At 38.1% G+C, this 71,272-nt stretch overlaps 5 protein-coding genes and 1 long non-coding RNA gene across 6 annotated transcripts in view; 3 read left to right on the forward strand and 3 right to left on the reverse strand.

The window, feature by feature from the left end:
• Nucleotides 1-11,339: 11,339 nt before the first annotated feature.
• nt5m (5',3'-nucleotidase, mitochondrial) lies at nt 11,340-17,312 on the reverse strand. The gene is made up of 5 exons (XM_077551093.1): nt 16,518-17,312; nt 16,044-16,144; nt 15,525-15,585; nt 15,311-15,425; nt 11,340-12,722 (listed from the first exon to the last, which is right to left on the reverse strand). The coding sequence occupies exons 1-5, from the start codon at nt 16,788-16,790 to the stop codon at nt 12,583-12,585; spliced, it is 690 nt and encodes a 229-aa protein (XP_077407219.1). The 5' UTR covers nt 16,791-17,312; the 3' UTR covers nt 11,340-12,582.
• A 508-nt stretch (nt 17,313-17,820) lies between these two features.
• Nucleotides 17,821-25,450, forward strand: cops3 (COP9 signalosome subunit 3). The gene is made up of 12 exons (XM_077551092.1): nt 17,821-18,009; nt 19,063-19,192; nt 19,546-19,658; nt 20,729-20,778; nt 21,279-21,371; nt 21,549-21,728; nt 22,116-22,256; nt 22,392-22,565; nt 23,494-23,580; nt 23,701-23,814; nt 23,881-23,961; nt 24,712-25,450. Exons 1-12 carry the CDS (start codon nt 17,955-17,957, stop codon nt 24,763-24,765), a joined length of 1,272 nt encoding a protein of 423 aa, XP_077407218.1. The 5' UTR covers nt 17,821-17,954; the 3' UTR covers nt 24,766-25,450.
• A 239-nt stretch (nt 25,451-25,689) lies between these two features.
• Nucleotides 25,690-44,429, forward strand: usp22 (ubiquitin specific peptidase 22). Its single transcript, XM_077551469.1, has 13 exons — nt 25,690-26,181; nt 29,153-29,285; nt 33,644-33,757; nt 34,735-34,836; nt 37,020-37,186; nt 37,274-37,421; nt 38,060-38,162; nt 39,346-39,504; nt 40,563-40,689; nt 40,755-40,846; nt 40,995-41,057; nt 41,548-41,697; nt 42,533-44,429. Exons 1-13 carry the CDS (start codon nt 26,062-26,064, stop codon nt 42,573-42,575), a joined length of 1,521 nt encoding a protein of 506 aa, XP_077407595.1. The 5' UTR covers nt 25,690-26,061; the 3' UTR covers nt 42,576-44,429.
• Nucleotides 44,430-45,655: 1,226 nt separating this feature from the next.
• On the reverse strand, nt 45,656-48,199 carry tnfrsf13b (TNF receptor superfamily member 13B). Its single transcript, XM_077550549.1, has 5 exons — nt 48,119-48,199; nt 47,434-47,559; nt 47,182-47,298; nt 46,216-46,482; nt 45,656-46,142 (listed from the first exon to the last, which is right to left on the reverse strand). The coding sequence occupies exons 2-5, from the start codon at nt 47,546-47,548 to the stop codon at nt 45,901-45,903; spliced, it is 741 nt and encodes a 246-aa protein (XP_077406675.1). The 5' UTR covers nt 47,549-47,559; nt 48,119-48,199; the 3' UTR covers nt 45,656-45,900.
• Nucleotides 46,665-71,272, forward strand: part of LOC144038240 (uncharacterized) — a 27,367-nt gene continuing 2,759 nt past the window's right edge. The window contains exons 1-2 of the long non-coding RNA XR_013289190.1: nt 46,665-46,743; nt 52,017-52,111. This is a non-coding gene — a long non-coding RNA (uncharacterized LOC144038240). The remainder of the gene's footprint in view (nt 46,744-52,016; nt 52,112-71,272) is intronic.
• On the reverse strand, nt 54,404-69,077 carry LOC144038236 (somatostatin receptor type 2-like). Its single transcript, XM_077550548.1, has 4 exons — nt 68,789-69,077; nt 66,530-67,015; nt 64,197-64,522; nt 54,404-61,935 (listed from the first exon to the last, which is right to left on the reverse strand). Exons 2-4 carry the CDS (start codon nt 66,918-66,920, stop codon nt 61,504-61,506), a joined length of 1,149 nt encoding a protein of 382 aa, XP_077406674.1. The 5' UTR covers nt 66,921-67,015; nt 68,789-69,077; the 3' UTR covers nt 54,404-61,503.

Raw genomic sequence — 71,272 nt, forward strand, 5'->3', positions numbered from 1 at the left:
GCAATTAGACGGAGAACTCTATAAACAGACTGGGTGTGAGAGACGAGGGGGGGCAAAGGAAAGGAACACAACTAAAGTAAATAGGAAAGAGTAGCATGTGGTTAACCGTCATGTTTGGTCTTCTATTATATGCTGAGTCTAACCACCAATGCTGACATTTGCATTGTGTTTTGTTTTGTGTTAGGGTTAGCATTTCCTGTTTTTGCCCGTCTGCCGTTCTGTCATGTCTTTAGCCAATCAGCTTGTGTCTCATCTATGTGGTCTGTGGTGTTTTATTAATAGAGATTTTTTTTGGGGGGGGGGATGCCATCTAGGGAGTCCGGAGTGCGTAAAACTGCACCAGTCACATGTCCACATGCCGCCGCGCCAGTCACCTGCTCGGGGGAAATACGCCCTGCAGCCGCCATCCGACCATGCTTTTGTTTTGATCTTGGTTTTGTTTTGTGTTCCTTTATCACCTGTTTTTGCCTGGCTGCTCATTATGTCTTTGTCTCTCCATCCCCTTGTCTGTTCGTTTCTGGATTTGTCATCCGTGACAGTGAGGCTGTCCCCTCGACTTAAAACAAAAGAGAGAGTCTGCCATATTAATGCTAACATGCTAGCATTTTACTTAAAGTAACCACTTTAAAGTGGAAGTCAACCTTATGTTATATGTGACCAACTTATATCTAAGATGTGATTGGTTGTTACCTGAGACCTGAGCAACATTGATGTCATCTTCAGTTGACAGCAAGTGGCAAAATGGCCGCCCCCTGAGATGGATAAAAAAAAAAAGAAGCTGGATTTTACTTCATAAGTCATATTCCACAAATGTAATTTTAATCAGAATGTCATGTTTAGACTAGTGAAGCTGCATAGAACTTATCAAAAAATAAAAAAAATATGCTTTTTTAACTCTTTTTACTGCCAAATGTTATCCAAAAAACAACCCCAACAGTGTCAGCCGATTTCGAGTATTTTAACTCATCTTTCAAGGCAAACAGAATCCTGTTGTGCTATGACTACATAAACATGGTGGATACCACATGAAAGATCACATTCCAGTCTTTCAGTAGAAAAGAAAGTATGTTTCTATCTTATTCCGTTCTTTAGTAATCCCTATTTGAAAACAGGTAATTTGAGTGACATCTAGCAAAAATAGAAGAAGAATAAGGAGAAAATAAGCTTTTTGTGAAAAGATACATTTTCTGCACAACAGTGACTTTGACACTAATATTTTTTGTTTACTGTGAATTCGATTTATTGTGACAAAGGCTTTGTTCATTCACGTCATCTATTTCCTAAGATCCGCCACGTTTTCTTGTAATTTAATACTAACGGGAGCCCATTGAAAAGAGATACAATGCTGCAATCTGCTGGCCATAGTTAGTGGCTGTTTTGTGATTTTTACACCCATTCACAAAAGGAGTGCCGCACAAGACGTCGCACTGCCCATTAAGAAAAAAAAAACGTAGTTGACGTCAATTGACGTTATTGGCGGTATACAGTGCGCATGTCCTTCACATCAATTGACGTTTTTGGCGGTAAAAGAGTAATTTTTTTGTTGAATTGGGATTTTTTATCCTGCTAGCAAATATCTTTGCACCTTACTGTAAGGCGCATATGCTAAGCATACACTCAACCACTGCTACCCATATAATAGAAAGAGGAAACTATAATGTGGTTGAAAGTATTTTTTTCTGCTATCAGAGTGGAGAGTTTTGGCAAGGGACATTTAGTGATCCCTAGCGCCATCTAGTGGTCAAAAAATAGCATTAGAAGCACGCGGGAGCACACACACTACGGGCGGCTCAGAGAGACCACATTTTGCAAGCCTACCACAAATTCTCATTTTGCGTGAGCAAACAAGCATCTCGACTTGGCAGCGTGCGACACCGAAAGACCCAGCGAGCCGGAATTAGCCGGAGCAGCTAACAAGGAGTGGCTTACGGGAGTTAGTCGGAGCCAAAGGCTAGAGTGGCTAACAAGAGCGGCAAGTGGGAGGAGCTAGTAAAAAATAAAAATTCAAAATTAAAAAAGCTACACTCGATGCAATATCGCCCGGGCTAACTACATTCGCAAAAAATTGTCCTTTGGGCATCCGTAGCAGGAAGATGGCGGCAAAACATGGCAGCTCTAGTAAGGTGAGCCTACAGCCATGTAATATAATTAGTGATTACTAGTCCTACGATTATATATTTAAAAAAGATATGTTTATGCGATACATATTTTTGCATGCTATTGACATAGAATGAGGTTGTAGTTTACAGTGGTGAAGAACTGGACCGCATCATACCAAAGAACTGCGTCTTTGGTGTTTTGTTGTTGTTTTATTCAATCTGTGTTTATAATAAATACCAGCCTAGTCAGTAGTTGAAAGTGCACAGAGCCGTTTAAAACGTTTCCAATCTGAAGATAAGCACTTCAAATGAATATCTCATTTATAGGAGGTGAGGCATGATTTCTTAGCGGTTATTGCCAAACGTTGACATAAATGAATCCAATCAGCGTGTAATCACCATCAGTCAACAAAAAGATTGGTTGTGTGCAGCCTTCAAATCTCCTCAGGTTTCTCCTTATGTGATGGAAAGCTTGATTACATGATGTTTATTCTGAAGAGGGCCGCATTTACTATCATGTGATTCATGACTACAAAAGCTATCCAAAAACAAACACAACAAGAAATCCGGTGAGAATCCTTTTTTTTTTTTTTTTACAGTATTTACTTCCAGAAGGCAGAGCATCTATGTACTGTATTTGTTAAAAGCAGAGCCACATAACCAATCATTATTTATTCACACTGTCAGTTGAGTTGCCTTTTCACACTGCACTTGGCCTCAGTTACCATTAAAGCTGACGTCATTTTCCTTTTTGGCCCCAGGTGGCTCTTTTGTGATGTCCAATATGGCCGCTATGTCTACTTGGCGACCGGCCATGGACTTACATAAGCATGGACAATGCACCTTCGCGGGTGACACAAGAGGGCAGCCATCTTACGTTACCACTCTTACTGACAACTTCAATGGGGTTTTCATTGAAAACACTTTTATCATCAATGTGTGATTTACGCTATGACTATATAACTGTATTACGTCTTCCTATTCCTTTTTGAACATGAAAACAGTGCTTAGTGATGACCATTTATTCTTCTGAAAGAAAACATGATTACATGTTTGAAAACATGATTGGAACAGTAAGACCACTCCTTGCAGCAATCAACTTGAATTGTTAAATTGATTTGATCATTCTGTGCGAGCACCTGCAGCTAATCTTAGCATTTGAGTGTCCGCTTTACCATCCTTACGATATAATTAAAATTTGGGGGTGCTTTTTAGCGAGGCCTCCATCCCTCACGTCATCTTAACTCATTCACTGCCATTGACAGCTATAGACTTTAAAAAATTCCTTTTAACTATTTCTATTAGTTTAACATTTTTTTTCAATTTTTGTTAACAAGAATATGAAAACCTAGAATTTTTTTGTACATTTAGAAGAGATATAAAATTTGTGATTAATCATCAGTTAACTAGTGAAGTCATGCGATTAATTACGATTACAAATTTTAGTCGCCTGATGCCCCTAATTTTTAATAATCTTTTCTTTCTTTTTTTAAAAACAAAATTTTTTGTTTAACCTTGAATAATCTTTTTTTTTCTTTCTTTTTAAGAAAAGATTATTAAAAATTAGGGGCGCCAGGCGATGACAATTTTTAATCGCAATTAATCGCATGACTTCACTAGTTAACTCACGATTAATCACAAATTTTATATCTCTTCTAAATGTACCAAAAAAAATTCTAGGTTTTCATATTCTTGTTAACAAAAATTGAAAAAAAATGTTAAACTAATAGAAATAGTTAAAAGGAATTTTTTAAACTCTATAGCTGTCAATGGCAGTGAATGAGTTAAGATGACGTGAGGGATGGAGGCCTCGCTAAAAAGCACCACAAGATTTTAATTATTATTATTATTTATTATTATTATTATTATCTAGGTTTGCATACTCTTGTTAACAAAAGTGGGGGAAAATGTTAAACTAATAAAAATAGTTCAAATGAATTTTTGACGTCTATAGCCGTCAATGGCAGTGAATGAGTTAGTGCACTGTCTATGGTAATAGAGCCTTATAACATTCATTTAATGCCTTCAAATGTGTGTATTTTTGGCTTTAAAAAAAAAAGTCTTAAATTCGAATGGAATATAATGTTTTTGTTTAGACTCAATTTTATTCATACAGCAACCACAGCTGTTAGAAAGTATGTATTATATTGGTAACCTTGCAGTTGTGAGTATGAAGTGGACTTGCCCTAGTAGAGTGTAAAAGAGGAGAAGGTCAAAGGAAAGATAAGAGTTTTGCATCGTCAAAGAGCAAGAGCAAGCCATTTTCATCACTTTTGTTTGGTCAATAATTTGTACAAATAACAGATCCACATGTAGTATCGATTTGTAAAACAACAAAAGAGAAACTTAAATCAAATTTGGGCATTGGACGTTTTGACCCGACGGTGACGCAATAGCAACTGATGAGAATACAGCAGAAAATAACACGAGTGACGCTTTTCATTACAAAGACGTGAGTATTAAAGTGGTCAAAATGGTAAATTATATTAAATGTTGATTAAAATTCTTAACAATTACAGCATTGGGATGATTCATTTGTTGGATAACAATTCTCCAGAAGGATTTTAATGACTTTATCTAACCCAGGAAACGAAGAAATTGATAAAATTCACAGTTTTCAGTTGATGATGGACATTAATATTCAAAATCTTTGGTGATTAATATTATTCACTAGACAGTGGCAAGGGGAGCATATTTAAAACGGTTATATAACGATTAACTAACGATTAAGCTTCCACAATACCAGTGAGAGTGACGGCATTATTTTTAACCCATTATTGTTGGTAAATGAAAAACAATGTAAAACTACAACATGACCGATGTTGATTCGATGCTGATTCCAATATTCTGCAGAATTCTGGTAACCAATTGATCAACTAATTAAATTTATTTTATTGGGCAGATCATTTAACACTTACAACAATGAAGATATGAATTACAAAGAAAACCTGTAACTGTTTTGCAATACTTAATTCTGTATACATTAATTTTAGTATTTCTTTAACTATACCTTTTTGCTATTTTTTTTCAGGGTCATGTTTGAATGTCGTTATTTTGTCTTATTTTATAATGTGTTCGAAAATCAAATTAGATAATATCGGCGGATTGAAACAGGTGGCTGATTAATCAGTCGAGCCCGAACAACAACCGCAATAAGTTAGATGATAAATGAATCCTTATTATTACTTGTTTTGGAACAAACTTTGTCAAGCACTAGGGACACATCTGAGCTCTGTCTGTTCTTATTTAGTTGTCAAAGATGCTTTCGAAGAAGGACAAACAGCACAACATGTCCAGAAATGCTGCACGGCGCAGCCTTAGTTTGTAAACAAGCCAGAAACCCTGAGAAAAATAAAGGACATTGCAAGGGCAATGGAAAAAGGAACTTTCTGCAAGACAGTATAATAGGATGTAGTGAGACTTTTTAATTTTATTTGAAATTACATTTACGACCATCTTCAAAATATTCCCAATGTCCCATGTTGTCCAAAGTTGTTTCATACCACAAATGACGTACAGCCGCTCTTAAGAGTCTTGACTAAAATCACATCAATGGTTTGTTGGTTCAGTAGCTAACTTGTGCCAATGTTACCACGCGAGTCATTTGGAAAAATATTTATTCAGGAATGTTCATTTATTTTGAGATATGTTCTACGTCTTCTTACTCCCAAAAATACAAGACAGAGTTCAACACCACTGCTTGACAGGTTATGAGCTCTGGAGGAATCAAAGTAGCTTGCCACTATGCTAACGGCTAACAACTGGCAATAGCGTACTTGTTGTATGTAAAGTAGTTGTTTAACTACAACTGCTCTTAAGAGCCAACTCTGAATTTAATTAATAAACTTAGTCAGCTAGTTAGGAAGAGTTAGCAAAGTAGGCTATTACACAGACAACAGGCCTAACTAAGAAGATGACTAAAAGTGTGCGACATTGGCTAACAAAGGACTGTTAGCCATTTTCGCGCACTTTTACGCAATATCACCACAACTTGTGTTTGATGGAACGCAAAATAAGTGACATGCGTAAAGCTACATTTATTGGTCATTAAGTCATAGCCGTAGATAAACAGAAGAATATTGACTGTTATGCCACGTTGACAAGACTGAATGACGATAATAGCCTATTGCTTAATTATTAGGCATGATCCTGAAAATAATACAGTAAAGGGAAAGCCCGAAAGTTATGGAAGATATTCAGGGGAAAACAAGCCAAGACTATTAAAGTCTGTTTACATCATTGACATGCTGTTACAGAGTTTTTAATAAGAGCAAAGAATCATTTTTTTCTTCCACATTTTGTTTGTGAAGCCTTAAAACAAAAATATGCTATATAAATAAAACCCTACCTAACCTACTTATTAGAAGGACAGGCAAAGTATGTCAGGGTTTTGTGTCATACTCTTATCACTTGATGAGCGCTACACACTCTCAACTTGTGAAACTGAATACATTGCCTTGATATCAGCTGGATAAGAATGTTCTGTATGTATTTTGCACAGCTACTCAAGGAGATGGACAAGTACCAATGGGCACAAAGTCAAGTGTACAAAAACAATCGAGGTACTGTAGCACTTGCTGATGTACACACATTGATATCAAGCAGCCCCTTCAGGTACGCTTTTGAGCAAGTATAGTCAATCATATTTAATACTTATTAATATATATTTTAGAATATTGTTAGTTGCAGTTGTTAAACTTAGTTATGTAAAAAAAAAAGGGGGGAGGGACTAGATTTAATAAAGTTGTACTTTACACGTTAAATATTTACTATTATTTACGCCCATAAAAGGGGAGGAATACTTAGAAACGTGATGCTGGTCTATTCATCCTCTAGTCACTAGTCTAAAAACATATTTCTGATTAAAGCAGCAAAATCTACCTGCGTTTATCCATCTCAGGAGGCGGCCATTTTGGTACTTGCTGACAAGTGAAAATGACATCACAGTTTCTCAGGGCTCAGAGGACAACCAATCCCGGCTCACCTAACGACCAATCACGGCGCACCGGTCATGTGACGTTCGCAAGCTTAGCCGTGATTAGTCGTTACCTGAGCCCTAAGCAACTGTGATGTCATTTTCACTTGTCAGCAAGTAGTAAAATGGTTGCCTCCGGAAATGGATAAAAACGTGGATGTTGCTGCTTAATTCATATTCCACAAATGCAAAAGTAATCAGAATGCCGTGTTTAGACTAGTGAATCCGCATAGAACATACAGGATTATTGTCAAGAATATTTTTGGGTTGACGTCCCCTTAAATGGAAAACCATTATAGTCATTACTAAACTTTTCAGGACTTTTATTTTCCACTAGCCCTCAAACATACTGCAAAAGCACACAGGCTGGATCCATTCAACATTAACAGACTTCTAAAATTACACTTAAGAGCCTCAAATGGAGGGGCACACCAGGTGTTATGTATAGACACGGCCTATTGCTTTAACTGCAACGTACTCGTGTCCTCGAATGACCGCAGACTATCAGGCTGATTAAAACATCATCCATTGTCATGTGGTGGTTTAATTAAGGACAATAACCAGCTGCTGGTTGTCTTTAAGTGGTTACCAGCTGAGATGGTACAATCTAATGCAGTGATTCTCAAATAAGTGTGGTATGCATACCACTCCTGGCACATGGGTTCCCTCTAGTGGTATGCAAACGAAATGCTACATAGGTTTAGTACTGTTGTATTTAACTTTTATGTACATTTTCCCCTCTGTTTTTGGCTACATTTACATTTTAATGGAATCATTTAAGTACACACTGTGCATAATGTTACAGTGGCTTACAATAATCGTAAATATATTTTTTATTTTTTTAATAAATGCTTAGGCCCACTACAGTTAGCTACAGCTATAAGTTACTGTTCAGGGCGTCATATGAGACACTCATTGACCAAAAAAATGTGACGCGTGGGGTGCTTGGCTAAGAGTTAACTCAGCTCCCTTGTGTCAACAAAACGGCCATCAGGAAGGCGCTCAGTTGGAACGATGCGCTTCCGAGGTCTTCCTTCCAGAACTGATCTAGTTGGCCAGCTCTTTAAACAAAGAGCTCAAAAGACATGGAAGCCAATATACTTTAGTTTTAGAAAGAATAATGATGCTGTCAGGAATTTGTAGCTGCCATGTTTAGCTATTCAAATGTTGTTTTTTAACTGATTCACTGCCATTGATGGCAAAAACATCAAAAAATCATTTGGACTATTTCTATTGGTTTAACATTTTTTTCCCCACTTTTGTTAACAAGAGAATGAAAACCTTATTTTTTATTATTGTACGCTTAGAACAGATATAAAATTTGTGATTAATCGTGAGTTAACTAGTGAAGTCATGTGATTAATTACAATTAAAAAAAAATTATCGCCTGACGAGATGATTATTAAAAATTAGGGGCGTCAGGCGATTAAACTTTTTAATCGTAATTAATCGCATGACTTCAACAGTTAACTCACGATTAATCACAAATTGTATATCTGTTCTAAATGTACAGTAAAAAAAATCTAGGTTTTCATACTCTTGTTAACAAAAGTAGAAAAAAATGTTAAACTAATAGAAATAGTTAAAATGATTTGTTGACGTTTATAACCGTCAATGGCAGTGAATGAGTTAAAGTGACAATAATGTGTGGTGACATTTATTATACCCATATCTTTACAGTTATACAAATTGTCTTTCCAACTAGAATAACAATTTGCACAGCTACACTTATAATGTAATATATTCACATATTTAGATGATGTTCATCTTCAAAAACAAATGACATATTTTGAGACCTTCAACTCAAGAAGTTATCTTAATGAAAGGCCAAATAATGATTTTTGTTCATTTTTGTCAACTAAAATCTCACTCTTTGAGAAACATTGCACAATAATGACATCAGTGTTTAAACAAGGCATGCATTCGATTTAAAAACATAATCTATATAAAGTTTGATCAAATTAAGGACAAAAGATGATGTAATAAAGTGGAACACACAAAAAGGGAGGATTAAATAAAAGATATACTCTCCAGAAAATTTCTGGAAAAAATAAAAACATGACTTTCGATATATTTACATACAACTAATGATAATGAATGTGTTATTCCTGAGCCAAGAAATAGCAATGAAATACATAAATTATTGAATTTAAAAACAATTTTAAAAATTAAATTATTATTTTTTTAAATTATTATTATTTTTAACTCCTCCTCCATTATTATTATTAGTGCTCTACTGTAAATGAGAAATACTTCATGTTGTAAAATGTGCTGTGTAGAGTTATCATAATGTCATAATGCTTTAAAGATCATCTGGGATAGGCTTCAGCTCACCTTTGACCCTAATGAAGGAAAGTACCCCCCAAAATGGATGGAATGTATATTAAAGCATTATGAAGAGGATGTTTGCTACTACTTAAGTGAGAAATGCATTGTACATGGATTCAGAGTACAGCCTTTCTAGAATTTTGTTACCATGAAGCAAATTTGTTATGGTTATGATGACTAAACCGTTTCTGAAAAATGTTTCTGAAAAATGTTTCTGAAATACATTAATATATAAGACTCAATGTACAAATCCAAACATGTCATGTCAAATCCAAACATGTCATGACATTTTATGCCTTCCAATAAATGGAACCATATTCTTACGTGATAATCAATCAGTATAATACTGTAGCATAAAATAAGCTTAACGGAAATAATATCAGTGACATATTGTGGAAAAGAAAACCAAGCCAAGGGAATACAAAGTAAAGCGATGTAACTGGCCTCACCAAAAATGATGATCCCCTTCACTTAATATTTTGTTGTGCAATCTTTTAGAGGAAATCGCCACATTTACGTAACGCTGTTGGCAGATGACCGCAGGTAAGGTCAAGTGCTCTCACACTGCAAAGCACATTTTGCTCTAGGATGCCTTGATAGTCTTGAGATTTCATTGTGTGCTGCGCGGATGGAAGACACCCTGTACCCGATCCTGACGCATTAAAGCAGCACTAGACCATGAGCAAACCTCCCATGGGTCACAGTAGCTAGTTTTGCTTTTTTAATTTCCTTTCTTAGTTACATACAATGGCTTTTAAAATTCTACACACCCCTGTTTAAACATCAGGTTTTAAGAATGAGACTAAGATTACTTCTATCCCCCCCACACACACACACATTAATGTCACCTGTAGCATGGTCAACTAAAACAAATGTAATTGTGTTTGCATAAATATGCACACCCTCAAATAAAACTTTGTTGCGGGCCCCTTTGGCTTTTACTACAGCAGTCAGGGTCAAATCCACAAAGAATGAACTGTGGCCGCTGATAACACCTTTAATTGCATTTCATTTGCACCCGCATTTTGCTGCGTCTTAAAATCCTTTGTATTTTATTTTTTTAGATTACCAAAATAAAATGTAATTGCACATCCAGTACAGTAGATGGCAGCTCATTTATTTATAATTTCAGGCAAAATGATGCACAATTCAAAAAAAAAAAAGTTATTCTTTGTGGTAAATGTATATATATATATATATATATATATATATATATATATATATATATATATATATACATTTTGTTTTCTTTAATGTTAATAAGGATACAATATTAAAATAATTGCAAAATCAGTGCATTAATTTTAAGTTCTTTTAACATCACAATTTTTTTTAACACACGATTACTGTCCGCCCCTTTCTTGGAAAGCATGTACTGGCGAAAATCCAGTCGTAATGCAGCAGACGCGTCCATATCAAAATTTAGCAGTAACAAATTTAATAATAATGCATATATTTGTGGAGACTGGGGTCAAGTTGTATTTTACAATTTTAAAAATGTGCATAATGTCACAAGTTACTTCATGGTAAAGATTAGATAGCTCTTAATATGAAAAGGAAAAAGCACTGAGCTGTCACCGAAATGCAATTATGCCATCTAGTGGCAGAAAAATGACCTAAATACAAATCAATATTACACTCGTTTTTTGCAGTATAGTACATTTTAATTTTAACTGAATTTTATGAATCATTATGAATTTACTGTATCTAAAATATGACTTTTAGATAAGATGGCTAAATGATGCAGCCATATGTCAATTAGTTCAACATTAATGAAAAATTATAATTTGTTATTGTCTATTTAATTGTACATTTAGAACAAATATCAAATTTGTGAATTAACTATAGAAGTCATGCGATTAATTAGGATTAACATTTTTAATCGCCTGCCACCCCTGCTTTATACATATCATAAAAACATTGACATTTCAACAGGGGTGTGTAGACTTTTTATTTCAACTATAAATCAAATTATTGACGAAAAAATTGAATCTTAAAGGATCGGATGTAACATAAATAGCTATGAAAAGAGGAAGCACTGCCATTTATTATCAGCTGTTCAAGCAAACTAAACCCACAGGTAGAAAACTGCAACACAGACATAAAATTTGGATTTATTGTAGACAATCTTTCATGTTACCACTCAATGGTAAAAAAAAAATTTTTTTTTTTAAAGAGAACCTAATTTGGCTCTTGTAATTCATGTTACAGTACTTTGATTTTTTATTTTTTTTTTTAAGTAAAACTCTCAAGAAGAGGACATTTCAGAATGTACTGCAAATGTTAAGCATGCAAGAAGAGGAAAACATGCTAATTAAAAAAAGAAGAAAAAAAACACTTCTTAATATTTAGTTGTCAAACTTTAAAAACAAATCAGTCCTATTTTACTTCCTCTTATTCTAAACTAACAGTAGGCGAACGCATGCATTGCTGTATGCAAATCTAAAAAATGATGCCTCCTTTCCTGATCAGCTGTTTCTTGACTGTGAGGCAAAATAACAATCAACAAAATCCAAACTTGTTAATTAAATGCATAGATGTTTAAAATAAAAGTAAAGAAGCACCAAAAAAGAAAGAAAATAATCAAATAAAAGAGAGAAAAACAGGCATGTGTGTTTTTCTTATGTTTATGTATTGCACGCACTTATTGGTAGGCTGACTAGTGGTGTGTCGCGGAGTGTTTGTTGCATGTCCAGTGGTTCCTTCATGCACCTCTGCAAACATCTGTTAACTTTGAAAGCATTTTCTCACACAAACACATACATTTGAACATTTAGCTGCTAAAACGAAGTTCAGTCGGGTCCATAAGGCAGGTGTAAAAAAAAAAATAAAAAAATAAAATATTGAGTAAAGCCTATTTATGTTAATAATTTGTTTGAAAAAGTTAAAAGTTTTATGTTATATTACTTTACCATACGCCAACTGAAATATTGAATGACTGATTGAAATAAATGGACTTTCCTCGATATTCACATTTGTTTGCACCCACCTGTTTATGTCTGACTGGATTAAAACATGCTTCAGTCTTATAGCGCCCACTTGTGGTCAACTAAGGTAGACCTGCTCGGTTCTTGGCTCAGTGTCCACTTGCCTCAATGGGCCTTGGCACCCATAGATATAAGGCAACTCTGCTGGTGATTTTCAGGCCCTTGAGCTTGTATTTAAAGACGTCACGTCACGTCACTGCCTTTTGCTGTCCAGAATGGCTCGCCAGTCGTCGGACCAGGACAGCAAGCGTCTCTGTGAGGGGTTGCCGGGAAGGTGCTTGTTGTGGCAAGCGGTGAACAAAACCTGCTCCCAGGTGGGTTTGGGCTCCACGCCTACACACGGGATGCGGTCAGTTATTAAATGACATAAGAACGCACAAGCTGTTTTTATATTATGCGATGTCTACACACTGGTTGCCTTACAAGACACCAAGATGATGAAGCAGCTGTCTTTAAAAGGTGCTGGTGAATCACTTGAAACACCCACATGGCATTACACAAGCAGCATTACGAAATCAGTCTTTTGTTTGGTTTTCTTTCCTTTATAGCGCACACCGGAATTCCTTTCATGTTTGAAATGTCTTACAGTGGGTATAAGAAGTGTACACACCCCTGCTCAAATGTCAGGTTTTTGTAATATAAAAAATGAGACCAAGATAAAGCCTATAACCAGGACAAATCAATTAAATTATTGTTTTCATTATCTTTTTGAGATTTGAAGTAAAAATGGAAACAATTGCTCCATCTGGGGAGAAAAAAATACAATAAAAATCCCAAGTCAAGTCTCAATACATGATGCTACCGCCAACTTGCTTCATGGTGCTCTTTTGGTGATTTGCAGTGTTGCGTTTAAGCCAAACATACTTTTTGGAATTTAGGCCAAAATGTTTAATCGTGTTTTCATTGGTCCACAGCAAAATATCTCAAAACATAGGTCACTATGGCAATAATAAAAGAAATGTTATTCTGCATATTAAAAAAAAAAAAAAAAAAATGTGCATAAAATATTCTAATTACATTACACTGCAACAAGTTACATTTTGTATGCTGTTACAGTGTTTTGATTTTTTTTTTTTAATCACTAAACTTGATAAACTTATTTAAAAGTAACTCAATATATTTTGAGTTTTTTTTTTAATGGTCTGCAGAATTTTTAATTAGGGTACCTAATGAAGTGTCCATTGAGTTTCTTGTTTTACGTCAAATGTGTTTATTAACCTGACATGTTTATTAAACAGACTTATCCATTGCATTGTGACCCCAGGGAATTAGTTTTTTTGCCACAATAAAGTGTAATTGCACATCCAATACAGTAGGTGGCAGTGGCGCCCTCAATGTCAGATAGGGCGCAAGGGGTATTTCAGGGATGTCAAACATACGGCCCTCAGCTGGTCCAATCTGGCCCGTACAGACAACACAAACTTCAGTTTTTTGCTAAAATGAACTGTGGTTGCCAATTTTGTCCACTGGAGGGCGTACAGTCAACCACTTAAATGACATTCTGAAATATGCCTGTGACTCAGCATTTGATCCCCCCCCAAAAAATTACGTACATTATTTTTTGAACGAAATGTCAGATTACTATGCGGGGGTGAGCTAAATGTCTATCTCCTGGTGTTAGGGTGTGCCCAAAAAATAATTGAGAAGCACTGCACTTATTGCAAATCTAATAGCATTGATGCTAACGCTAACACAACAAAATGCCAACTGGCTGGTCCTGCGATTAGTACATTTGCTAAAGTAGCAAATGTAAAGCTAATGAACGTAGAATATTCTATTTTGAATCGCTACTGCCACCTGCTGACGAAAAATTAAACTGCACATACCCTTCATCACCTACACACCGCACACATTATGTCACATCCGCAGACGGCGCAGGAAATTCGAACCCGAATCCAGTTTGAAAACTATTGGCCAGAGGCTTGCAGGAGTACCCATTGTAAACAGCTAAAGTGTTAATCCACTAATTAGAAGATCTTTCCGTCATAAATGGTCAAATAAAAAGGCTATTGTAAAGATATTTTTGTGGAAAAAAAGGTTCCATATTGCAGCTTTAAATTCACTATATATCACGGAACATTAATAAAAGCCAAGTGTACTAGCCAACTGATTGTCATGCTAATATTATTAGCAACAATTACATATTGTGTAGTTTTACCAGTGGGTATAGTTATTTAAATGTTATAGTTATTTATTTGAAAAACAGAGAAAAACCATTCAAAGATTCAAGCTTTTGTTTGAGTATGTTGTTGGACATTTAATAAATACATATTGTTTCTTACATATTTATTTTTCAATATTAAGCCTATGTAACTCATTTACTGCCATTGACGGCTATAGATGTCAAAAATGTATTTGAACTATTTCTATTAGTTTATCATTTGTTTCCACTTTTGTTAACAAGAGTATGAAAACCTAAAACAAAAGTTGTTATTGTACATTTAGAACAGATATAAAATATGTGATTAATCGTGAGTTAACTATTGAAGTTATGCGATTAATTATAATTAAATATTTTAATCGCCTGACACGACGTTAAGATAATTACAAAAAAAATCGTAATTAATCGCATTACTTCACTAGTTATCTCACAATTAATCACTAATTTTATATCTGTTCTAAATGTACAATAAAAAATACTTTTGTTAACAAAAGTAGAAAAAAAAGTTAAACTAATAGAAATAGTTCAAATGAATTTTTGACGTCTATAGCCGTCAATGGCAGTGAATGAGTTCATTTTGTGTGCCTGGGACCTGTCAATTAGTGTTTTAATACTGCACATACAGTACATGGAAATCTCATTCATAACTGTGGCCAAAGTGCTTGTGAATATGGGGAACTGGGAATTCCCACTGCCCAAAATAAATAAATAATTGGTACTGTGTGGTTCTACATGATTGTAATCAAATTAAAAGTTGTACCTAAAATGTCAGGCTTGTCGTCGATAAGGATGTCTCCGCTGACCACCGTCTTGTCTCTGGTCAGGATGACCTGCTCCAGAAACTCGTGCCCCAGATGCTTTTCTACCCACGCATACTGGAAGAGATACACACACACACACACACACACACAACTGAGGGAATACCATGCTGTAACAGTTGCTTAAGGGAAAAATTGATAAGCAAGAGAGTGTACCTTTTCATAAGGGCAGTGCTTGAAATGCTTGATGGGGCTGGTGCAAATAAAGACATCTGTGCTGCGGAAGGGAAGGGTGGAAAAATGACACAAAATGACAGTATTTTTATTTATCTTTTTTTTTTTTTTGTATCTGTTAATGTGCTGTAGAAGTAGACACAGTAGAAGTAATGTTGCGTGCGGTTACTCTAAGAACCACAGAAGGCTCATTTAGAAAATTCTGTTTCATAACTTCAATGACACAAAAAAATGCAGACCAGCAGGAAACAAAATCACCTTGTTGACACTGAGTAAGCGAATGCATGACAATTTAATGTAAATTCAGATTCACTTTGTGTGTCAGTTATAAATGAATGTCAATATTTTAGCTTGAAATACCACAAGATGGCAGCAGATAAGCATAGAAAGTCACAATGCTAAAGCCCCTTGCACACAGCCTTGTCAAGCTTTTCCCCACATGTTAAGGCATTTACATGCTACTGGCTTAAGATCCTTCACACTTTGTTGTCGTTAACCTACTTGTCCATTTTGGTCATCTGCTTGACTGCCTCGACTCCACCAGGAAGGGGCTCCAGATCTCTGAAAAAGTCCTTGGACTCCCAGATGCTTATGGCTTTCTCCTGGAGATAAGGAACACGTGCTTGGTGTTTATTAGCAGGAGATAAAAAAAAAAAAAAAATTTGTGCACATAGCATGACTTAGATCATATATTCACGTGATTGTTATGCATAATTAGTACTGTGCAAAACACATGGCTATCTTTTTATATGGTCATACAATGTGCAGTCGCTATATTATGCTATACCCAAAAAGTAACCCTAATAAGCATAATTTGGTGACTCTGATTGTCACCCAAATCCATCGTAAATATTCACTAAATGACACTTAATTTACAAGGCGTTTCAAATGATGAGGGTGTTTTTCATCGTTTGGGTCACAAGTGTTTAATTGAAAATCATTAAGGAAAGAAGAGTTGCATGTCACTTTACTTACAGAAAGATCACTCCGAAGTCTCCCGTACTGCTTGGACACCCAAAAGCCTCTCCTGTCCTCCAGGGTGACGTAGGGTTCGTCCGGGTACCTGGCCCGGTACTTCTTCAAGAACCCCCCTTCAAAATCGGCCAGGACGCCGTCCATGTCGACCAGGACCCGTAGTCTCTTGCCAGTACCGGAGTTAAGCTTCATATTAACGCAGCTCCCTTTAAATTTGTTTAGAAGCAACGCTTTCCCTCTTCCCAGTAGACGGCTTGTGGTCGACGATAACATGATAGTGGACTTGGGCGGCACCAGTTAACTCTTGCAGATGAGCTCGTGGGAAAAGTCCACATGGAAAGACAGTTTTGTCATGCACGCTGCATGGATTGCATTCGTCTTCTGTTGACGTTTTTTGTCCGCATAACGTTTAATCGCCTCTGCGTTTTATCTGCACAGCTCGGATGCTATCTTGACGTTAGCTTTGAAGCGAAGTCCACAGCGGCGGACAGGTCAAACGTGACAGGCCTGTGCTAGGGTCTGATTGAATCGCTTGTTAACGTGTTGTCACTTGTCAAATGTCCCGCAGCTCCCCATAACCTATCAAGTTGAAAGCCTGGGAGAAAATTGCTGTTTTTGGGTGCCCGAAGAAAAGAACACAGAATATTGTAACACTATGGTTTCATAGGTAAACAACACCGTAGTTGTGCTGAACTAGGAACAAACTGTACTGACAAGAACAAAGATATACTGTCGAAACAAGATAGTACTGCGTCGACTCTGCGCTTTCCAATCAGCAAATGTGACTAAGTGGCCCAATTATTATTATTATTATTATTATTATTATTATTATTATTATTGTTATTATTATTAGGTTGCTGTTGCTTTAGAAGTGGTGGAAATATAAGTAAAAAACAAACAAACATGTACAGTATCTGAAATGCAGTAACAGCGACAACACGCACTATTTATAAAATTCATCTGATTCAAAACATTGTATTTCTCAGGATCGCGTATGTACGAAAACGTATTTTCTTCAAAAAATCAGCACAGTTGTTTAAATTCGTTTGCGCTCTCACTCTCTTATATGATCTTTGTACAAACCCGGCAGATGTGACGTCAATTCATGTACAGTATTTCTTAGCCAACATTAATTTAGCCGAAATGGTGTATGGTCCCTCAGACAATATGTACAATTGAGTAAGTGAATATTTTACGGATTTAACGATGGCGCCACCGCTCCACAAAGTAGTATTTTGCGTGACTCGTATATTGGTGTCGGGCCCTTTAAAAAAATTCCCTTACTTAAAAAATCTCGTTGCAATCCGTTAACTTCATAGGGTATCGCGAGAATACCCAGTGGCGGCTGTGTGGCCCCTGTCTCAGTACGGACGGAGTTGATTCTGACGTTTGAATGAAAACCCGTGAAAATTACCTCCACATTGGACACATGATATAATGGCTTCAGCCTTGGAGCAGTTTGTGAACAATGTGCGGCAGCTTTCCGCTCAAGGTAGGCTTTGCTTAACACGTTCGCATGGGAAGTACTGGCTAGTTAGCCTGCATATGCTACCCTATGCTTTGCCGATAGCCAGATTCACTTATTTTTGCCTCATCATGTAAACACATTGCTAAAGAGTCTTTCGCTGCCAATACGAGTATGCGAAATATAACCACAGAATGTGTTAGTACATGTGATGACAGTGGATGTGTGTGGACGTGGTAGATATTCGAACAAAATAGTAAAAATGATACTTTCTCGTTCTGATCTAGAAAATATTTTCTGGGCACTGGCTACCGGAAGTCCCACCCTAGTCTCCCGTGATTGGCTTACCAACGAAATCGACTAATTTGACTGGTTATGGTGCCCTGTCAATCTCTGTGCTTTTGCGAAGGCCTTGACAGGACTGTTGACCGACTGGCTTCAAATTATATCTACAGTTAATCACAATTCAAGCTTTGTATCTCAAACAAATGGACTTCTGGTCTGTTGTTTAGTGAGAACTTAAATGGTGTTGATGATTCAATGGCATTTATACAGGGTTTCTTATTTTTTCATCTAAAGAGATTCCTGATATTAGATTCTGGCGGAATGATATCCGTGAGCAAAAAATACTGCGATATCGCGGTATTAAAATTACTAAACTAAATAGTTATTTTCTGAAATATTTGAGAGAAAAAATAAATACATTTCAATTGAACATACTATTTTATTTTAAACAAACTATAAAATATTTGTTACATTATGAAATGTGTACCATGTTAAGTTTAAATGAATAATAAATAAGTAAATGTTAACATTCTTCTGTTTTAAATCATAGCAAGTCATACTGGCGAGCTACAGTATGTTATGCTAAACCATAAGTCATATTCAAGAAAAGTTAATTTTTGAGAAATATTTGTTAATTAAAAAAAAAAATCATCACAATTGCAGGCATGAATTCAAGTGTTGGTACAGCGAGTTCACTCATGTAAGTCGCAATCACAATTGTGTATTCCTCGAGAAACTTACTTTCAAAATGCTGAATATTATATGTTCTGTCCACCATCATTTCTTCCTCTGTAGGCCAGATGACTCAGCTATGCGAGTTGATCAACAAGAGCGGGGAGCTGCTGGCCAAGAACCTGTCGCACCTGGACACAGTGCTGGGGGCCTTGGATATTCAGGAGCACTCCCTCGGTGTGCTGGCTGTGCTGTAAGTGCGCTCTGTGCAAGTCATGACTCATTTACACCCCCCAGAGAGGTCTGCTGCTATTTTATTGCACCAGTACAGTATTATGACCAAATGCCGTGCCTCCACTTTGCATTTTGCCCATGCCCCTTTTTGTTATTGTGTAGTTTTTGTACATGTTTTATATTTGTACATTTTATTTCGAGTCAGGATTTATTACTGGACAAAAATGTAACTGTTGGGAAAATTATTGTTCACGTATAACAAAACATTTGTGTAACACTGTTGTATGACTCAAACACAAAATAATCATGAAGGCTCCCTGTGTGTGTGTGTGTGTTTTTTTTCTTCTGATCTGTGACTGTACTGCGTTCCAGATTTGTAAAGTTCTCCATGCCAAACATCCCTGATTTTGAGACACTCTTTTCCCAAGTCCAGCTCTTCATCAGTACTTGCAATGGCGAGCACATTAGATATGCAACAGACACTTGTAAGTCCTATCGACCAAACTTTTTACACTCATCTATTTCGGCAGTAACTATCTTAGCAACGTTGTATGTAATGTATTTGTATATTTATACGAGGGATGTAGGGATGGACCGATTACCAGCCAGGCCGACTATTGGCAACGAAATTTGGCATTTCGGCACATATCAGCATCAGCCATTTAAAAAAAATCAATTTAGCTTTTATTTATGTGTTCTAAGAGATGCTGCTGATCCTGGGAATGTGCTGCACTTTTTGTTGGAATTTGAAAACAAATCTATTGTTTTAAGGTAAAAGGAAAAAATAACTAACTTTGCAAATCTGAAAAGATGTTTAACTCATTCACTGCCATTGACGGCTATAGACGTCATAAATTCATTTGAACTATTTCTATTAGTTGAAATTTTTTTTCCACTTGTCAACAAGAGTATGAAAGCCTAGATTTTTTTTTTTTGTACATTTAGAACAGACATAACATTTGTGATTAATCGTGCGTTAACTAGTGAAGTATTGCAATTAATTAAGATTAAAAATTTTAATCACCTGACACCCCTAATTTTTATTTAATCTTTTCTTTAAAAATAAATAAATAAAATAATTGTGATTATTTTTTCCAATTTTTAAAAACATTTTTTTTAAAGGAAAGATTATTAAAAATTAGGGGCGTCAGGTGATTACCATTTTTAATCGTCAATTGCATGACTTCACTGGTTAACTCACAATTAATCACAAATTTTATATCTGTTCTAATGCAATAAAAAAAATTCTAGGTTTTCATACTCTTAACAAAAGTGGGGAAAATGTTAAACTAATAGAAAATAGTTACATTGAATTTTTGACGTCTATAGCCGTCAATGGCAGTGAATGAGTTAATAAACATGCTTAATGGCATCCAAACAACGTTAAGGGTTTTTGTATTAGAGTTTTCCTTTTTACTGCAAACGAATATCGGTGCCAAATATCATCGGCCTCCTTGACCACTAATCAGAGAAAAACATATTTGTCTATCTGTAATTTATATGTTTATCTGCTATTATCATGATGTTCATGACCACTCCTTTTGTTTCCTCATAGTTGCTGGTCTCTGCCACCAGTTGACAAATGCCCTTGTAGAGCGGAAACAGGTAAGACTACAGATTTACATTAAGGTTCAGAACTGAATTCATAAAATTACGGTTAATGTACTTATGCAGCGATACCAATTAAAAATCAAAATGTCTTAAACCCTTAACAATTCAACAAATATATGAAAAATAAATAAAGGACTGAAACTAATGAAGCTGACAGGTAAATTAATCATATCTTTTTTTGCTACACTATTTGTTGTTTCATAATAGAGGACTTTTTACTTGTGCATATTAATATGTACAAGCACAGATGTACCAGGTCTTAGCATGTCTATTGTTATCTTTTGGCATAGGTTGGCATGCATGTCTCTGTAGCTTCTTTCATATGCATTTTATTTATCCTTGTGCTCTAATTTCAGTCATAGAGTCATTACATAAACAGAATCATCTCCTTCCCCTCCCCTACTAAATATTTTAACACATTTTAAAGTGTGGTCCTCATTTTCTCAGGGTTTGAATTTTTAAGTAGCATTTCTTTCCTTCTCCCTCTGTGGCAGCCATTGAGGGGCGTCGTCATCCTGAAACAGGCAATAGACAAAATGCAGATGAACACAAACCAACTTACCTCAGTTCATGCAGACCTGTGTCAGGTGAGTGTCACTGTGCCTTCTGTATCTGTCACACAACAGTGTCCACAATAACATCGTGTGGTTTAAATCACACTTTCCAAATAGGATGTGTGATTTTATGTCGTTGATCTAATCTCATTATTATATTATGACTTTTCTATAACAAATTCCGTTTTCCCTGTTGAATTTCCTCAACAGTTGTGCTTGTTAGCAAAGTGCTTCAAGCCAGCCCTGCCCTTCCTGGAGCTTGACATGATGGACATCTGTAAGGAGAACGGGGCTTACGACGCAAAGCACTTTTTATGTTACTACTACTATGGTGGCATGATCTACATGGGCCTGAAAAATTTCGATAGAGCACTGTATTTTTATGAACAGGTACGTCCTCTGCTGTATTTCATCCAAAGCGCTGTTCCAGATGTTTTTATTTTCATTTCTTTGTACAGGCATTTGTTTGAGTAAACATTCTTACCTTACATGTTTGGTAAAAAATGAAGCCATGTTGTAGAAGGTAACCACGACAAACAATGTGCCTTAACTTTTGATACCCAAGGTCAAACTGTCCCTCCAGTCATCATAAAACCTTTAACTTGTGTCATATTTGAGGAAGTGAACAGTGAAATCATACAAGTATAAAATTGAACTAACAAGATATAAAAATAATAAAACACTCAGTCTTGACTTGGAAAAAGTGTAGTGCAGATGAATGAAATCCTCATCACCTGTCATTTATTTATTTATTTGTAATGTTTTTACACCTTCAAGGCAATAACCACTCCAGCCATGGCAGTGAGCCACATCATGTTGGAATCCTACAAGAAATACATCCTGGTCTCACTCATTCTCCACGGCAAAGTGCAGCAACTGCCCAAATACACCTCACAAATCGTGGGGAGGTTTATCAAGGTAAGAGTGGCCTATAAAGGTTGATGTCATAAAATCTCCATTTACGAGTAGTGCTTAGTATTCAAAGTAAGCGAGCATCCGCATGGAGATCATACACTTTTAATTATTCGCTTCTTTCATGTTGCTTTTCCTCAGCCCTTGAGCAACGCCTACCATGAGCTAGCTCAGGTTTACACCACCAACAACCCCACTGAATTGCGCGGCGTAGTCAACAAACACAGCGAGACGTTCACGCGAGACAACAACACGGGCCTGGTCAAGCAGTGTCTCTCCTCCCTCTACAAAAAGAACATCCAGAGGCTAACAAAGGTGTGTGTGTGGCAGCTCTGATGTGGTGATGGGTAATATACAGTATTTGATTCTATTAGTAACATTGACCTTAGGACACCTGACATTAAAAAACAAAGTCAAAGTTATTAAGTGTAACAAATGTTTCAAGTGTAACAAGAGTTTCATATGGCTTAACAGAGGTCTCTGTAAAGCCCCCCCCCCCCCAACAAAATTACATAGAAAATAATAATTAAAAACAAGTCAACCTCTACTTCGTAGAAATTTACTTTTTTTTGGGGGGGGGGGGCTTGAAATGTATCACCAGTGAAAAGTGACGGAAAACTATATTTTATTTGGTCATAATGGGATTACAAATGGTTCTATAACAAAAGAATGAGGTGGTTTCTTGTTCTGTCTATTTCCTGTTTCTTTTATCCTACCATTCATTGGGTCAACAATTTTATAAAAGGTACACATTGGATCACTCAGAAAAACATCAGGGAACTCCTGTTGGCTGCACTGAGCAAAAAGGGGTTTGATAATTTTGCATGCCCTACTTTTCAGTTATTTGTGTAAAACATCAACAAAAACAAGTTTGAAATATAAATTTCATTCCACTTCACATTTGTGTCCCACAAATTGGTGCAGATTTTTCATCAAAAAAAATTTTTTTTGATATCTTTGTTTGAAGCCTGAAATCTGGCAAAAGGTCAAAAAGTTTGAAGGGAGTTAAACCTTCGCATGACACTGTAGATAAAAAAAAAACCCACAGCTGGTCTGAAACCTGTCAGTATGATGCGATGATAGCTGGGGTAATGCTGATAAAATGACTAAATAAATAAGGGTGTTTTCTCTGGACATGATATTAGATTTTTGGTGTGCAATGAAGTCATCCAAGTATGCGGTACTCGGATGAAAATGTTATGCGATGTTTTTCTGACATGTTTTTTTTGCCGTCTCCCTGCAGACTTTCCTGACACTGTCTTTGCAAGACATGGCAAGTCGGGTGCAGCTTTCAGGGCCTCAAGAGGCGGAGAAATACGTCTTACACATGGTGAGGTGGTCCACAATGACAACAGTAATATATGCAGAAGTATCACTTCCAACATTTGAGTTTTATTCACCTTTGAATTATTTAGTCCTTGTTTTAATATCGTCGTGGGTTTCTGAGCAGATTGAAGACGGTGAGATCTACGCTAGCATTAACCAAAAGGACGGCATGGTGTGCTTCCATGACAACCCAGAAAAATACAATAATCCAGCAATGCTACACAAAATTGACCAAGAGGTGAGAAAAGTGTAACTTTCAAAAATAATTGAAGCCTCTCATAAAACTCATTGTGCTTTCTTTCAGATGTTGAAATGTATAGAATTGGATGAGAAACTAAAATCTATGGATCAAGAAATCACAGTAAACCCACAGTTTGTGCAGAAGGTAAGACCATTTTCACGATTGTGTTTTCTTTATACATTTACACTACTATTCATTGTGTGCCACCATTTAGCTTTTTTAATTTTAGTCATTTGTACATGCTAAAAACACACATCGTAGACCAATGAGCATTTAAAAGGAAAGTCAACCCAAACATTTTCTTTACGATAATATGTTCTAAGTTGCCTCACTAGTCTAAACATGGTATTGTGATTAATATTGCGTTTGTGGAGTAATATGAATTAAGCAGCAAAATCCACAAATTTTTATCTATCTCAGGGGGGGCTGCTATTTCACCACTTGCTACTGACTGAAAATGACATCACAGTGGCTAAGGTAACAACCAATCACGGCTCACCTGTTTTCTGAAGCTGTGCCGTGATTGGTCGTTACTTGAGCCATAAGCACCTGTGATGTTATTTTCAGTTGACAATAAATGGCTAAATGGCCGCCGCTCCCTGTATTACTGTGTTTGCGTTTAGACTGCTAGGAACGGAACTCTGTCGTGAACAGAGGACTAAATGATTTAGCCTGCAATAAAATGAGTTGATTTCTGCTAGTCTTTGTTATTTAACCCAAATGGGGCAAGATTACCGTACCATCCACCAGTTGTACAATATTGACCCTTTCAAAAGAAACAGTTCTGTTGATCTTTGAAGCATTTATATATAATTTGAAGAATCATCACAATCTGTCTCTGTAAAATGAACTTTGCCAGACATGTCTGACATGTGACTTTTATTTTCATTTTAGAGTATGGGAACGCAGGAGGATGATGTTGGCAGCAAAACATCAAGTTACTCCTGAGGGGCCTCAGACTGCCAGAAAATGCTGCATCCCCCAATACATTCTTCCATGGATGCGTTGGATGTTTTTTTTTAAGAGGAAAAACAAATATTCTATTGCATAAGGACATTGGTTGAGAAGATCTAAACGTGTGGAATGGTGGTGAATTTGGTTGTTGTTTTTTCAGTTTGTGAAGGATTGCAAAACGATCTTTACAGGAATTGAAAAAGAGAAGGATTTTGCCAGTGTTTTATTTATCAATGTTGAGGTTGGAGTGACACTGCTATGTTATCACAGGACACAATAATAAAAGCAGGACTTGTTTGTTCCAAGCATATTTGTGAATAATCTCACCATTTGCTGCATGATGACAACTTTGGCTGGCAAGGAATAAATCAAATTATAATCTACATTTGTTACGACTGCAATGATAGTGTCCCTCTTGCATTTGTTTAGAATGTAGAGTCTGCACACGCAAACGTGTCTTTGAACAAACAGTGCAAAGATCATAGATATGGCAAAGAGTGCCAATGGCGCACTGTTTTTGTTTTCCTCTATTTTTTCATAGGTTGGATCCACTAGAGGTCGCTACAGCACTGTACAGAAAATCGTTTTTGACAGCTTATTACAAAAGGCCAAGTCAACGGATATAACCAAACCGTCATGTTGCAGTTGTGGATCTGTAATAAATTGTTCAAGAATTGGCTTCATGCTTCTGATAATTGTGTACAGTAAAACGAATGTTCAATTTGGCGTGGGAAAAATTGTTTATCATTACAACGAAGATGATTTACGATCTAAACCAATGAGTTCCTTCACACAGGCGGATGTCGCCTCTGGGAAAATTGGACCAATCGTGGCGCAGTATCCGCTTCGTAGAGGCGGGATTTAACCGCTGGAACAGTTGGCATACGCCAATCCTGAGTAGTAGTCGCCCCTGATTGGTCCACCGTTATGAACAGGGTAGGTCCACACTCACCGTGTAAGCTACTGTTGGAAATTCCTCCGCTAACCAACTTTAGCCAGCTTGCTAACATGTAATTAAACGAATGTGGTTAAGCTGCATTCATGGCATCGCAATGGGTTCGAATTGACAGGTAATATGTTTGTTCCGAAACTGGAACACAGGAATAATCGGCAGTGTTCTGTACGTGTCGCCGTAACTACAACCAGAACATGTCCAGTTAGCTATAACGCGGCGATTGGTGGATAACGAACCTGGCAAGCTAGCCAGTCAGTCCGGGCTTTGGACTGGCGTGAGGCTTTTGAACAGGTTTCCTCGCCCGGTGGAGAGCCGAGCCTGATGCTGTGATTATCATGAGTCCCGCGGGCTGCCCCCATGTCAACTGCTTCAAAGTGGACAACTGGAAGCAGAACCTGAGGGCTATTTATCAGTGTTTCGTATGGAGCGGTTCGGCCGAGACCAGGAAACGCAAGGTAACAAGAAACTGGGAAACGTAGTGGGCTCACCTAACGGAAGAGATGTGTGATTGAGTGTGTGTATGTGTGAGAGAGAATGTGAAAGGTCGCGCGCGTGTGCGTCTGTGGGCAGTAACCCCTTCCAAGAAGAAAAAAAAACACGCTCGGTACACCAATGGCAGAATGTCAACAGGACCTCCCTAAAACATTACAATCAAATGGTACTACGTGTCCGACAACATCCCTGCTTCAGCACTGCATCTTCAACCCATTTGTTCTCCGCAACAGCATATAAAGATGGGTCTTCCCTCGCTTTTAAATAAGCCATAATGAATCACCCACCTCCTACAGTCTAAATCGTGACCACATCTACTGATTGCAGTCATCAATCATCCTTTTGTTGACCCATTTTTGCGCATGTGACTCACACATGTAGATTTGTGCACATTCTATTCTTGTATCCAATCCATGTGTCTGTTTGCATGCTTCCCACATCCAATGTGCTGGAGAGCAAACAGCATCCCTGGCTGCTTAATCTGTATGGGATCAGAAAGAAAATAGGACACAGGCATGCATACTAAATAAGCAGAGTAAATATTTTTCAAGGTCTCTTTCGTCTCATAATTGCCCATTTCTTTACTTGTGCCGCCACCCCACCCACGAAGCAGACTAGCTTGGCACTCCAAGTGTTGCTTGAGTCTCTTGCAGACAGGAGGGCCAGCAGACATAATTTATTGAAAAACACTAATACGGTGGAGGTACTGATTACTGAAACCCGCCAATTACCATTGCACATTCACTGAAACCTTCTTTATTTAAAAATAAAATATGCTATGTTGTTAAGTATATGGTTTACTGGTGAACAAAATGAACAGGGCAGGGCGTACAGCCTTTTCATCGAATCTGGCTCTCTTCACCTTGAATTCTATTCCCCATCTCCATGCATCTTAAGGAAGAGTTCCATCAGTTTTACTAGATTGTGAGTTCTGTTGCACTAGAATTGCTCAACTTGGTGTTGCAAATCATGCAGGTGTCCATCACTCAATTAAAACAACCACCGCTGTTTTCTTAAGATGGAACCCAAGGGCAGCACAGCAGGTACAATGAAAAAATCATCGGCCCCAGAATTGAGCCCTGTGGAACACCATACGTTCTTGTGAATTCATATTGCACATATTCGTCTGACCAGTTTGTCTTTTTGCTTAACATAGTTAGTATGATGGGTTTAAAACAGTAGAGAAATCAAATCACACAACCGTACCATTACAAGAGTCGCAAATCGACTACTGAGTGCACCAAATTCCCTGCAGCACAGATAGGCCAAGCAATGTAATGTGATTACCTGCAGCCAATGATGGCCAAGCGGGGGTAAAGTCACAAATCATTTGAAAATGTAGCATACTGTCCATGTATTTTCAAAGGCAATTTGTAAACAACAACAAAAGCTTCATTGTTCGTAACTTCTATAAAATGGGTGTTTTTAATCAGATTAATTTAAAAAGTAATCAACTATTTATTAAAATAATAATAAATAATAATAAAATAATCTTTAGCAGATTAAATTTAATTTAATTAAATCGTTATCATTATACCAATTAAATTAAATAATAAAAATAATAAATCAATTAAAATAATTAAAACAAACTTAAAATTTTGGACAAAACCGGCAGTGAGTTAGGTTATCACATCTAATTTCTAATATCGACTCCAGACTTCCAGTGGGAAGTTTGCATGTTTTTTGCCCATACCTGCCTAGGCTTTCGACAGGTGCGCCATCTTCCTCCCACTTTCCAAAAAAAATATGCTTGTTAAGTTAATTGAAGACTCCAAATTGAAGAGTGTAAATGTTTGTTTGTCTATATGTGGCCTGTGATTGTCTGATGACCAGTCCAGGATGTACTCTACCTTTCTCTTGTGGCCCTCATGAAGACAAGCGCTTTATATTGTATTACAGCTTCCATCACTCAGTAGGTGACCACCAGTAAGACTAATGAATTTGACCTTAAATTCAACATTGAAACATGGACACACTGTTATGTTTTTTTCTCCTTGCCCTTGTCTTTCCGTCTCATCTGTATGCTTCAAACACTCTCCATCCACTGTCATGCCCATCACGTGTCGTCTACAACCTACCTGCAGCATTACATCAGTCCGCACAATAATTAATTGTTCATACAGTATAGCAAAGTCCCGAATGACAATGATTACACGAATGGTACAAGGCTGCGGCTGCCACATTTTCTTCCACTCTGTTCATTCAGTCGTTGACTCATTTGTCTCACGTAAAAACACACAGGAAAAGGTTATTGTACAAAAATGGGCTTGAAATAACACTTATTAAGTTTTTTTTTTTTTAAGGACCGTGTTTGTCTTAGCAAAGGCATACGGGCTACAAATGCGTAATATGTAGTTTGTCTATCAAACTCAGAATCACCAATACAGTACAAGCTCTTTCCCCCACAGGTTTGTGAATAATGATGAAACTTAGCTTTATTCAAATGCTAATTGCTGCAAAACGGAATCAGATAGAAATATACTTTTTCTTTCTAATGAAAGAAGAGACTCTAATCTTTCTTTTGGGTAGGTGTCCATAATATTCTGTGGGCCTTGCAAAATCAGTCAAAGTCCATCCAAATTCCCGGGAGCGAAGGGGGTTGCTTCAGTGAAAATGGCTGGAAGTGAATGTGTTAATTTGTTTCATTAATATTTATTTAAAAAAAACAACAACTAAGTGTTTAATTTTAATTAGTTGAATGGAAGCGTAATAGTCTTAATTGTGGCCAACAAAAGGGATACTATCTGAAGGAATAGGAACTGCACTTAGTGTCATAAACATGTCCGAATTTGTGTTTCCTGTACAATTACAGCAGACAAGCCAGCACATTAGTTTTAATCAAGCTGCCTCTCCAAGAGCATGTTTTTTAAACAGCATTTAACTAATCACACTGCCTATCTGTTGTTTGTACCCCTGACCCCGCCCCCTTTTCAGGCCAAGTCATGCATCTGCCACATGTGCGGCGCTCACCTCAGCAGACTCCACTCCTGCCTTTACTGCGTCTTCTTCGCCTGCTTTGCCAAAAAACACATCCATGAGCATGCCAAGAGCAAACGACATAACCTAGGTATGGCGCACACACACTCAGCTGTGGCAGCTGTGTTGACAGTTTGAATCTCAGCACAGAATTAGCCTCTCAGTGTATGTGTCCATGTATGTGGTACATGTAGCGAACCCCCCACACACCCCCACCCCCGCCATTATGACGTGGACAACGCTATGTAACACGTATGTGCCCATTCACGGAAGCTACCACTTGATAATGCTGTTAGCTGATGCGAATACGTGCTTCCAACACTACAGCGCTGCTTAGCTTTTTGGCTTTGACATGTGGTTGAAGCCAATTTTGACTTCAAAAGATACATCAGAGGAGCTCAGTTCATCAGAGGATGTGTAATCCAGCGTCTCAGTGATAAGCCGCGGCCTCTACAAGTGAAAATGCAACCAACGCTGGTTATATGGGAGCTTCCGTGTGCTGCGCAGTTCACACTCACTTTTTTGTTTTGTTTTTTACTCTGAGATCAACAAGTAGCCACTCCCTAAATTAGCACGAGATGGGAATACCCTTGGAGTATTTTGATGAAAGCATGTCACAGGAAAATGTGTCTCATTACGCCGTCTTCATTTGCCATTCAAGTTAAAATTGAGTTCCTGCCCTCCTCCTGTTTTCTTATTTGTCATCTAAGAAACTCCGGCCGCTAATTAGCGAACCACCAGGCTTCCCTCTCTTGGTCATTGTTATATAATTTTTATGTTCCTCGGACAGGTTGTGGCTGTTACATACTGTACTTGACCAATAAATCTGATTCCGATTCTCGTCTTGCTCTTACGTCATAACATTAATCTATTGTTGCACTTAGTAATTGTTCCAGAACGCAATTTCATTCTTTGTGCGTGAGATATGCCACTGCTGTAGATAAACATGCAGAGAAATGTAGAAGATGAAACTAATGGCGCTCTGGGCATATTTTTTAAGATGTAAAAATGTTATCATGTGCAGTAGCGCGCACAAAATGTCACTCTGTTTGCCTGAATGTTGTATTCTCAGCTCTTTTGTTTTCACGACCAACATAACGGAATTAGGCTTTTGCAGCTGTACGTTACGAACATCATACTGCAGTGTTGGGGGAGTGGGGGGGTTGTCCGGGTGCCGCAGCAGAGACACCTCGGGTGTGCATGACAAAGCACACTTGGGCAGATGTTCTGAATCATTTGGTAGCTTCTTTTTTTCTTTTTGGCTCAGGAAAACACCCCTTCTGGTGTGTTTGTGTGTTCCCCAAGTGTGTAATTGCGGAAGTGTAATTGTGTGACTAATTAGGTTAGCTGCCGCAAAAAAAAGAAAAAGTATAACAGAGAAGAGAAAATGGGAGGAGGACAGATCTCCGTAGACTGTTGAGGAGGTAATTAAGTCGTCTTTAACAAACCCTGTGGAATTAGCCTCCATTTAGCGAAGCCCCTCCACCTCCCCCTTCCTACTGCTAGCTTTCCTTCTTTTTTGGGGGGTTGCTTTTTTGACTCTTTTTAATGTACTGTATGGCCACAATACATTATCAACTGTTTTGGTTGGATTTCAATTTTTTTTTCCTGTTGAGATATTAAATTATACTCAGAACATTTTGTTCCAGGCAGCACATTGCCTAATAGTTAGCATCTCTGCCTCACTGTTCTCATGTTGTCCATGTTTTCCTGTTTTCTGCCGATTCTCAAGCTTCCACCCCACATGGCAAACAAGGCATTCAACTTGAATTGTTAGGTTAATTGAAGACTTTAAATTGTCCTTAGTTGTGAATGCGAGTCTGCAGTTGTCTTCTGTGCCCTGTGATTGGCTGACGTTAGTCCAAGGTGTACATGTTCACGCCCATTTTCAGCTCACCTGTGATTATAACAAAAATGGATGAATAATATGTCACCGTAAAAACCGTTACTGCACAGGTAATGTTATGACCCATTCACTGCCATTGACGGCTATAGACGTCCATCCATTTTTTTTGCTGGGCTGGCAGTGAACAATAATTTAAGCCCATATCCCACCGAGGGGCGAACATTTGCAACGCTAGCGAGTGTTGATTTCACGTCAGAGTTCGTTCACGGTCGCAACATTTGTCAAAGTGTTCGCCAATGTTTTATTCTTGTCGCAAGGAAACTGTTAAAACATTAGGCGAATGTCTGCCGCACGTTTAGCCAACGTTGTGACCTTGAGCAAACCCTGACGTGAAATAAAATGTTCACCCCTCCACGGGATTTGGGCTTTAAGTAACATTTTAGCATTATTAAGGGACAGTAAGTGTATGTGGGTCATTGACGGATAAGGATTTCACCAGGCCTAGCGCAGTTAATTTCTTATAAAAACAAATCAAGTATTATTCTTTATTATTATTAACTACTATTATCTATAATTTAGGACATACAGTACACCTATCATAAAAAGCTTTCTACAATGGTCTCACCAGATTATGGTTGGTCGCCTCACTTCATATTTTCTACTTAAATCAAAGTTAAGATGCTAACAATTAGCCATTCAAACAAAACAAGCTAGCTAGTGAAAGATTAGCTTTATTTTTGTAATCTTTTGCGTGTTCAAATAAATCAAAGATGAGATTCTTGTGAAGAGGATCCTTGCAAGGTTATTTATTACAGATATCTCTGGTCACACAACTGCATATCACCCAAGCAGTGTCATCCAATATGTGTGTCTGGAATAGTTGCACAAACCCAGAAAAGCCAACATTTGTTTTACATTTGTCGGTTTGGGATGGTGCAAGATGTCATCTTTGTGTGACGGAGAAATACCTGTTCCATGGTTCGATATAAGTCGTCCCAAGAAAGAAACCTGAGGTCGGGCAATTTGGATTTTGTCCTTGGAGCACTTCAGGTCCACCGAAGCCAGGTGGCTCAAAAGGAGCTGTGTAGCTAACACGCAAAAGATTACAAAAATAAAGCTAATCTTTCACTAGCCACACACAAGTAAAATTCTAAAGAAAATATCAATTTTGTGGTAAAAATTGATAATTAGTTATATAAAAGTCCCGAATTGTCTGTTCCTTTTTGGTCGCACCCCATGATAATTCATAAAATGGGCGTCATGGGACGAACGTATCCATCAATGACCCATGTGCAAATATAACATCAATGTGCATGCTTAGAAACAAATTTACTTACTAGCACATTACTTTACCAAGTTCACACTTCATTCACAAGTTATTGGGGTGTCAATGTTGCATAATTTGCCCATGCATAATAATATTTTTTTTTTTACCAGCAAAATTGATTTCAGATGTCCATCCATTTTCAAAACCACTTTATCCTCCCAGCTGACTTAGGGACGACAGGCGAGTTACAACCTGGACTAGTTGCCAGCTTATTGCAGCAAATTAGATTTCAAGTTTTGTATTCTTATACGTCGACAAAGGTTATTTAAATGTTGTGGCCATGCATATTAATTAACATTACAGAGTTATTATTTTGGGAGCTCCGCGTGAACAAAGGTCGATTTGACAGTGTTGTCTTCCGTACATTAAACAGAATAATAACCGTTTTTTTTTTTACTAGGCCTTCCACCTATTCCCTCAGCTCCATGCATCAGAGCAGTGTTTCACATCAGCTGACTACTTTGGAGAGGTAGCGGCTGCGGAGGGGTTGGGGGAATCTGTCCTACTTTGCGCTAGGGTGGGAAACACTTTTTGCAAGATGGCTTTGATATTCAGAATCGTAAAGGGCTTTCATATATCTTCACATTTTTGTACTATAAGCATTATCACGATCACTTTCTACTTCCTTTAAGTGGCATTCATCAACAATATGTGTACTACTGCGGTTGCAGAATGCAGTCGTGTAAAATGACACTGCATCATACCGAGAGCTGTTTCTGTATCATATTTAGGTATGAAAGGGACAAAATATTAGAAACACTCTCAGTATGATTCAGCGATACCTGCAGAGAATTACAGCATCAGGCAAAGGAAGCTGAAGGCCAGGTTGTCATGGTGACGGCAAACAGGTAGCTGTAGGGCAATGATTGGAAACACAGGTTCAATTCGGCATTAGAGAAGGAGGGGGAAGGGGAGAGAGTGAGAGAGAGAGGGGACACCTCTTTCAGCACTCTCACCTTTTGACTCCTTTTTGCTCTCGCCACCTCCGCCACTACTGGATGGTGTTAACAGATAGCAGATATGTCAGCCGATAAGCCCATTGTACATCGCAACACCATAGCAACATTGCCTGAATAGGATAAGACAAGAGATGAATCATCTCGCAGCTCATACAGCTCACACTGACTCACAGCCCTCCATTACCCTCAGACAAACAAAATAGATAAACTGTGAGAGCAACCCAGCATTTCAATAAATAAATAAAAAACTCTCCCTTGTGCATTCTTTTTTTTTTTGGGCTTCTTTTTCTCACCCTCTCCTTGTCTTGACTTTGCAGCTATTGACTTGCTCTATGGGGGGATTTACTGCTTCATGTGCCAAGACTACATTTACGACAAAGACATGGAACAGATTGCCAAAGAGGAACAAAGGAAAGCCTGGAAAATGCAAGGTCTGAAAGCATTTTAACTCACATTTTAACCCAGATCTGAGGGAAAAGATCACTCACAGGAAATGCTCCAATTTTGCTCAGAATGGTTCATTAGCTTCTATACTGTGTTGCAAATTGTCATGCATAGATTCAACATTATTAAGCAAGCTTTAGCTGCTACTGCTATGAGTATTAAAGGGAGAAAAACTCATGGTGTGACAGATTTTATTTTATTTTTTTAAAAAAGCCAAAATAATAGTTGAAAGAAATGTTATTCACTGTATATCACATTGGCTGCTTGAAAAAATTAACAAAACTAGTAGGGGTGTCTCACGATTCGATTCTCTGCGATTCGATCAGGAATCGATTTTCAATTCAGAATTGATTTTCGATCCATAATGATTTCATTGACAATGACTTACTTCTGCTTCAATTTATAGATGTGCAATTAATCGTCATGATCTACACCAGTCTGACTCGCTAATGCTAATTAAAGCACTACTCGCAGTACTTTTATCACTCAAAAGAACCGCTATTCATAAAAAACTGCTTCAAGAATGTATACAAAGAAAAATCTTAACATTACTTACCGGCATATGCTCTTCCTACGTTGCAAAAAAAAACAGAACCAAAAAAATATTTATTTTAATAACTTGATCATGACTTTTTCCTTCTCTTCAATGTGGCTACAACTTAACGATGTATCACAACGTGTGGAACCACACTGCCCCTAAGTGGCCAAATCGTGTACATCATGAAGAGCACTCCCAATACAGGTACACACAAACAAGGGCAAGACAGTATAAAATAATTTTAATAAATTCGACTTGGGGACATTTAAAATCGAGTCGTACTAAATGAGAATCACGATTCTTATGAGAATCCAATTTTTTGACACACCCCTATAAACTAATACATGCCTAAAAAAAAATTGGGACACAGTGTGATTGATGTTGACCTTGGAAATGATTTTTTGTATGCTGCTGTGGTGGTTGCAGGCATAGGTGAGAAGTACTTGTCATGGGAACCCACCAAGAGGGAGCTGGAGCTTCTCCGCCACAATCCCAAGAGGAGGAGAATCACTTCCAACTGTACTATTGGTTAGCGACCCTCTCAAACTGTACATGCAAAGTGCTTACGCTATGACCCACTTTCTCACTTGTTTTTATTTTTACCTCACAGAGGAAATGCTAATTATGCCGCATTCAGCAAATCAGCTTTTGCGCTAAATGTTATCTTGCATGCGCTAAAAAAATCCTTAAAATCCAAACTCAATTAGAGGAGACTGTCCCAATTAAAATTGGACCTTGTATTTTCATAAAGACCATGGCCAGAATCACCTTAAAATCATAGAATGTACTTATCTATTCCAATAAGATTGTAACTAAGGAGCCAATTTTATGGTACTATACCTGACCTAACATGATTTAAATTCAGATTTTTAAATACTGTAACTCAAATTATTCAGCATAATCTACACAAGTATTTTCGTTATAAATTTATAATATCTTTTTCATACAAAAAAAAGTCATCATTACAAGAAGGATAAATACTATCAATGTTCATTTTTTTTAATGAATTAATTTTCAATTACTAGCAGGAGAAAATAAATACTGGAAATCCTCGCGTCTTAAACAAGACTGAATCGAACAGCAGGCGGCAGCCAGAAATAGTAGCCCGAGGCTAACAAGCGCCGAATCCACTGTGACTCCGGCAAATTAGCAAATCCAACAAGCCCCGTAACCCCCCTCGAGCAAACGTCTTTGGATGAGGGTGCCCGAGAGCTTCAGTCAAGAATTGAGAAGTAGCTACTATTGAGCAGTTAGACAGTTCTGTCAAGCTACTGCTGTTTGCTTTGTCCACTGTCCAGTTATAGGGCTCTTGTTTAGTTTGGCGTTCTAAGTAGGTGAGTATGAGTCAGCTGAGACTGTGCCATTATAAACCAAATGTATTCCTTTAAGACAAAAACGCTGTACATGCATGAACCACTGCAAACCAAAATGCCACTAAGCCAGATACACGAAAACTGATTTCTAACATCTTAACTCACTTTTGTGGAGCAGCTAATGACCAGTATCTTTTTTCCCCACGATTAAAGATTTTTTTTTTTGTGTTGCAGTGTATTTCTTGGGGAAAAGCCTCACTTAGTTTTTATTTCCTGGTAGGCTGCTACGTCAGCACTTCCAAATATGGGCACACTGTTGTGTGGACTTTTCACACACAGTGTGTGTGAGAGCTCGTTCGAACGTGGCCATGACATTCGTCAATCAAGGTGCCAACTATGAGCATATCGCGCATTCTCAAATGACTTGGAGGAAAAAACTCTTGAGTAGTGTTAGTCCACCAAATTCTCCAAATGGGAGGGAAAAAAATCCAAAACAAAATTATGGAGATGAACACAGGACATTTTTGTGCCAATAATATGTTTTAGCAGCCCCACTGGTCTAAATTTGGTATTCTGGTTAATATTGCGTTAATGGAATGAGTTAAGCAGCAAAATCCAACCGTTCTTATCCATCTCAGGGGGCGGCCATTTTGCCACTTGCTGTCGACTGAAGATGACATCACAGTTGCTCAGGTCTCAGGTAACAATCAATCACAGCTCAGCTCCAGAAAACAGGTGAGCTGTGATTGGTCATTGCCTGAACCCTGAGCAACATTGATGTCATCTTCAGTCGACAGGAAGTGTCAAAATGGCCGCCCCCTGAGATGGATAAAAACGGCTGGATTTTGCTTCATAACTCATATTCCACAAATGTAATATTAATCAGAATCTCATGTTTAGAATTATTGTCAAAAAATGTTTACGGTTGACTTCCAAGACATTCTGCCTTTTAAGTTATGCATCATTAGAGCAATGCAAGGCTTCAAATCTTCAGCGGCACTTGAGTTCACTCCATGCAAACATCAACCAGGAATTTCCGAAGGCAACTTTGCAAGTACAAGTTGTTCACTTTGAAAGGTCAGGCAGAAAAGTAAAAAAAACGTTGTTCCCAAAATTTATGAAGTACTCACATGAACATTTTCAAAGGGTAAAAAAAAGCATAAAATAAAGGGAGTTTGTCAAAATATCCAAAAGAGCAAAGGGAGTGAGGGGAGTGGACAGGACGGGGTCATTTATGTCCGCATGTGTAGTACGATGTGGCTCTTAGCCACTCACTGCTTGGCCACCCCTGCTCGAGATGATAATCGCAAATGACAGTGAATAATTACATTTCAATCATTTCGAGCACTGCATCTGTTTGTGGCAGCCTCTCATTCCAAGTCCCTCCTCTGTTTCCAGGTCTACGCGGTCTGATCAACCTCGGCAACACGTGCTTTATGAACTGCATCGTCCAGGCGCTAACACACACGCCGCTGCTGCGGGACTTCTTCCTATCGGACCGACACAAATGTGAAATGCAGAGCAACTCCTGCTTAGTGTGTGAGATGTCGCAACTCTTCCAAGAGGTATGTTTTTAAATTGATCGCAGCTAAGAAATGATTTGGAGATTGGCATATCACGGATTGCTAATACTGTACATGGTGTCTCACAAGTTCTACTCAGGCCATCGTTCACCGCACATCCCGTTTCGTCTGCTCCACCTGGTGTGGACTCACGCCCGTCACCTGGCTGGCTACGAGCAGCAGGACGCACATGAGTTCCTCATCGCTGCACTTGACGTCCTACACAGACACTGCAAAGGTCAGGCAAAGTTATTTTGTAAATCCTGTTCTCCCCCCTACCCCAAATCCTCTGCCTCGGTTATACGTATCATTTGTCTATAAAATTGCTATAGGTACGCCTCTGCAAAAGAGCTAATGCTTCTTTGTGCACTCTTTGACAATGAGGGTGCCACTGCCACCTACTGTAGTGGATGCGCAATTAAATTTTTGGGGGGAGAGCTCAGTATTGTTCATTCGGCAATTGGCAGACTTACCGAGTCAACATGTCATCATCATTGCTTTCTTTTTTCTTTTATAATTTTGTTTTAAATATTAAATATAAAATAATACTGCAGAAAATGCGAAATCATCTACTAGGATTCGCTCCCGCTGTCTGCAGCACTTCAAATCAAATCAAATCAAATGTTCTTATAAGCATAAAGGATGATAAACTTCAGGGGGAGGAAAATCACAATGACAATTGTTACAAAGAAGCACATGGGGGGGGGAGCAAATGCAGGAAAAACATGAGAGAAAATAGAGGACAAGCTGGGAATGTAAAACCGATGGAGAATCTGTGTGACAGTTCTTAAGCCTCAGATACCTTGCTGTGTGTGTGTTTGTGTGTGTCCAGTTTCTAAGCCGCCTGTCGGTTTGTGTTTGTGTGTGTTCATACAGATGACAACGGGAAAAAAGCCAACAACCCAAACCATTGTAACTGCATCATTGACCAAATCTTCACAGGGGGCCTGCAGTCTGATGTCACCTGCCAAGTCTGCCAGTAAGTGTGTAGCTCTCCCTCAATGGCATAATGCACATCATCACAATACACAATCTACTGCAGTAGCAAGAGACGGGAAATGCTGTAAAATTGATCTGTAGCACCACCTGGTGTTAAGGAACAATACAGGCTCTTCATGCAGATAGCGTAGGTTTTTGCTTCCAGATGCCGATTGAAACATTATACATATACACTACAGTATTCTTCATTTCTACCAAGCGTTTGGTACGGTGCTTAAAATAAATAAAATAAAATAAATAACATTTAAAACAAAACATCCATTATCCAATTATCTGTTAGGCTTATCCTCCCCTTTTTTTTTTTACTAATGTTAAACTGCAACTCTAAGCTTCACAAACTGACAAACTGGACAGAAATATTTAGTTTTATCGGCGTACTGGAGAAAATCATTCCCAATGTTGCCAAAATGTTTTCGTCACTCGTCTCCATTAATTGGACATCAAATCAAAGATGCCAGCTTGGGCTTCAAATGCGACCCCCCGCTTATTGTCTTTAAAATGCATGGCATAAAACACACTAAATAAGTCATCAAAAGACTTTTTAAAGCAGGCTGTGTAATAATTTATTATTATACTGAGCCACTCTTTGAATTGATTTGAGTTTCAATAGTAGTATTCAGTACAGGATTTTAGTTCTAGGGTTGTGATGGGAAAATAAATCTTCATGAAGCTTCATGAAGCTTTTGCAATGTATTTCTTTTACTCCTTTAGATGGTGCTCTTGGTTTAAATATAAAGGCTGGTGCACTGGAAAGTGATTACGTTTCCACTGCATCATTAAACCAATATTGTCATCTAGAGGAGTCAAAAAATATCACAAGTATTTGATGAAGCTTTCATGAAGCTTCATTTGTCGATCACTATTGTATGGTATGGTTTGCCATTTCGATGCATTTGAAATTATGTGAAAGTAAAAGTATGTATCTGCAAATCAAAATGTTGGCATATGCTTGTTATTTTTTTAAATTAAAACAAGTAAAAGTTAGTTTTCCATAATTCCATAATTCGCATTGTGGAATATCTTCCCACACAGGTATTGTTTCACCTCTGTGCACCTCAGACACGCTACCTCCAAAGATCGAAAAATGTCGTTCAGACAATACAGCAATGCTTGAGAGTGTATATATTGTAGAAGACCTACATGTGTCTTTATCCTCCTTGCAGCGGTGTCTCAACAACCATCGACCCGTTCTGGGACATCAGCCTGGACCTGCCGGGCTCCTCTACTCCCTTCTGGCCGCTGAGCCCCGGCGGAGATGGCTCAACGCTAAACGGAGAGAGTCACGCCACTGGAGCCACAACACTGACAGACTGCCTACGAAGGTAGCCTGAGTTTGGTTTGTTTTTGTTTTTCTTTGATGGCATTTTCTCGCTCTGATACTGTAGTAATTTGTTTGTGTCAAACCATTTGTATTTTAGATTATTTTTCCGCAGTAATCAGAAGTTGCCTCTGGATTTTCTCCAGTGTTAATTTCATCAACAAAAACAAAACAAAAATAATTTTGTCAACACAATTTTTTTTTTTACCAGACTAAAACTCTCATTAATAAACAACTGGGACTAAATCAGTATGCATTTTCGTCGACTAATAAAGACTCGAGGACTCCCTGTGTTTTAAAAGTTTTAAGTGTCCCAAATATTTATACATTCATACACAACAATGTTTTTTTTATGCTAGAGCATACAGAAGGCTTTGAAGCAGCGGGTGAAGCAATGGTAGTAATTGCAAAAACGGCCAGCAGATAGCAGCAGAGTATAAGAGATCAACTCTTTTCCCCACAGCTTTAAACAGATTTGTGAATAATAATGAAACTTAGCTATTATTATTATTCTAATGCTAATTACTGCAAAATGGAAACAGATACAAATATACTTTTTTTCCTAATGAAAGAAGATACTATAATCTTAGCACACAATATTCTTTGGGCCTTGCAAAATCAGTCAAAATCCAGTAAAACAGCCGGGAGTGAAGGGGGTTGTTTCAGTGAAAATTGCTGGTAGTGAATGAGGTAATACACAATTTGAATAATTTAAAACAAAGCACAGACTGATTACATTGTTAAATTGCACATACTATTTTTCTATCTTCTCTATAAATTGCAATAACATTTTAGATGGTAAAATACCAGTTTTGAAGGCTTTGAAAGACAAGTTACAAATATATGTGAAAAGTTGCTCTACTTATTGTATAATACTTTTTTATTAATGCCGTATCAATGCTAGAACGGTCAGTGAACTTTTTTTAATTTATTTTTTTATATTTTATTTTTATGGTCAGTGAACTTTTTAATTCACATTCTTCAGAAAGTAGCATTTTCATCATCATCCAGTGAACACACACATACCAACAGGCCTTCCATTTCACCCTTTCCTCCGTTTAGGTTCACCAGACCAGAGCACCTTGGCAGCAGCGCAAAGATCAAGTGCAGCGGTTGCCACAGTTACCAGGAGTCGACCAAACAGCTGACCATGAAGAAGTTGCCCATCGTGGCCTGCTTTCACCTCAAAGTAGGAGTTTTCAACATGGCCTTCAACCGCTTGGCTTCCTATTTATTTTTTGCGTGTGTTTGCAGCGGTTTGAGCATTCCGCCAAACTACGAAGGAAGATCACAACGTACGTCTCTTTCCCTTTGGAGCTGGACATGACTCCATTCATGGCCTCCAGGTGAGAACTGATCAATAAGATTCACTTGAAAGGGTTATAATGACATGTTAGGAACATCCAATTGTACATCTTCACAGATTACCGCCTCCTTATGCATTAAGATTCGCTAAGAATACGCTGAATAATAATGTCGCGTTGTGCTTTTCAGTAAAGAGAGCAGGATGAACGGCCAGTACCAGCAGACCGTGGAGCCCTTCAACAACGACAACAAGTAGGCTCATCAGTGGTTCATTAGTGGCCGTCTTCAAATGTCCGAAATCTTAGCACCTTCATTAACATCTATTGTCACAAAAGCGTGGCTCATTAAGATCATGCCTGTCAGTAATCGGATTGAGACCCTATCGACCAGCCCTCTCATTAAATCCTTATCATGTGAATGCCAATGGTTGTTTTTATGTCCTGTATGTGAATCATCGGCTCACCCAAAATTAGCTGGGATAAATAATGCAGTGGTACCATGATTTATGAGTTTCATTTATTCTGTGACATTGTGTAACAATATATCAACACGATCTTCCCATTGCAATGAATTGAAATAATATTAATCTCTTCCAGTCAACTATAAATATTTCATTTTATTTTATCACTTTCTAAAATGTGTTGTTGGAAAATTTCCGGTCACAGATTCCCCAAGTGCTTCTCAAGTATAGATTTTCAAGCTGCTGATGTGGCAATTCTCCCCTTTTTCCTGTCTCAATCAGATATAGCCTTTTTGCTGTGGTTAACCACCAGGGAACACTAGAGAGCGGCCACTACACCACCTTCATCAGGCAGCACAAGGACCAGTGGTTCAAATGTGACGACGCCATCATCACCAAGGCCAGCATTGAGGCCGTGCTGGATAGTGAAGGGTGAGCCACTTTCATCACATTTTATTTGAATATAGTCAACCGCTGCTTTTTTTCTGGTTTGGAATTCATAAATTGGTCAAGTTGCAGATTGCCTCACATATTTTCTCACATAGGTGTAATACTGCATTTAAAACTTGGGACAGAACACACCTAAAGAGGGTGAGGTAGAGGCAATCACCAATTTCCACGAGTTCTTTAATAAGTGAAATGGCATGACTCCTTCTTGTGTCTCCAAATTTTTCAATTCTACTCAGGGGCCACTTAAGACAGTTATGACAAAAGTGCTATTTTATATATAGACAAAATATGTGCAAATTTGCAAATTAGGTGCGCTTAGTATATTTTGTTTTTAATAATACATTTCCCAATGCATGCATAAAATATCCTAACTCAACGCAACCTGCGGCTCTTTAGTCCCTCTCCTGTGGCTACCTGTGGATCTCGAAGAAAATTAGTAAAAAAAAAATATATATATATTTATTACTTTTTATACATATATAGTTGTTTTTGTTTCCATTTATATTTATTTATTGGTATTTAATTTTTTAATTATATTTTTTTATATCCGTTTTTATTGTCACTTTTAGTCATTTATTTATTTTTAATTTGGGCAGTTTTGGTTATCCATACAGTGCAAATACTAAATGTATTCTAACTGCAAAAAATATTGTTCACATTGACGTCTGTAATATTAAAATGTCCTTTGTATGTATGGTTGTAAACCGATGACCCCCCTACAAATTTTTACTATCTGTCCACAAATTGGCACCACAACCCACTTTTGGGAGTCACTGTAATACATGTCATTAATTGTTTTGTTTTGTTTTTCCTCTAGGTACCTTTTATTTTACCATAAACAGTTCCTGGAGTACGAATAGCGCAGCCCTCATCACAACGCATACGAGCCCTGACGCACTACTGCAACTCTTAAAACATTTCCACTGGAATTCAGGACGCACACAACAAACAATCCGCTAGTGTTAAATCTGCTAAGCCAGTCTGCACGTGGAGGTCGGAAGTGACTGGTAACCATCATCACATTAGCCTCCTCCCTGGCTTTTCTTATTTTCAGACAGACGCAAGCGAAGAAGGTATTGTTTTTAAACCCCATATTTCTGCGGGGGATTTGTTAACTTGATCATGAATGCTGTTCTTTACCAACGTCCTTCTTAAGCAGGGGTGGGGAACCTGTTGGCTGTTGGCTCTGGGCTGCTATGCAATTGCAAAAACTCATAAGACCTCGGAGGAACAATTTATCCCAGAATTCGTAACAAAATATACAACTGTTATAGTATAGCCCCAACCGACTTTAAAGGGATATATAATTTCTTCAATCAGAATAAATGAAGGGTTAAAAAAAAAGTTACCACGCTAGTTCTAGCACTCCAGAGGCTCAACTATTTGTGCACAAGTCAGTTTTCCATAGAACGAGTATGTCCGCTTTAAAAGTTGAAAAAGCATCCCCACCCCAGTGCTAATTGCTTGTAAATGTCGAAAACCGCTACAAGCTGCTTCTATCTGAAGACACTGCTCTTTTTTTTTTCAATGACTTTTTAAACAAAGTAATTCATTTGAAATCACAAGCACATCATGTGTCACATAGTAGCCTATATGCACACACATACACGCGCCGTCTCAAAATGACCAAATATTGTAAGTCTTTTTATGCATTTTTCACTGCACTGCAGAAGAAGAAAATCAAGAAGCAAACATCTCCTTACAAGTTGTATGATAAACATTATACAGTTGTTTATTTACAGTGTATGTCGCTTGTGAGTTTGTCGGTCAACGACACCGGAAGCTTCGGTTGCGCTCTCCCCCGAGTACGCCGGATGCTTCCGCCTCTATTGCTGCTTCCAACTGTCGCAGGGGCGGACGTTACTCAGTAAATATTATATTTTTATAAATACTGTAATTCTAAAAGGATTCGTTTACAGTTTTTTGCATTCACTCTCATGTCGTCCGTCCGTGTTATATTGTGCTGTGTTGTTTTATATACGCAAAAAAAGAGCTAACTACACCCACCTGAAAATGCTGCTATGGCAGTTTAGTGTTTAGTTAGATTAGCTGTTTTTTTTGTTTTGTTTTTTTAGGGTTTTGTGTGAAGTTTTGTTTTTAAGTACATAAGTCTCGGGCAGTTTAGAAGCATACTGTATATTCGTGTTCAAGGTATGTGCTTGTGGTTAAATGCAAAAATAAGAACCAATATGGGATGTATCAGAATAGTACAGTATGTGCAAAGGATCACAAGCTGATTCTGCAGTGTATTATTGTTGGCTGCATGTTTGTGTGTGTGCGTGCGTGTGTTTGTCACAAGAAAAAGACAGTGTGGGGAAAATAACTGGTTGTTAAAAAAAAAAAGAAGTGGTCTCGTATGTGTATGTTAGGGTTTGTATGCACGTGTGGTGCGCGTGCGTATGTTGTGTGTGTTTGTGTACTGAATCAGTACTTGAGTTCAGCATGCCGCCCAAGCTGAATTTTTTTTCTTTTTTCTTTTTTTCCACATGTTGAAGATGTATGTAAAGTATATAAATGTACAGTTTGTACGTAAGAGACAATGGTGAAACATTCATCTTTGATTTTTGTTCTTCTATAACGCTGGTTTCAGCCACGGGAGCCGAAAGGTTGTCTTGACCTGTGAAGTCATTCCTCGAATACAAAATGACTGCAAAGACTGGACACACAGCGATGGCAAGACACTCAAATAAAGAACAACAAATATATATCTATAATTTACTTTGTCTTTTTCATTTTGTATATTTGTCAAGTCCAATTATTTACATCCATTTTGTCTCACACTCGTCCTCCCGACCGTCGCGGTGAGCTAGCAGGATCCTCTGCTAGCTGACTTTGGGTAAGAGGCCACATTTAGCCAACTGCTCACATTCACAACAAGTTTATGGCTTTGATTGACCTCACGTGCAAGTTTGTGGAATGTGGGTGGGAAAGTCGGAGTAAATCCATACAAGCACAGGGAGGCCAGAGTCAAGATGAGGCAAACGTGCTAACCGCTAGGCCATCGTGCTGCTATTCACTGTTAGCGAAACATGCTATATTGTGTACTTTATTGATGAGATATTAAATTGTAAATTTGTATGTTTTTTTTATGCAATTTGAGGATCTCTTACTGCTTGGAACTCTTTATTTCCATAACTATATAGCTTAACTTTTTGAACACATCTTGTTATTCAGGCTGCTAGTCTAGTTAAAACTGAATTAAATGGGAAGTCAACCTCCCAATTTTTTTTGGACAATATTATGTTCTTTACAGCCCCACTAGTCTAAGTATGGTATTCTGGCTAATATTGTGTTAGTGGAATATGAGTCAAGCAGCAAAATCCAGTTGTTTTTATCACATTGCAGCTCCAGAAAACAGGTGAGCTCTGATTAGTTGTTGCCTTAGCCCTGAGCAACTGTGATGTCATCTTCAGTTGACAGCAAGTGTCAAAATGGCCGCCCCGTGAGATGGATAAAAACAGCTGGATTTTGCTTCATAACTCATATTCCACAAATGTCATATCAATCAGAATGTCATGTTAAGTGACATATAACATTATTGTCAAGAAATTAAAGGTTGACTTCCACTTTAAGCGTCTTTGCTGAACTCTAAATTTCTCCGTTGCTTCAAGATAATCACAAATCGATTCTTGCATTCGACAAAAGTCATTCATAATTGATTATTTACATAGTTGGAGGCCAACAATGATAGACACCAACATATTTAATGAAAAGCAATATTGTCAGAAGTGATTTCTCTTCATTGGCTTTAGTCAGTTGAAGATATTGAGGCAGCATATTTTGTAGATTTACATATTGTAATGAACATGACACATAAATACTCTAATTGCCTTGCTGTTGTTTTGTCTTTTTTTTTTTTATCAGTCTCTCCTGTCTTTGTGGCAGGTGAAGACCATTCTGTTCTAACAGCCTTGATGTCAAATTTATTTACCTCCAGAAGGTTTGACTTGAATGGAGAATTTTTATTCCTTGGTACGTCATTAAAAAAAGGGAACCCCCTCTTTTTTCTTTTAGTTTTTCATCAAATAACGTAGGATTTTTGAACCATCCCAAAATCTTTTTTTTTTTTTTTAAATTCTTAACAATATAACAATAACAATAAGCACAGCCATATTGTAATTACATATGTCTCAGTGTGTTTCCATTGTTGCAGCTTGTAAATTCCCTGAAGTTATCTAGTCTCGGTCATCCCACCATTGACTCGTCATACTCTTCCAATGTAGAGGTGTGAGATGCATTCTGTGCCCAGAGGGGACATTGATTTAGCATCAGGGCATGGTGCAGTACAGCTTGTTGGTCGTAAGTCCCTGGTGCTCTGGAAGGCGCCTTATTGTTGCCGCCCACCGTTGTGGGATCAGGATAGCAGTGGACACACACGCAGGTCTCAGTGGGGCTGGACTCATCTGATGGCTCAGTAGCCATGAAATCTGTCCATATGGGATCATGTATAAATTATACACCCAAAAGGAATGTCATTGGTACAATCACCTCCACACTAACCTTTGGCGTTCGAACCTAGCTGGCCTCTTCGCTGAGCATCTGCCCGGCCCTGCCTGACGGTTGCTTGATTAGGGTTCGTTTGGGCTCTTCTTCTCCTCAGGAAGACAACCAAAGCGAGTAACAGGCTAGACAGCACCAGAAGCATACACAAGGCCAGGAGGGCGTAGAGGAAGATGGTGGAGTCCTCCAAGGTCGTCTGTTCAGATAGCCCACTGGCGTTTAGGTGGTGTGAGGTAACTTGAACAGGGAGCTTTTTAGTCACTGGAGCTGACAGAGAAGAAGGTAATAACTTAAAAAGTTTATTTTTTATTTTTTGGACAGCCTATAACTAAATTTTGTGCTGCCTCGTGTTTAATTTAGATGCTATTCTATTGTAGACCACTAGATGGCGGCACACTTTAGTTTGACAAGCTGGAAATTGGACAGAGGAAGAACTAAAACAGAAAGTACTCGAAGGTAAACCAAGTTTTTGCTGACCGTCACATCCGCTTTAATCCTGCATTTTATTACAGTTTTACATTTTATAAGGTAAATCTTTGGGCATGATTACTGATGATAAGTTTGTTAGTTAAAAATATATATATATATTTGTTTACCCTAAAGACTGAAGTTAAATACAGTGATATCCATTGCTCTTGCTTGCTCTCAATGTTAGTTTAAATGCGTGTAAAGGTCTTTAAAAAATGCCGGAAATGCTGTTAAAAGTAAAAACATACACAGGATGTATTTGAATACAGTAGTTTTACGATAACTTACTGCGGAGGTGGTCTGGAGGAGTGTTACTGTATATCAAATCAGTTTATATGAAATTTATATATTCCAGCCCCCCAAAAAATAGTAAATATAAAATGAAGTTAAACCAAAATTTAAACACAAGCACACACACAAATGCACAATATGTCTCATTTAAAGTAGCCGTCACAAAATGACTTGCTTTGTGAAGTAAAAGATAAACTCAGTACTCACTGTTGCAGTGCTGGAAGCACTCTGCTGGATGTCTTCCACAAATATCAGCACACTTCACACATTTCCTCAGAAGCCCATCATAGTAATGGCCAGGCAGTGTTTTACAATCCGCTAACACTAACAGAAGCAATGCACAAAGGAAATTAAATTATTTTAATATACTTGCTAGATTTGCTTATGGCATTTAAAAAAATCAACTTTAATGTTCTATTTTTTTCACTGGACACCTTACTGTGCATGTTATTTACTTACGACAGTATTTGGTGCACTTGGTGATGACGAGTGGTTGTTGACACATCACGTTGCATTGCAGACATTTTTTAATCAAACTATCCCAGTATTGACCTGCTGGACACTTGGTATTCATTGGTGCTGATTCTTTAATAGTGACAAGCACATACAATTATACTCAACATACAGATTATTGAAAATTTTCTAGAAAAGCAAAAATTAGTGAGCAGTTGATGCCCCCCCCCCAAGAAAAGCGCTATTTGATTTAATTCTAAATGAATATCCATCAGAAATATGTCATAATATTCTCTTCGCTCTAGTAAGCAGAGTCAGCCAGCTGTGAAAGACCCAAGCCTGATTTGCGCTTGTGCATATTAGTCTCAACCTGAGAGAGAGAGAAAAAACAAACAAACTGATTTTCTAAAACCCTGTTGAATAATAGACAATGTCGTTATTCCATGGTTATTCAAAAACCCGATTGTTCAGGCAAAACTGTGTAACTAGTTGACAAGGATGAATGAATTCAAAGAGTTGTAGCTTTGGATGCTGTGCTGATGTTTACATTGAATTTAGTAATATTGATTCATCGACTAGAAAGTGGCAAGGATGTTTTCAACAGTTATGTGCTGTATTATGTTAGTTGTACTGTCCAGACATGCAGAACACAAAATAATGTTGCTAAGCAATCACATCATGTTGGTCTTACCTTGCGAGATGAATTTGCTTGTGAATCTTTTTTTGAAGACGCGGGTGAGACTACTAGTCTGTATCTTACCCTGGAAGCTCATTTGGGTATGGTCTCTCGGTGTAGGTTGGTACTTCCCCTCTGTACAGCACGTGTGAATTCAGTCGCAACAGTGGGGCTATGGAACGCCTGCTTCAGAGTCCAGAGGTTTCAGGTTCGAATCTCACTTCTGAGTCTCCTAGGTCTACTTCTCGTCATGCATGTTTGGTACATTAAAGATGTGAATTTGGAAATTCCACAGTTATTTAGTCATTCTGGGGGCCAGAACCATAATGCCGCCAAAAGGTGGCTTTCGTTTTCCGTTTTGAGATTCCTTTCCCCACTCACAATTTTTGACTATCGCTGAGAGCAAAAATAGGTGACCAATAGAAAAAAAGATTGTTTTCCTGTGTGTGAGAGGGATTTTTTGGGGTGAATAAGGGAACTTTTTGAACGTGTGTGAGAGTTTTTTTGGTGGTGTCTTTTAGGAGGTTTTTGGTGTGAGAGATTTTTTTGTTGTTGCATGTACGAGATGTTTTGGTGACTGTGAGAGGCTTTTGGTGAATGTTTTTATGAATGGTTTTCTGTTATGAGAAAGAAAATGAGTGTAAGGTAAAGGTGAGTACAAGGCGTTAGCTTTGTGAGTGAGAGTTTTTTTGTGCCGCATGGAAGTTTTTTGGTAGGGTGAGTGAGGTTATTAATTTTTTGCGGGGGGATGGGGGGGGCAATGTGAGCGTTTTTTGGGGGTGTGTGTGTGATTTTTTTGGGTGTGCTAAGAGCTTATTTGGTGTATCGGAGCTGGGACGTTTATTATTTTCTATGAGAAGTTTTCTAGTATTACTGAGTTTTTTGAGTGTGAATTTTTAGATGTACTGTATGTGTGAGATTTTTGCATGAGTGAGAACTTATAGGCCATACTCGATAAGCTTTTTGGGTGAATGTAAGAGTTTGTGTGTGTGTGAGAGTTTTTGGTTTTATGTGAGAGTTTTTTTTTTGCTGGACCTGAGACTTATTTAGTTTTTTTGTGAGAGACTTTCATACCATCCATGATAGTGAGAGATTTATTTGTGCTTTTAAGTTGTGTGTGCTTTTGGGTGTGAGTGGGAGTTTTTTTATGTGATATTTTTTTTGCGTGAATGCGAAAAGTTTTGCTGCCTGTGGCAGTGGGATATTTGTACATGCACCTGAAAATTTTATTTTTATGAGAGATTTGCTGGTGTAAGTGAATGTTTTTTTTTTTATGTACAACAGATTTCATGTGTAATGAGAGATTTGCAAGAGGTTTTTGGCTAATAGGTAAAAGTTAACGTTGGCCCATATAGCCCTCATACCAGGAAGTTATTTCACTTTCTCACACTATTAGAACCCAAACATTGCAAATGTGTTAACCCTAACACTGGATTTAAAGTGTTGATATCAACAATTGTGTTCAAATTTTTGGGGAAATTCTACAATCTGTTTCTTTGCCCCTTAGAGGACACTTAGCATGAGTCTAAGTTATTATTGAATCACTTACTGTATCTGGTGACGACAAGTTCACTGACTCATTAATAGTTTAGTCATCAAAATGGTTCCAAATAATGCAACACGTCCAGGATGACAAAAATGAAATTAATTCAAAATGAACTTGAAATGGTGACTAATATAGGGAGACGCGCAAATAGGGTGTTCCTGTATCGAGCGATTTTCACATACTGTAGCCCAGCTGTTGAGACCAGACCGGAAAGGAAAGCGTGCGGTGACAAGTTGGTCAAAGTTTAATTTTGTTTTTTACAGCAAACTGCTGACTGGAAACTGTGTGCGTTGTCATTAAATTAATTAATAAATATGAATGCATTCCCTTTGGTTTTGAGACAAAGACAATCATATTTGGATACGTTGCTCCATTGTTCCATATATGGCAGTAAAACATCCTTTCAAAATGGAATTAGCGTTCGTCAAAAGGCTTTTTAATTTTTTTGGGTCAGTGGCCAGTATGGGAAAAAATGCAACAACAAAAAAAACCCACACAAGCAAATATATTTCCCAATGTATAAATATGCACAAATACATGACTGTTACCAGCAGATGGAGACATCTTGCAGTGTTTGAGAACTCATTGATATGTTTAGTTTTCAATAGTTCAGCAATTATGAATATAAATCTCATTGTGGTAGCAGACTTGTTTACCTTTTAATTTTTAATGCCATACATTGTAACTAAAGGCATCTAGTGAGCACCTTAGTGGCGATGCAGATTAGCAGAAACTTCAGATAGATGTTTTGGTGATTTAAACTACCACAATGAAATGCAAGCAACATGGCCAAGTAATGTCATAGGTGTCACCCCGAATATCAATGCGGCAGGTGATATCACAAAGTAGGTTGTAAATAGAGCGTTTGCCGATGTGAGATGTCTCAGAAGTCCTGGCATCAAGCATGTACAGTACATGCGATATCAAAGCACGCAAAACCACACGCTGAGCATCTCCTCTTGATCACACGGCATCTCTTTTTCTCTACCCCCCGACCCCCACCCCCACCCAGGGCATCTGATGGATCAAAAAGACTGTTGTGTGCTCCCTCATTCATATTTGGACAACAGCACTACAACGCCTTTGGAATAATAAGCTTTGGTTCTGTTTTCCATCAAGCAGGCAAACGTGAACTTGTTTATTTGGTCTTCTTATCCTGCTTGCCGCAATCTGTTTGTTTCTCTTTATCTTATTTACATTAGTGAGCAGCGACACTGATATGAGGCAATATGTTATGTCTGTGAGTGTGTCCATGACAACCGGGATGTATTTAGAACTACCTTTTCTCGTCTGAAGTGAGACAATGTGGGCAACATAAGTAAGTGTTCATGGTCAGTGCAGTTTTTATTTTTAGACTGTGATGAGTATTACTGGCAGTCACGAAGGCAAATGTTGTACAACTTCTGTAAAGCTATGGTGACATTTGCTTCAAGTAAATGTATTAAGCGTAGTTAAAAAGTAGTGACAGTCAGAGAATTATTCATTGTGTTGGCCAGGCAAAGCAATTCAGCGTAATTAAAAGCAAAGAAGAAGAGGCAGAGAAGGCGTTTCACGTTAGCTGTTAGCATTAAGCTAGCAAAATTTTGTTAGACAAAATGAAATTATTTAGTTGAACATTTTGTATTTTCAATATACCGTGCAATGTTTAATTCTCTTATGTTATGTTTCTGTTTTATTGTAAACTCCAACTGGGTGTGACAAACAGCTTGAAGTGAGTGAGAACAAGGCAACATTTATACGATATGCAGCGCATTTCACATGAAATGCCATCCACCATGGGATTTGGGCCATTTTCCCCCTTGGTGTTCTATCTTGCTCCGCTTACTCATGTTCTATCACAGTATCCATGATTGGTTGTGAGAGAGAAGGGACAACTGAGCCCCAGAAGCTCAAAGGTTCACTTCTGTTTGCCACTGATGTCAGTACGTTGGCTCTCAGCCAATCACGTTCGGGATGGGGTCCCTCACATTTCACAAGTTCTGTCAATGCTTGATGAAATGTGGACGGTGGGCAGATTTGGAGCATTTTTGTGGACTTGAATACAGCTCTAAAATGCCTGGCAGTGTGTTACATTTCATTGTAAATGTTGAAGAAAAGTGAAAACTATATAAATTTAGGATGAATATTTTGTTTGATTGCCTGTCATATGTTATTAATAAGAGTGTTGCCCAGTGGCAGCTTTTCATTGCCATAACAACATGAGCTAAAAACTAGCATTAACGTTAGCTAGCCTGTTAGCATGCTAGTACCTGTATACGTACACCTTCTGAATCACTTACAAAATGGGCCACTGGGCTTGTTTGCTTTACAGTATGTACTGTATTTTATTTAAGGTTTCCTTACAAAACATTTGAATGTACTTTAAAGGGAGAGTCGTGTGGAGACCGTACAAGTACAAAGAGGGCAAGAGCATAATGCAAAAAGACCTGTGACACCGAGGGTGCAAGAACCGGAAGAGGCAGGTAAGAAAAGGGCATTGATTGTTTTGGAGGCAAGCAAACTCACTAATTAACTATGTAAACAAAGCAAATTAGATCTATACTTCATTTCAAGGATGACTGGTCTTGAAAATATTTGTGTTTGTGATGCTAAAGCAGGGTGACTAAATATCTTCTTTTGCCTGGACTTGGCCACTTTATAATATGTAATATATATATATATATATTTTTTTTTGTTTTGTTATTGTTTTTTCATGTAGGCCATGAGCTATGTGAGGTATGCTCACTTGAAGCGCTCTGTGCTCCCTCGTGACGCGGGTTCGATCCCCCATAATTTTAGGATCATTCTCCACCAGGTCCACCTAAATTGGAAATCACATCCACAACATTCAGTCCGTAATAACGACTATACTTATAATTTCATGATCATCTCTTCCCTGCAATAATACACGTTGTATACATCTTGCCTGTGAGATGTGATGGTGGTCATTTCACACTGACACACAAAAGCTTTTCCTTTTCCTATTTGCTCATATATATGAAAAGTTCACTTTCATCTTTGAGCATGTCATCTCATCTCCATCCACTCACCTGCAACAATGGAACAGAACAGCCACAAGCACGGTATTCATTACCGTATAATATTCGCTCGCTTTCCCGGCAGCAGAAAGAGTTGTGAGTCATATTCGTAGGGGCGAGTCAGCACAGGAGAAAAAGAAAAGGGGTTCACTCGTGCATGTTAAGCATAAAACTGGCTCACCTTCATGTGCATGGCTGAGAATATTTTAAGTATGGATGCGTCATACAAATCATTTGATATTATTGCTTCATCCATCTCACTTTCCTCATAGTGGCCAGTGGCATCAGGTATTTTTTTATTTGCACAAATTAATTTTCTACCATTATATTAAATGCAATAAATTGTGTATGGCTTATACTAAATACATGTGCATCTCTATAGTTTATTTATTTCAGAAGTTCAATTGAAAAAGTGATGCTTGTTAAGTCTTTTTTGTGACTCTCTGCCTGAAATGAGAATATCAACATTTACTGTATTTAAGGAATTAGCATACAATTTGAAAAAAGTACATAACATCATCTAATAACGCTAATATGCATTATAATTAGGTGTTTTTAGTTGTTTGTTTTTGAACATATTAAAAATGTCTTGGCCCCAAGAAATACGGTTTGCAACTTTGCAACTGTTTGCGAGCTTGAACGAACCCTGACGGAATCAGCTCATTAATTAATTAAATGTTACATTTATTAATTATATATGGAATTAAATAAATCAATATGTTATTAAATGTGTCATTAATTAATTAAATGATTATATATATATGTATGTATGTATATATATATATATATATGTATGTATATATATATATATGTATATATATATATATATGTATATATATATATATATATATATATATATATATGTATGTATATATATATATATATGTATATATATATATATATATATATATATATATATATGTATGTATATATATATATATGTATATATATATATATATATGTATGTATATATATATATATGTATATATATATATATATATCATGACACATTTATTTATTTATTGGTTTATTTAATTCCATATTTAATTAATAAATTACACATTGAATTATTTTATAGCACATTTATTTAATTATTTATTGGTGTATTCATTTATTTAATTTGGGCACTTTTGGTCCACCATAACTGTCTGTACCAAGTGTTCGATCATTTTGCACTTGTTAGCTGCAGATTTGAAAGGTGGTGTGTCACTGTGTCACATGACAGTGTCACAGTGACAGATTAGCAGAGACAAGATTTTACAAAATCATATAATTTTCATCTCGTTTTTGTTCATGAACTAAAATGTCCACATAGATTTTATTCATGCAGTTTTTATTAAGTGAAGTACATTTTCCTCTCGTCTTCATTAGTCGACGAAAACACATGCTGATTTAGATCCCGTTATTGTTTATTTATTTATTTTATTATTTTTATTTTATTTTTTTATTTTTTTCGTTATTGTTTATTAATGACAGTTTTAGTCTAGTCTAGTGTAGTTTTAGTCCGGTAAAAATATGTTGACGAAATTATTTTTGTTTAACTTTCGGTGATTAAATTAATACTACAGTGAAACACGGTGAGCAAACTTTCAGTTAACTTACTTGAAATCCATCCGCTCAGCCAACGCTGGCTGTTTTGAGTTCCACATGGATCCCTTCTTGTCAACCATTCCAAGTTGACTTGTGGAAGGGCACTGTGATCATTTAAGTGGAGGCCAAAATTGATGAAAGGCAGTATTTTGCATCCTTATACACGGATTTATTTTCAGTTTCCCCTAATGACACCATATGTTCAGTGAAATACAGTCAGAAAGTTTTAAAATGTTTAAATAAGTGAACGTGTTCATCTTTAGTCATCTTAAGTAACAACAACAACAACAAAAACACTCCATTAATCAAACATAGAAGAAAACAGGTGTGTGTTAAGTAGATCAAATTAATAGCACTTTTGCTACTTCTTTGCTGATAAGCAGAAATTTAAGGTCTTCTTCAGGGGACTCTTAAGCGTTTTTTTTTGCCCCTTAAGAGTAATTTATTTATTTATTCATAGCCTCTGACATGAATAAATGATGATAGAATGCACTTAAAAGAATCTTCACAATGAAAGGACATGTTCAAAAGACAACCAAGACATTTTTTTGCCAGCCTCATTCATATTATATCCAGCTCAGTTAGTCTTTAAGTAAATAAAATACACCAAGAGAGCCGCAAGTGGCCTTTGTTTTAATCACAGAAAAGGACATTAGATTGTCCTATACGTACAATCAATAATTTTCTAATATTCTATGCCACAAATTCTTACATTAAATCACAAACATAAGCAATTTTATTTGGGGTAATGACATGTACGGCTACGTCATCATGTAAATAGTACAAAGGAAACACTGTGTTGCTTTGTATACACTGATGTTATATACGTCATGATGAGTTACAAGGCACATTGAGTTAATAAATACACTGCATGGAAAATTACAGTGGAACCTTTAAAGTTGAACTTGATTCATTCTGTGATGCTTGCTAGTTGACTTATAATTTGTAAAAAAAAAAAATTGCCACAAGAAATCATTGAAGGAGAAGTAATTGTACTAATTGTATGAAATAAAGTAAAACTACTTGACTACTTGTGTGTGGTGAAACTTAGGGCTCTATTTTCGTGACTTGAGTAAATCATGTGCGGCGTGTGACATATCTTTGTGAAGGCGGGTTAGACCCGATGTTTGTAATTTGGCAGGGCAATATTCAGAGAAAAAATATCCCAAATTTGCCACTTTATAAAGTGGCAAATTTGCGACTTTATAGTTTTTTACCTTGTCATACACGGCAGCTAGAGCGACAACTTTTACCAATCCCCTATCAGGTGACTAACACTAGCCAATCAGAAGCTAGCATACTTTACTAGGTAAATGCAAGTGAACGACAGAGAGCAGCAGATTCAGTACATCAATTTAGCTACCTGTACAAAAAAATAACAAAATGGATGAATGTGTAAATAATAATTCTGGAAACGGAAAGTACAAGTAAATACGTAGACATTTTAACAAATAATTAAATGTTTGATCCTCAGGGTGCGAACCTTCGCAAAGCGAGGCGTCTTTGTCACTGGCCGTACCCAACGCTTCAACGAGCAAATGCTTAACATCATATGGTTAATCGCTGCTAAAGCAATTACTATCTCCATTTGAAAACCCAAACATCCAAATTTTCTCGCAAATCTGCCACTTTATAAACTCGCAATTTGGCCACTTTATAAACATGCAAATTTGAATAAAAATAGGTGGATGGAAACTAGTTGTGGGCGAACTCTTGGTTTAAAGATGGAGTGGAAATGTAATAAATGTTCATTGTACTAACTGTTATATTTAAACCAAGAGCACCATCTAGAGAAAAAAAAAATCTCAATTGCTTCATGACGCTTCATGACGCTTCATGTTTCCATCACTAATGGAAACCCACCTACTTCTGTGAAGGTGGCACTGAGAAACCAATTGATTGTTTGTGTACCCACCCCCATAGCTATACCACCCAATAGAATGATATAAAGAAATAAAAAAAATAAAAATAAAATTGTTAAATTGCCAAATTTGCGCTTATACGAAAATCCCGATCCACCAGCATTTGCGCCACAACGCAGCTGCTCCGCCTATGAAATTAGAGCCCATAGGGTGAGATGTGCAACCCCTTTCCCATAAAAGATGAAGTCATATTTTTCACAAATACAATACAGACAATATTCAACAGTGCATCCTCTATGCACATCGTAGCCCTTCACAAATAAGCTTTATTTAAAAAAAAACAAAAAAAACAAGAGAAGGTGAGAAGGGTCTTTGCTCCTCCCTCACATTTTTACACTACTGTATACATTGATAGCCAGACATCTAGACAGACGCCCTTTCCACATATAGTGTTGAAGTGTGCAACATTGAGCAACAGAGCTACATGACCTCATTCCAAGAGACATTTAGATCTTCATTACACACAAAAAAAGCTCTCGTTGTCGACATGCAACATATCAATGCGCTACATTCACATTAGTTTTGGTTCAAACCGCCTTGTCAAAGTGAATTAAGCATCACAACGGCCCATTTAGTACATTATATCCGAACAGCCAACGGCACAGGAAGTCTTGATGTGCTTCTTTTCAGTATGTTTTACTCAAATGCCTCAACAAGACGTTTATCAGTTATTATGTGCATGCAAAGCAAATGACAGGGTGGACGTACAGAGGGGATAATAAGTAACAGTGAATGATGATGGATTACACAAGAAAGTATGACTAAAAGAATTCCGTTTGTATACACAAAGGCATTCGAGCGAAAAATTGTTTCACTCATACGCAGCCTTTGGCTAATTGAAATCATGTCGTGGAGCATTTCAACATAAATGCCCCCCAGTCCTTTTATATTGTTGAACGCTACAGGGACAAGGGTGCGGGGAGATTACATTTATGTGATGCATTGATGGGAGTCGGTCATTTCATCGTCATCTGCAGACATTATTGTGCAAACATGCAAGCCTGTGGTCCATTGTGCAAAACCACTTACTATTCAGACCAAGCTGATGGAATCCAAATGTAACCCCCCGGTGTGTGAACAACAGAAAAATGTGCTGAGTTCCAACCATACCTCTGATATCAAACTCATTCATAATTCAGATTCCCTGTATTTATAGCTTTAGGACCCCAAAACAAAGAATACTTTTCAGGGGGGTGCTTTGAAATATTACCTGGCTGGCACAATAATCTGTCACATTTGTCATCATTGGGCGTAAGAAAAAAACAGTTCAGTGTCTGTCTGTTACGGTGTATGAAATAAATTGAGCTTATCCACCCGTGTCTTTTTCACCGATTGACTGAAGCAGCAATTTGCGACAAAGTCAACCTGACACGGCAGAATGACCCTGTTTTTCAGCAGATCCTGAGAAAACATCCTCATTGACATGAAGGAAGAGGTCACGCTACACACAGATTGAGATAGCTAAAAGAGCAATCATATTTCATTGAGTGGCTTTTTTTCCCTCCAAAATGCACAATGATCGTTTTGGGCAAAGGTTCCACATCATTCGCTGTCGGACTCAAAATAGTTTTAGCAGTGTAAAATAAATTCTGCAGTACTTGGAATTGAAAATCCGGCTGTGTTGAAATATTATAGCTATAGAAATGTCACCCGAAGGATATCTTTATAGTGGTGCTTGAAAGATGATGATTAGGAGAACATTTTAGAAGAGTTCAAGTGCTTATACAGTTGAATAGGTTTTCTGTGGAATATCTAAAACTCACTGATTCATGGTTTTGTTAATCGAGTGGATTTGTGGAGGAAGTGAAACGTGTCCACTTCATCTGGCGATTTGCGTGGGTCTTAAACATAGGCGGCCAAAACATGCCTAATTAAAATTAAACTGCACTTATAAATTAACCACCAGAGGGTGCTGAAACAACCTTTTAACAATGTGTTGCTTTTATTGTAACATGACGGCGATGATATTGGGACAATTTTAATATCACGATATTGCCGTTATCGCTAAGTTTAGCTTGTGTTCTTAGCAGAAAAAGTTATGTGTGGTCTTCGCTGCATGTATACAGTATGTTTTTCTCTTAATTATGTTTTATGTATGTTTTTTCGTAATTAAAAACTTCAATTTAGCATGACGGAGGTCAACTGCTTATTTTTCTAGTTAACCCTATATTTTTTTGCAAAATCACAACAAAACAATTTATTTTTAAGGATAATGTAAAATTGCTTTGAAATAATTTTACATATTTTGGCATCTTAGTTTGGGATACGTATATGTATGGTTTTACATCAGCGGTGTCCAAACTATGGCATATGGGCTATTTGTGGCCCGCCGTCCATCTTTAAGCGACCCGCGGCATATACTAAAAATAGCATCAGCTGTTTACAATTAAATAATCATAACACTATGGCGAATAACAATAATTAATTTTTATAAGCAAAAATGGTTTCTTCCAATTTGTGCTCTGTGTCAAGGCTTAAATTGTGAAAATATCACATGAATGATTCCCAAGCAACTGGTTTAAAAATGATCAGTTGACGATAGATTGCTCCTGTTGTGGTTCTGAATGTAGAGATGAGATTCAGTTGCTGTTCAGTTTCTTGTGGGTTGCAGGGTCTTGAGCACCCCAAAATCTTTTTAAATTCTAACTTGTTCAGGTTGCAGTTAAAAAAAAAAAAAGCGCTCTAATATATATATTTAAAAAATGCAATTACTTGATTGACTAATTTGGTGTGCTTAGTAAATTAACAACAACAACAACAACAAAATCTATTTGATTTTTCTGTATGTGGCCCCCGGAGGAAAAAGTTAGGACACCCTTGGTTAACACTATTAATATAGGCAGTTGTAAAAATTTTGACGAAGAAAGTCAATTACTAGTTTTTCACCATTTACAGCAGGGCTTGCCACGAATAGTGGCCATTGTATTATCTTCAAACTCAACTATGTTTGTTGCAATACGAGCATCAGGTAGGAATCCCTGCAATGATGCATGTTAAAATAACTCCTTCAACAAAACACTCTAAACATTCCTCAATGAATACACTATATTTTGCCATGAAACACTGCAGTTCACAGCTTTTTAAAGGTGCTACCAAGGAATACCACTGGTATATCATTTGCTGTACACGTTTTCCTTTGAGTTAGTTCTACATCTTAGATAAATATTTCATTGAGAGTAATTTAGTAGGGGCTGTGAAATATTATAGAAATTGTCAAAGGTAATTAAGAAAACATCTTTTCTTCTAGAAACAGCTGTTGTAGAAGGCTCTTTCAAAGGGCAGTCTTCAAAAACAGCTGAAATATCTAAGTAGAAATGCAAGTACACGTTTAGGTTTTCAGTCATTTGGACATTTGAGCCCTAGAACCTCTGCTAGACATGTGATATTATTAACCCTACTGTTACGTTTGTTTCTCGAGAACAGCAGTAATCTTCCTGGATCAATTTGACCCATGGCCTGTTTTGGGTCTGATATATCCTAATAACTATTTTATTTACATTACAAAGCAGTTTTTTTTTTTTACAAAATAAATAAATAAAAAAGTTAAGGTTTTTCTTTAATGTATTCCTTTGACATTCAAATAATTGCAACATAATTGACTGGCTAATTGGGCATAACATTAAATTCAGTACTGTACATACAGTATATGGCCCAATTAAACTGTTTTAATTGAGCATACAGATTAAAAGTCAATTTGACAGAAGTGGGCATTACTGACAGACTGTCAGTCCGTCACTGACGGACGCACGTTTTGCTGACTAATGACGAGAAACTTTGAATAAAAGCACTAACGGAACTGGGCTTTCGTCTGTCAGTGTAATTGTCACTAATCAGGTCAAGTACGGGCAGATTTCTCAGTCCATCACTGTTGGACGCCCGTTTTGTTGACAACTGACAAATGACGGACAGACGGAATGCCCGTCTCTATGTGTCGGCTCTAAAATAGTGGTGACGAAGTGATGATAGAAGCGTGGTTAAAATAAAATGACGGACTGATGATGACAGTTTGGTTCGGCTTGAAAAAACAACTGACGATGACAGAAGGGTACCCAGAGCGCTGATGAATTTGATAAATTCTCCACCTCTGCACTTTGGTAATGGTACATCTAGTATGATGTTTATGAGATCCTGCAGTTAGGAAATTATATATACAATCTGCTCAGTTCACAATACAAATTTGTTGGAGATAATTAGGGAATTTCACGAATAAAAGACGGGTTCTCAGGGATCTCACGTCTCTTCAGTTAATCCAAATACTAAAACGTCCATATACACACAGTATCATGTTTTACTCATTGGTACATACTCACTTCAATCTGAATTTCTAAAGGCAAAACCAATTGAGAGGCTCATAGTGGTAATCACCGTAAAGGGGACCCTTTACATTGTCATGACAAAATATTTCAAAAATGAGCGCTGCATGAAAAATGTGAAAAGTGCACACTGACAGTAAGAAGCCGGGTTCAGTAAAATGTCAAGTACATAGTGAAAGCTTCCACAGACATGCCACAACTGGAAAATATTTTACTGACCTTTTCGACTGGCCCACCCATGTTTGCACATGCGCCAGGCTGGCAAAAAATCATGCTGGTATTTACAAGTACAAGCTGTTTTGAATCAAGAGAGGTTGCCAGTTTCTTTCACCATCCCACCATTGAAGAGTTTACGGATCAGTGTGACGTTCCTCGGCATGCTGCCAGCGTCCTTCATCATTGGGAAATTGCCGTGTTGTGAAGTGTTTGCCATTTGTTTCTCAGATAATCTTCTGAAGACCGGGCTGGTGTAACAGGTCATTACCATATACCATTACGTCGTATTTATTTTTATTAGCGTTTGAGTTTTATCTTTTGAGGGTTGCTAGGCCGTCTTCACTAAAATGTTTGGCTTCCTCAGCATGTCTTCCCCTTAATGAAAACAGTACCTAATGACATCGCGTTTCCAAACATCCCCTGCAAAAAAGGGTGTCTCTTCCTCACACACCATTAAGCAGTAAAGTAGCCCTTCTTTTCATCAATTCGCCAACAGGGTCTTGTTTCCAAGTTAGCGATGGTCCAACTTATGTTTGATGTCCGTCAAGAGGCTTGCTGTGTTATTCAGTGTTCAGGGTCAGTGAGATCAGGTTGCCCCATTCACTCAAACAGTTGTAAGCTCGGGTCAATGTACCTTCTCTGGCCTCTGTTGTGAAATTGTTTAGATTTCACTTCATGTGTCAGAGTCCATAGAACGGTCGGCTATTACATCAACCCTGTGTATACTCGGAGTAGTAAACAATCATATAAGCAGACCGTTAGTCTTTCAGGATGTTGCTCTACTGTTCCCCTGCCCTCAAATGCTGGTCTGCAGCTCTCCGTTGAGCAACGCCGCATTGTGCGCCTCCAAATTGGCGTTGATGATCAGCGCGTTATTGACCATCCTGCTCCTGTCCACCCTGCTGTCACTGCGATCCATTTCATCCAGGCCCGTCACCTTTTTGAGACAGAGCACCTTCTGGAAACTCTTCTTGAAGTTGTCCGACAGGAAGGCGTAGAGGATGGGGTTGGCGCAGCTGTTGGCGTAGCCCAGCACCACCACAAAATCAAAGGTGCTCTTGACGGCAGACGTCGGGTTGATGGAGCTGGTGACGGATGTGACGTTGAAGATGTAGAAGGGCAACCAGCAGAGGACGAAGACGGCGACCACGATGGAGACCATCCGCGTCACCTTGCGTTCGGAACGTTTGCGCTTGGTTGAACCCACTCGCATGCTTGACGATTTCACCTGGGAAAGAGCAAACTGTCAGTTCCGCAAAGTCTTCATGTAGTTCATGCTACTGTATAAGAACCATAAAATAACTTTTATCCATTCATTCATCCGTTCGTCTGTCCATTCATCTGTAATCTATATTTATCTATAGGGTTTTGGATGATTGGTTGCGGGTTTCACCTTGGACTGGTTACCAGCTAATCGTAGGGCCAATCACAGGGCATAGATAAAAACCCTTTTACATTCACACTTATGGATAATCTGTCATGTTTGGTTTCCGTTTTTGGTTGTGTGTCTCCCTTGGTCTTGAATGTAATCCTGCCCTTCCTCGTGTCAACCAATTCGTGCCCTCAGCCACTTGTGTCTTGCCCCAGGTGTTTCTTGTTGTGTCATTAGTATGTGTGTATTTAGTTCCCTGGTTTTGGTCAGTCCTTGTTGGATCATTGTCACTGTCACAACTGGTGTTTTGTTGTTACTTTGATTTTTGGTCTTTTCAGAACTTTGTTGGTTTTGTCTATTTAGAGTTTTACCCAGTACCCCTGTTAGTGTTTTTGTTAAATAAATAGTTTTCAGGATAACATGCATCCCTGCCGTGCTTCTCCTGCCTCCCTGCATTTGGGTCCTCCATTCCGCAACCGTGACATAATCTAGTCTTCAATTAACAAGTATGTTTTTTAGGGCCGATTATAACCCTTCGAACATCTGCCAAAATCATTGGCCAGGTGACGGGTTATTTGTACCATTATGTACTCTAACCCACTGGTTCTCAACCCCGGTCCTCAAGTACCTCTATCCAGCATGTTTTCCATGTCTCCTTCAGCCAACACAGCTGAGGATCGTTATCAGGCTTTATGCAGGGCTGGCTGATTGTTTGAAACACCTGTGTTGGCTGTGGGAGACATGGAAAACAGACTGGATAGGGGTACTCCAGGACCACTGCTCTAACATTTACTGACACTATACCAATGGCTTCTACAGAGCTTGCTGATTAGCTGATCATTTGAGTCAGCTGTGTTGGAGGGGGGAGACATGGGGAAAAGGCAGGACAGTGGCTCTCGAGGACTAGGGTTCCCTATCCCTGATCTACACCATAACCTTGTATCGCTAAATACTGAATACATAGATGGACGATCTGTGTCGGTCCGTTGTGGTGAAGGAGCAGAGTCAAAAGGCGAAGCTCTCGATTTACCGATTGATCTACGTTCCTATCTTCACCTATGGTCATGAGCTGTGAAAGAACAAGATCTGGGATACAAGCGGCCAAAATGAGTTTCCTTCGCAGGATGTCTGGACTCTCCCTTAGAGATAGAGTGAGAAGCTCGGTTATCCGGGAGGGACTCAGGGTCGAGCCGCTACTACTCCATGTGGAGCCGGTTGAGGTGGCTTGAGCATCTGGTTCGGATGCCTCTTGGACACATCCCTGGAGAGGTGTTTTTGGCATATCCCATCGGCATGAGGCCCCTGGGACGACCCAGGACACGCTGGAGAGACTATGCCTCTCGGCTGGCCTGGGGTCGAAGTGGCTGGGGATAGGGAAGTCTGGGTTTTTGTCTTAAAGATGCTGCCCCCGCAACCCAACCCTGGATGAACGGTATTAAATGGATGGATGGATTGATGGGATGGACAAATACCGATACCAGGCCTCTGTATCGGTACTGATACCAGCCTTATTTAAGGTATCGGTACTCGTGACGGTGGCTGATACCAATATCAAGAACGAGCTTGCTCACAAATAGTGAAAATCCATGTATAAATGACAGCCACTGAAATGCTTTGGGGGATTTTTAATTTTAATTTTATGCATGATATATTTTTTTAATTAATCGGCCGGTTAATCTGTACTCAAAAAGTCCATATTGGTCGGGCCCTAATGTTTTTGTAATAAGGGAAGAAACTGGACTTACCGGTGAAAATACACACAAGCATGGGAGAGCATGTAAACTCCATGATTCGAACCACTGAACTGTGAGGCAGACAGGCTCAACTCGTGCACTGTTCTGACAGTATTCATACAGTTTGTAATATGAACCATAAAAATCAGATCATCTCACTGTTATGATGATGCTTATTCTTCGAGACTTAAATTCTCAATTTAGCTCATAGTCTGACATAATGCGAATTCTCTACTGCAGACATGTTCAATGAGGCAGCTCAATTGCAAACAAAGTTCAATGACAGATAACAGCAGCTGGTTCAATATTTTTCGATTCCCAACACAATTATGCGTTCACAAGCAAAACTCATTTTGAGTACTTGTAGAGTAAGCAAGTTCTTACCTTGACTATAATGAGCAGGTAACACAAACATATGACGGCCAGGGGCAGGAAGAATCCAATGAAGAAGGTGTAAAATATGAAGGCGGTATAATAGACTTCCTGGGGCTCGGGCCAAACGATACCACATACTGGTACCTTGTCCAGGCCGCTGAAGATCATAGTAGGTAGGATGACTAACAGTGACACGCCCCATACTGTCAGGTTGATTAACTTGGCTACCCGGGGCTTCCGCCATTTTGTCGACTTAATTGGGTGAACCACGGCCAGGTATCGATCGATGCTCATCACCATGAGGCAAAATATGCTGGTGAACTGATTGAGGGAGTCTGGGGAAGAAACAGAAGCGGGAATCACTTGTGATTTGAATCAAACCGGGAGATAATTAACTGCAAATTAGATTTAAAGGATAGGAGAATCTGATGCTATCTGATGCCATATAAATGTAATTTGCTCAGTGCCTTCAGAATCAGTGGTGCCGGCTGATGCAACCTAAACTATACTAGCAATGGTTCCGTGTCTTTAATCAGATTTCATGTTTGTCCTCAAAAGGCCAGTGTGCTGGCCCCCGATGATGTCAGCATTTTTCTGTCCTCTGATTGAGCTCATTATCAGAGCAAAAATTGTCACAGCCAACTTGAACTGGCAAAACACGTACCGACCGGTATGTAGCGACATCCGCTGTCAAGCTAAAGGATAATCTGCGGTCAAAATTATAGTGTGATTAATCTGCGTTAATACATATGATTAATGCGATTATTTTTGGTGATTAATCAATGAGTTAACGCTTTAACTTTGACAACACTAATTTTAATACAATTGTAGTTCAAGCTTTATTTTACATACAATTTTGTGCAAAGTAGTCACTATAACGCAATTTAGTAATAATAAATGTGATGCGCTAAAAATAAATGTATTTGTGGGAACTATTGACGAGTTAAAAACACAGTGATCAAAATAGCCTGGAGTCCACAAATTGCTTCATATTTTAAATTTCAATTGCGGGCAAAGGCTGGGCAATTCCATCCATCCATCCACCCATTTTCTTTACCGCTTGTCCTTACAAGGGACGCGGAGGTGCTGGAGCCTATCCCAGCTGGCTTCGGGCAGTAGGCGGGGTACACCCTGAACTGGTTGCCAGCCAATCGCAGGGCACACAAAGACAAACAACCATCCACAATCGCACCTATGGACAATTTGGAGTGTTCAATTAACCTGACATGCATGTCTTTGGAATGTGGGAGGAAACCGGAGCACCCGGAGGAAACCCACGCAAGCACGGGGAGAACATGCAAACTCCACCCAGGCCCAGGAAGGCCGAAGCCCGGACTCGATCTCACGTCCTGTGGACTGGGAGGCGGACGTGCTAACCAGTCAGCCACCGTGCCGCCGGCTTAGCAATTAATTGAATTAATTAGATTAATCGTCATTTTTAAATTTCGAATCGTTGAAAATGGGCTAAATCGTGAAATCGAGTTTTGTCTTCTGGACTATTAAAAGTTGTTGTTCTTATGTTCTGTTACATCCAGATGTTATTGTGAGTTGTAAAATTTGCTAACTATGAATGTTAAGTTTATGTATAAACTGATTTAAAATCAGTGTACATTATTGTTGTCTGAACATTTTGCACAGGAATTATTTTTGAATAAATGAAACCTTTAAATAAACGTTTGTTGGGTTCATTAGATTAAAACCATAATCGTCCTGAATGACTGAAAAGATCGAGATTTTATTTTTTGGGCATATCGCCCAGCTCTACGCTGGATTTCAAAAGAAAAATGTGCTGTTCCTGACTGTCACCAATGACCAACATGAAACACTAATGCCACCTAGTGGCAGAAAAAATACCTCAAGTCTGTGACTCAATGTTTCATACTCCTTTTAACCGTAACTTTAAATTACTTACTATAAAATTAATGTGTCAATGAACTAAAAGATACAACCACATTTGTATTTGGTAGCCATATTTAACCAGTTCTAGATTAACAAGAGTATGAAAAACCTGCCAAAAATATTTTTGTTGTACTTTTACAACAGATACCATGTCCGACTAATTTAAACTAAATCTACAGTATATGTATGTATGCATGTATGTATGTGCAGTATATTTTTGCGCGCGTATAAGCAGTATGACGTGGGTCTTAATTCATTTTTACGTTGCATTAAACACAGCATTAAAAAAACCCATTAAATTAGATTTGATGATGCCTACAAAAACCCTGCTAACCATTTCCTATCAAGTTTTTCAAGCGTTTGCCTCTTGTGGAGCCACAAAGTGCCTATTTGCTCAAACGAAGTACGGCTGCTCTATGAAGCGTGCTGGGCTCCCCACCTACCTACAGTCATGATCACCCTGCACAGCGCCTTGCCAAAGGGCCAGTGCACCAATGCCAACTGCAAGGCAATGAACGGCAGGCTCATCATGCACAGCACGTCCGCCACGGCCAGGTTGAGGATGTATATATTGGTCACCGTCTTCATTTTGGCGTAGCGGAGGATGACGTAGATGACCAGGGCATTGCCGCAGAGCCCCACCGCGCACACCATGAAGTAAATGAAGGTGATGACGACTGAGCTGGTCTTGTCCTGGTGGGGCTCCCTCGTCTCTACTGTCAGGTTCAGGTCCGGGTCGGACTCGTTCCCCTGGAGGTAGCTGTCGTACAGGAACGGCTCGGGGGTAGTCATGTTTGGCGGAGGTGAGAGGAAGGACCACTGATCCAGCGCCATAACTGTGTAGTCGAAGTTATTTAAATATGGCTGAGGGGTTTGCAGCGTGCGAGGAGCCTCGCGTAATCACATCGCCGATGAAGAGAGGAATACATCTAAAAGGAGATGACAAAGTGAGAGAAGAGTATTATGTGTGACAGTAATAATGCAAGAGCCATGGCAACAGTTACTGAATATAACTCCTGTCAGGTCTAATGTCAGATGTCCACGTACAGTGCACTCGGCTCCCTGCAAACGACCATTTTCTGCAATTTCCAACCACTTACATCCCAAATGAGTTATTTGCTTCACTGTTCGAGTTGTCAAACCAAACCATAAACCCGCCGCCGGGAGTCAAATCATCCAGGGCAAGGGTTAAAGTGCGTGCAGATGTGTAGTTGTGTGCATACATGTATAAAAGGCAGGTTCGAAAGAGGGGACAACGAGGGCGTCGTGCTGCTACCGGAGACAAATGTTTATTCAATCGATCTTGGGGACAAACAGCTCTGACACTGTGGGAGAATCTGTCATTCTAGTTGAGCCAGAAGTCGCATGCATTAAAGGCATACCACCCTTGGCTAAACCAGGGGTGGCCAAATTATTTCCTCCAATGGCCACATACAGAAATATTAATATCTCAGAACCAACACTGCACTTTTCTGTTAAGGGGGATACATTAAATAATAAGGTAAACAACCATTGCTGTTTTTAAAAAGATGAAATCCAGGGGCAGAAGATACAACGAAAATGGCAGAGGCCCCACAATTGAACCCTGTGACCATATGTGCCATTATACATGTGAATTTATATTGCGCATGTTTGTCCAACCACTTTTTTGTTGTTGTTGTTGCTCGACATAGTATGGAGGGATTACAATAATAAAGCAACCACACGAGGTATGGAGGACCAAAAATGCCCAAATAAAAAAAAAAGGTGAAAATAACGGATAGAAGAAATATACCAGTAATTCAAAAATTTAATACAAAAAATATAGATATAAATGGAAATAAAAGCAACAAAAAATGTATGCTGTCAGTTTAACGTGTTAATTAGATTATTTAATTATCCTGCAAATTAACACGTTACGGAAATTAACGGTGCAGGCCGCTAAAAATTTGACGGTAGGCCACAAATGGCCCCCGGGCCACAGTTTGGACACCAATGGGGTAAACCATTTATATCATCATATGTGTACCACATTGGTTGCTTGGCTGCATTTTTTAGTTTTTTAAATCCTCCATACATAAATAATTCTCTATATTTCACATTTATGGACAGCTTAATGACATGCCATACGGTTGATATTGAAAAATACTTTTTTGTTTGTTTGTTTGTTTAAAAATAATTTGATTTCAAGATGCAAAGATTCGTCTCAGACACATTCAAAGGACATTTCTTTTAGCCCCTTTTTGATTCAAAAATATTTCTTCCCTTTTCAGAAAGCAACATTTCAAGTGAAATCAAATTATCGTTGCAGTATGAGTTTTTTTTTTTTTGTATTCTATATTCTTGGAGTGCTTATGGATTTTCTACCTCCAAAGCAATCTTTGTAAGCCCCTACAGGGACTGATATTGTGCTGTCACCGGGACCTCAGACGGGAAACTTCATCTACATAATTAAATTAGCAGTCACACAATCCATAATGTTTTTACTTATTTATATTTCATGTCTGTACATGTCTTCATCTACTATGACATCAGTGTTCATTGGGATTGCCATACATCTTATAGTCGGTGGTGCACTATAGATATAGAAATCTTATCTTATCAAAATATATCTAATGCAATACGAACTTTTCAATTTTTACGTATATTTTTCACAAACAATTGTGTTTTTGTCTTTGCCATATAAATCCGTGATGTTTTATATAATCATGGAAAAGACTTACTTTTAAATCGAAAATGTCCTCCTTGTATCAAGTCCATCGTGCCAACTGCCAAGACGTCCTTACGGAGCGCGTCCATCTATCCTTCCATCCGTCTATCCACCTGCTCCTTCTGTTACGCGCGGCTCCAGCGGCTCTAGCAGCCACTATGCGCCCTCGTCATGGCCCTCAAGTCATTTTTTGTGTTTTTTTTATTATCGCCGACTGTTTTTTCCCCCCTCAGAAGATTTACGCCGAAATAAACCTAAGTGAGGAAAGTGTTGGTGGAAGATCCGAGCGACGAATGCGTCATGGTGACAGGGTGCGCGCAAGACTGCGACTGCGAGAAAGAGAGAAGAGAGAGAGAGAGAGAGAGAAAGAGGGAGGGAGAGGGCGAGAGACAGAGAGAGAGAGAGACAGAAAGATCAATTCCCCATAGGGAGATTTAATCTGATCCAGGGTCAAATTGTCATGAGAAAACCTTTATTAACTGTACATGCATGTGAAATCCTGGATTTCCATCAAATCCAATTTAATGCCTGGTGCCTTCATTTGCAAGTTTAATTTGTTACCAAGCTCCTAAATCAAAAAATTTTCCCATTGATATGAATTGAAAGGCCTGTACCGTCATTTCCAGACTATTTTGTCCAAATGACTATAAACCGCAACCACAAAATTTAAAAGAGAAACAAAACTTGTGGAATAAGTGAAGTACAATTGTAATTTGATAGAAAGGGATTTCTCATGTTCTTGTGTGAAAGAGAAGTGGTCTTACCTTGATAAGAGTTTCGCCTGTCATCATTTTCACTGCTCATCAAGAATCATGACGACCCACGAGTGGATTGATCAGAGCAACTGAGCAAGAAACAAATAGACGGTCGAATAAAAACATGTTAGCTGATGTCATGTTTTGTTTCGACTTAAATTGCAAGGTCCAAAATAACACAGACTAAATTGTGTGCTCATTAATTAGACTGTACATTTTGCACCTGTTAGCAACCTGTTTAAAAGAGGGTACAGTATTTCACATGATTTATTATTATTATTTATTTATTTATTTTAATACCATGAAGCATTTGGGAGCACACAAGTTCAACATAAAGTTTGAAGTGATGGAATTGGAAGTGCTAGCGGAAGAAAAAGAAACAGTTACAGAAAAAAAGAAATCTACCACTCTGATAATTTTGGGGAAACTGCATATAAGCCATGTTTTGTCTGACTTCCATGTCCATGGCAATTGGATGTATGTGTTTCTGCGACTTTAAAATCTGAGTTTAAAACCACTCTGTGAGAGGCCAGCTCCAATTTTCGCTTTTTGTCAAAGTGACCCAGACACACTAAAATGTCTTCTTTTTTTTTCAAACTTGATATGGCATGACTCCTTGTGATTGTCTCCAAATCAGCCTTTATATAACTCAGAAGCTGCAAAATTGTTTTGCTGAATAGATGATATATCGGGATTTTTCTTGGTGACATTTCAAAAATTTGGCACTGTGATGTCATTTTGAGTCGACAGCAAAAGACAAAATGGCCGGCCCAAAGGTGGATAAAAACGGGTGGATTTTGCGACTTAATTCAAATGACACAAACACAATATTTATCAGACTACCATGTTTAGATTAGTAGACTATTGTAAAAAAAAAATAAATAAAAAAATTTGACTTGACTTTCCCTAGATTTTTCAGGTATCTGTATTTTAGTACTGCATTTACTTTTCTGAAGACATTTTACTCCCTACATCGGAAAACAGAGCTCTATTTTCTACTCCGTTGTCATGTTGCTCTTTCAACCTCTGTCCCGTAAATAGAGCGAGGCAAAGTCAACTGCGGTTGAGATTGTGATCTTGGTTTTCCTATAAGGTAGGGAAAAAACGTGACAGCAGGGACATGAGGGAAATGCCTTTGAGCATCATAAACCAATTTGATGTGATGCACATTGGGGATGTGCCATTGCATCATTGCCACATTACTGCATTGATCTTTTGATTTTATAGCCAATAACTGTTTAGGCTGAGTAATAGCTTGTTGTCCCAAATGACCATGCACATATTTTGGTATTTGAGATCAAGCACAATGCAAACAGATGGGAGCGTATTAATAAAAAATAGGTGTGACGGCATTTTCCTCTTGTACCCCTTTTAAAACACAAATGTAACAGAAGAGGCAAGCTCAACTCAAGAATAAACACGTCATCTGGGACAAGCGCTTCACAATCAATCTGTTCAGATGACTCCTCTCAAAAATATATATTTTTTATTTTTTTATTTATTTTTGTTTATTTTTTATTTTTTCTGGAGAGCTCAGTATTGTTCATTCGGTAATTTTACCGATTTGACATGTCATCATAATTGCTCTCTTTTTTTAAATTTTTTTATTATTATTTTTTTTTTATTTAATTAAATTTTTATTTTGTATGTGGTGAGAATGTGTATGTGCATGTGTGTGTGTGCGTGCGTGTGAGTGTGTATTCATAATTCACCTAAAACCTATTAACTCATTCACTGCCATT

This window comes from Vanacampus margaritifer, chromosome 18, assembly GCF_051991255.1.
Source record: "Vanacampus margaritifer isolate UIUO_Vmar chromosome 18, RoL_Vmar_1.0, whole genome shotgun sequence".
NCBI classification, from domain to species: Eukaryota; Metazoa; Chordata; class Actinopteri; order Syngnathiformes; family Syngnathidae; genus Vanacampus; species Vanacampus margaritifer.

What these genes read in the sequence shown, in the direction of transcription:
- nt5m (XM_077551093.1), bottom strand. Translation starts at nt 16,790, where the DNA reads ATGTTATCGTCGACCACAAGCCGTCTACTGGGAAGAGGGAAAGCGTTG. An exon ending in CAGATGACCAAAATGGACAA is followed by an intron (nt 15,586 to 16,043) that starts GTAGGTTAACGA and finishes TCCCTTCCGCAG; the next exon opens with CACAGATGTCTTTATTTGCA. An exon ending in AGCACTGCCCTTATGAAAAG is followed by an intron (nt 15,426 to 15,524) that starts GTACACTCTCTT and finishes TATCTCTTCCAG; the next exon opens with TATGCGTGGGTAGAAAAGCA.
- cops3 (XM_077551092.1), top strand. Translation starts at nt 17,955, where the DNA reads ATGGCTTCAGCCTTGGAGCAGTTTGTGAACAATGTGCGGCAGCTTTCC. An exon ending in CACTGTATTTTTATGAACAG is followed by an intron (nt 21,729 to 22,115) that starts GTACGTCCTCTG and finishes TACACCTTCAAG; the next exon opens with GCAATAACCACTCCAGCCAT. An exon ending in TCGTGGGGAGGTTTATCAAG is followed by an intron (nt 22,257 to 22,391) that starts GTAAGAGTGGCC and finishes GCTTTTCCTCAG; the next exon opens with CCCTTGAGCAACGCCTACCA.
- usp22 (XM_077551469.1), top strand. Translation starts at nt 26,062, where the DNA reads ATGAGTCCCGCGGGCTGCCCCCATGTCAACTGCTTCAAAGTGGACAAC. An exon ending in CCGAGACCAGGAAACGCAAG is followed by an intron (nt 26,182 to 29,152) that starts GTAACAAGAAAC and finishes CCCCCTTTTCAG; the next exon opens with GCCAAGTCATGCATCTGCCA. An exon ending in CCTACACAGACACTGCAAAG is followed by an intron (nt 37,422 to 38,059) that starts GTCAGGCAAAGT and finishes GTGTTCATACAG; the next exon opens with ATGACAACGGGAAAAAAGCC.
- tnfrsf13b (XM_077550549.1), bottom strand. Translation starts at nt 47,548, where the DNA reads ATGAATACCAAGTGTCCAGCAGGTCAATACTGGGATAGTTTGATTAAA. An exon ending in CAAGTGCACCAAATACTGTC is followed by an intron (nt 47,299 to 47,433) that starts GTAAGTAAATAA and finishes TGCTTCTGTTAG; the next exon opens with TGTTAGCGGATTGTAAAACA. An exon ending in GTGCTTCCAGCACTGCAACA is followed by an intron (nt 46,483 to 47,181) that starts GTGAGTACTGAG and finishes CTTCTCTGTCAG; the next exon opens with CTCCAGTGACTAAAAAGCTC.
- LOC144038236 (XM_077550548.1), bottom strand. Translation starts at nt 66,920, where the DNA reads ATGGCGCTGGATCAGTGGTCCTTCCTCTCACCTCCGCCAAACATGACT. An exon ending in CAGGGTGATCATGACTGTAG is followed by an intron (nt 64,523 to 66,529) that starts GTAGGTGGGGAG and finishes TTTCTTCCCCAG; the next exon opens with ACTCCCTCAATCAGTTCACC. An exon ending in ACCTGCTCATTATAGTCAAG is followed by an intron (nt 61,936 to 64,196) that starts GTAAGAACTTGC and finishes GCTCTTTCCCAG; the next exon opens with GTGAAATCGTCAAGCATGCG.